The sequence below is a fragment of the Vitis vinifera genome, chromosome 13 (genome assembly GCF_030704535.1).
Source record: "Vitis vinifera cultivar Pinot Noir 40024 chromosome 13, ASM3070453v1".
Lineage (NCBI taxonomy): Eukaryota > Viridiplantae > Streptophyta > Magnoliopsida > Vitales > Vitaceae > Vitis > Vitis vinifera.
Window position 1 is genome coordinate 23,437,469 of NC_081817.1, and position 72,089 is coordinate 23,509,557.

Consider the following 72,089-nt stretch of genomic DNA (forward strand, 5'->3'; position numbering starts at 1 on the left):
ATATATACTTAGGAGTAGTTAGAATGAGATTTTTTTAATCACTTCTATAGTACTATTGCTAGTACGGTTGAACTCATCAATCCTCGCCAAGGGAAAGATGATTCTTCAATGAGGATATGTTAATTAAAAAACTCGATCATATGGAATTAGGATTTTTCAATGCTAATTACTAATCGTATAGTAAGCATGAGCTGGAGATCCCAGTCAACTGTTGGAACAAATTCACTTTATCATGCTCAAGATAATTAATGGATACCACGCCAATATCTTATTGATCATTGGGAAAACTTAAATATGTATGACTTTCTGGGACTTACAATAAAGAAGCCTAACAAAAATAATTTTGTTCTGCAACTTCATCAATCACTCTGAAAACATAAGATTTACGCAAGGGGAATGGGCTCAATCAGCATCGACAGTATGCCATCCTTAGTTTCACGATCTTGAACAGCATACCGATCACCATACAAGTACGCACTTTGAGCCATCCTGCCAAGGTTCATCGCAACTCCAATAAAAGTTTGCGAGAAAGGAGAATCCACAAGCCGTTCTTTGTTCATCTTCTTCCATGACTCCCCGACCAAATATTTAATGTGCTGACGGGCCTCTTCTTCAGAAGCCCAGGTCTGATGCATGTGGCATTGAATTGACTTAGGAATGCACATCACCTCTTTTTAACTCATCCTGTAGAGGCAAATTAAGGAAATGAAGAGTAAATTGTCATTACAACAATTTTTATTGGAATAAAGTAGAGGGGGAGAGGGTGGCTTGCTTACAGATGATGTTTGAAGATCATCTGAAAGGTGCAAAACCAATGCTGATCCACGGATCACATCCGAGAACTTCGCAATGTATTCCATTGCCTCCTTTGTTATTCGATTTGCAGCAGAGAAATAAAGATGACCTAGTATAACAGGAACTGATAATGAAGTTGATCCATTTCAAATGCATTCTTCTAGGGTTGGTGTGTATCCACTGTGGTACCACCTTGCCTCCACTAAGAAACCTTTACATAAATCTGCCCACTGAAGAATTTAGAATACATAAACTCATGAGTGAAGGACATATGAAGAACGCATGGAAATTTTTATTGCATTTGAACTAAGAAAGACGAGGAGTTTATGATTGAGAAAATACCATCTTTCTAAGATATGGAATGACATTGTAACCTCGTTCCTTAAGAACTTCATAAGCCGTTTCATTAATGGAGTTGACCAGAGCAAGGAAGCATTTCTTCATATATTCTGGAAGTTGATCCATTGCATTGATATCCCACCTGACCATGCAAACAAAATTAATATTTGAACGTAAAAATCACAGATAACTGAGAAAAATGTTAAAGTATATGTTTTAACCTGTCAACAGCATCTGTAAAGACTTCGAGTTCATCAAAGTACCATACAGATCATAAACTACTTTCAAGCGAGGAACAGCAAAATATTACAGATGCTGCATCCTGGGTTATGACCTTATCCCGTCGCTTAACAGTGATTACACTTCTCATTACTTTTATTGACATTGTTCGCATATTATTGATATCATTTTTGGTTCTTACCAATGAATACATCGTTCTATTTACAAGGAGAGATATATGAAAGGCAGCTAGACAAACTAAAGAGAGATGTGAATATTATGCTAGTTGGTAAAGAAGGAAAACCTTTACACCAATTTGAGCTAATCGGTCTCTTGCAAAGGCTAGGAGTGTCTTACCATTTTGAGTGGAAGAAGTATCTTGTTCAATATTACCTCAACCGGTAAAAGTGAGTTTTGATTCATTAATTTGAAAATATATAAGAAAGAAACCTTAACTTTTATAATCAATTTTATCTTCCTTTATTTAAAAATATATCCACTTTGATAATTATTTTCTAATGTTACCTTTTTATTTTATAATATTAAAAAAATTATCAAAATATTAATTTATCATTTTAATTTGATAAAAATATCTTACAAATAAATATATTATAAATTTTTTATTTATATAATATAAAATACAAATCATTTTGAAAAAATTCTCTAACATCGTCAAGTGATAAACAAAATGTTTCTAATTTTTTAATTAATAATAATTTTATATCCTATGTTATATGAATCCACTCATCTTCCCATTTTTTTCTTAATAAAATTGAATAAAAATTTTGTTAGTTGACATCAACAATAAAATAAGAAATTTTAAAAATTAAAAATATAATTAAAACCAGAAATCTTCTAATTTTAAAAGATAAAATATTGACTTTCCAACTCTTTCTTAAATCAATAGTTTCTATTAATGTGATTTACTGAAGTGATATTTAATATTTTATTTTTATATTTTTATATTTAATATTGACTTTAAAGTTTTTTTTAGTTTTAATTAGAATTTTAATTTTTAAAATTTCTTATTTTATAGATCTCAAATTAGTTCTTACAATTTAAAAAAAAAAATTGTCAATTAGTGTAATTAACCTAACAAGTAAAATGTCATTTTAAGAAATAATTATTTGATTTATGAAAAAGTACATGTATTTTAAAATATAATAATAAAATTGATTTATAAAAGTTAAGGTTCATTTTTCTATATTTTTTCAAATTAATAAGTTAAAACAACTTTTCCTTTCTCTATTTCATTTTCAAGATGATGAGATACTCCTACCCTTTGCAAGAGATCGATTAGCTCAAGTTGGTGTAAAGATTTTCCTTTTTCACCAACTAGCATAATATTCACATCTCTCTTTAGCTTGTCCATAGTCTTTTATATCTCTCCTTGTAAATAGAACAAAGTATTCATTAGTAAGAACCAAAAATGATATTAATAATATGCTAACAATGACAATAAAAGCAACGAGCTAGAAGTGTGATCATTTTTAAGTGGCAGGATAATAATGTCATAACCTCATATGCAACATTTATTTGCTATTCCCCGCTTGATAGTTCAAGTTCATCCATGCAGAGTTCATTTAATCATGATTCTATGAAGCGTTTTTAGTTTAAAAAGTATTTTTGAAGAAAATTAAATATTTGATAAATTTTAGAAAATATTTTCAAAAATCTAAGAACTCACTTAAAGTGTTTTTGAAGAAACACTTGATATGTGATTATCTTAAAACGCTTTCAACAAAACACTTTTACTAAAACATTTTAAATAGAAATTGTCAAATGCACTCTTAGTCACAGCCATGCATGCACTTGATTCTTAGAGGAGAAATGCCGCTGTTGAAGAATAGCCTGCTACCAGAGAAAGTTAGACTCAGGATTGCAGCAAGCATGTGAAGAGCCATTGATGATGAAGTTTGTAAGAACACTGTTAAAAATTTCTGAATGATGCTTTAAGTGGATATCAACTTCACACCTATATATAGCATTCCAACCCTCAGAAGAACAAGTTAAAATATAGGGGGTTATTGGCATTTTGCTAACCAAGACTCAAGCTCCTTTTGTATTGCTTTGGCTGAACTGTCTCAATCACAGACTAAATGGGATTTATACACCCTTCTTAAAGTTCTCTTTATGAAATTGGACTCTATTCCAAACCTGTCATAAGGCACATCTAGATTTGAGAGGATATGGAAATTGTGTTTCGGTAAAATGTGCTGCACACACCCTATTTGAGGGAGGAGAGATGTATGTGTCAATTTCTTTAGTCTGATAAACAAGTTAAGTTTATAGAATGACAGACTGATTCTTTGAATCCCTTTCTTTCTTAAGACTTCCTCAACCCCATTCCTACACAAAAACAAAGAAATAACATAGAAGGAGTTAAAATCCAATTCATCCCAAGTGGCTCATGCGTTGTCTTTATTAGGCTGGCCCTTGTCTCTTTGTTTCTCCTCTTTTCTGACAATAAGCAATATTGATCAATTCAGTGAACATAAATAGAATTAATTTACTACCCATTAGTCCACAATCAAAAGTGAAATTCAACACCACCAAGGCACAAAATCCAAGTTGCAAGATAATTACACATGCTGTATTTTTTATTTTCTTCATATCTCTTCTATTTTCTTCCAATCAAATTCTTTCTAGTGTCTATTTGAAGCAAGAAATAATATAAAACTCTAATAATAGTTTCCTTAAAGAAGGTTTGAGTTCCATAGAACAACCTAATAATTTCTTTAAAGCGAGTTTGAATTCCATTAGGTCATGGTCCCCAACATGTAGATACATTATTAGTCTTAGAAAACCCTAATAATTTCTATATTTGATTGTCGAAAAAAAGTATTAAGAAAAGAAAAAAAATATCGAGGACAATAATTTTTTTAAGTTTGATTATACTATAAAAAATATTTAAAAAATCAAATATAATTAAAGTCAATATATATATATATATAAATTATTTAATCTTTATAATAAAAATGAACTGAAAGTAATATATAAAAATAATTTATTGATTTTAAATTTATTTTTTATTTTCCTTCGCTCTCTCTTTTCCTCTACTTTTTTTCTCTATTTTCTTTTCTTTGCACTCTCCAAAATTTCAGAACCAAACATAACCATCATGTTTCATACTAGCCAATCCAATTCTTCGAGGCACCGGAGCATACACATTGGAACATGGTTTTTCAAAGCATGAGCATTTGAGTCAGGACTGGATTCAAGACAACGAAGCTGGGGGTGTTCAAGCTGGGGCTGGAATTGCGTTTTGTCTTATTCAAATTCATTCAAAGAAAGAAGACCAACCAAAAAAGACAAAGAAAGAAAGAAGTTAACAAAAGAAAAAGCTAATCCGACCTGCCGGATTCGAACCAGCGACCTAAGGATTACCGTTGGATCTACACCCACTACAGTCCTCCGCTCTACCAACTGAGCTAAGGTCGGATTTTGTTAATCTGCTATCTGAGGCATTGTAACACTTAAAAATTGTGGACTAAAGACTATATGCCCTTTTCACCTTTGGATTTGTTTGAGAATCGATAAATCCTTATATCTATAGTTTAATAAAAAAATAAATACAAAAATTCCAAAATCAAAATGGGAATTCTACCACATGCAACCAAACCTTTTTGTCTTGAAATTTATTTGAATCCCAGCAAAATTAAATTTAGATTTCTATGGATTCGTGGTTCAAAAAATGAAAACAATGATACTAAAACCATAAAATTTGGGTTATATTTATATTTAGTACAAATTTTTAAAATTCAATCTTTTATTGCACAACAAAACTGAAATATATTCGATTCTAATGAATTTTTGTAATTAAAACCTCATAACATAATTTAAACTCTTCTAAATATCCATTAGAATCAACAATTCTAATTCATTTTAAAAAGCAAAAAATTAGAATTTAATACTACTTTTCCAATTTAAAATAAAATATTCATAAGTTAATATCAATAATAAAACACATGTTTAATTCACAAATCCATAAATCTGAATATACATTAAATAGAAACAAATGTTAACTTAATTTTCTAATATTTTCATAGCAATCAAATGTAATTGGAAAGTCTAATCATTACCTAATTGCCAATTTTCTAATTAATATTTTGAAGCATCTAGAAATATGTGTTTACTATTTTTTTTTTCTTTTCAAATGATTAGTTTTCAAATTAAATTAAAATATATATATATATATATATATATGACAATTAATTTTATTTGTATTTTTAGCATGAAAAAAAATATCATTCCACATTAAAAAATGAATAAAAACAAACAATTTAACGTTTAATAATATTTGATCATTAATAATTAAAAAAAAACTAATGGTTTAAATACTTAATGATATTCAAATTTTTTTAGATTTAAGTGAAATTCAAGTGTATTCATATTTTAAATAAAAAATAAACACTACCCATGTTCTATGAGAGGTGAATACAGTTTCATTTAAGTGAGATTTTAATCCATTCAGACATTATAAAATAAGTTGATTGATTTTAATTAAATTGAAAATCGATTAAATCAAGGTTATGACTTAGTTAGCACAAGTGTTAAATTTGGTTATTACTTTAATTAAGTCTTAAAAATTAGATACTATCATATATTTAGGTGAGGTCAATGCAATAGGACGAAGAGTTTAGCACTTAATTTGCATTAAGTGTCGAAACTATAACATATCATAGTTTTAATTTCGAGGAGTTGGGTTTGTTTTTAGGCTTTAGGCTTTAATTGGATTCTCCATTTGAGTTTAGGCCTGATTTTGGGTTGATGTGCTTTACTCTTTGTGTTGTAATTTTCTTCCTTTGGGCTTGGGCCTTTAGACCATAGCATTTGAGCTTCTATTATTCATATTGGGCTTGGACATTAGATATTCAATTGGGCCTTTATCTATTCAATTTTTGGGCCTAGTTTTTTTTCTCTTGGGTCTAGACTCTTTTGATAAATTGTAAAACTTTTTAAAATTAAAATAAAGTTAAAATTATTTTGTAATATAACTTTTCTAAAATTGATACACGATCAAGGACAACCAAATTTTAGAAGACTTCTTGTGGGGAGTTTAGATTGTGTCTCTCAAACAACTATTTAAAGACTACTATCTTCTTTAAATTAAAAAATATTGAGGGCAAATTGAAACAAAAGATGCCCACGAGAAAGGAAAATAAAATATTGGAAGTAGAAAATGTCATTTTTGATATACAATTCTCTTGATGTTAAATCAGACCATGTTTGGGAATGATAGAAAGGAAATATTTTCCAATGGGAAAATTTTTATTAGAATATTACTTTGAAAAAAAATTACCAAAGAAAATTAAAGATTTAGAAGACTAATTTCGAGTCCCACCTTATACACATGACAACGCATAAACATGTTTCATCTTAAGGGGGGAAATGTGTGAACAAAAAAATTGATGGACTATATTCCTACTAAATTAATCATCAAAATTATGAATGCTCAATTCAAAAAATTTGAATTCCATAGGTGATATGGATCAAATTTAGGAATATGAAATTCAATTCGCAATGTTCCATCTATGAATAAAAGTGATTATTTTCAATTCAAATACGATTTGAAAGTTAAAGCATGAAAATATATCAAGGGCTAGCACATGCTCTTCACCACATTGAAAGGTCAACTAAATCATTATGGGGATGTAAAAGATTGAAACATGCACAAGACGTCTCTTAATTTTGTAAAAGCAAAGAAAAAATCATACACATGCTTCCTACTAAGAATGAAAATATCGATAATCATGAATATATCAGTACTTGGATTTTACGAATATATTAGAGATATATCAACGGATATTTTGATACAAAATATCGATAGACCAAAATTCATCGAAACTTATGAAAATGTAAGAAAAAAATTTCAAAAATGAAATTAGAAGTATAATAGATATTTTAAAGTTGTTTTATTGAAGAAATTAATATATGTATGATATGATTTGTGATATTAAATTTAATTATATAGTGTCGACTAATAAGAAATATGAATTTTGTAAACGTGTACTCATTATAAAATTAAATTATTACAAATATACTAATTATGTCATTTAAATATATTACTATGTTAAGTTAATTTACTTATCTCTATTGAAAATATATTAATTAATTGTAAAAATGTACTAATTTAAATTCAATGTTATACTAATTTAAAAATGTACTAAGTTAATTTATTCTCAATATACTATTATTACACTTGAATATCAAAATAAAATAAAATTATTAATTTAAAACTAAATTGTTGCAAATGTACTAATTATGTTATTTAAAAATATTGATAATTTTATTTATGATTTTATATTTGTTTTATGTTTAATTAGTATACAAAATAAATTATAAAATAATTAAAATTAAATTATTTATAATAATTTAATTTTTTTTACTGATTTTTCACCGATATATCTAATATATCTTCGAAATTTCAGCGATTTTTTTCCCATTTATGGCCGATATTTTGTTTGTATCACCTATATATCCGTGATTACCGATATATTGTCGATATATCGCCCATATTTACTGATATTTACCAATATTTCCATTAGACGATATATCGACAATATATCTCGATATTTTCGTAATATCGTCCTTGCTCCCTACCATCTTCAAAGATCAACAAAGTCACTTGGGAATAAGTCATGTTAGACCCTCTATTAAACTTCCATAAAAAAATATAAATAAAAAATATAAAAAATCTTATATCATTATCCTTTGGATCATGATCTCAACAATCAAATTAAAGGAAAATATTATTTTGTAAAGAATATTATCACAAAATATTGTACCTCCCATTATTTTAATACAAACAATTGTCTTGATATATTTTTCTTGTTAGTTATGATGTTAAATATAATATTATTTATTCAATGACCTAATTAAATCTTTCAATTATAAATACTCAGTCATTTAAATTCATTTATTATAACCTTCATAAATCATAGAGTGCAATATTTCAATAGGATATTTGAAAATAATAGTATGACTAAATGAGACATCATCTTTAAATAAACTCCGATAATAACTCCTAATTTTGTGATATAGTACATCTAGGGATAATAACAAGGCAGGTTTGGGACGGGCTCCCCCTATCCCATTCTCGTCCCAAAATATATAATTATTTTCCATCCTTGTCCCAAACCAGGGGTGGGGTGGGGTTTGTGGTCCTGTTCTTGTTTTCAAATAACCATTAAAATCTCATCCATGGCCCATCCCTACCTGTGTATGTCTTTTCCCACACTTTCTCGGAAATCAAACATAACATAGAGAAAAAAAAAATGATTACGGATTATGGAGTTGTTAAATTCTAAATAGCACATAAACGAAATCTATGTGAAATGTAAAATTTGAAAATAAATACGAAAGTAAAAATTATCATAAAAATGATTATGAATTTCAAACTAGGGTTAAAGCAAAGAATTTTTTTTTTTTACAATTAATGAGTTAATAAAAGGTAGATAAAAAACATAAAATCATTCATTGTTTTCATGCATGTGAAGCCACTAAATCAAATCGGTTTGGCTTTGACAATAACAAATTACATGGAGATTTCAGGTAAGAACAAGAAAGAGGAATTCGAGCTAATAAAACCTAGAAATTTAGGGTTTTTTTTTTAACTTGAAAACAAGAAATCCAAACAAAACCAAAGCTTTTAGACCTCAGATTTTGGTACTTTAGGTGAGCTTTGACTTCATTTTTTTCATATTTCAAGAAGGCAGAAAATGAAGCTAGAGGGGTTGTCTTCTCCACAAGTTGTGAGCCCTATCTCCTTTCTCTCCTAACGACTCAAAATTTGAGATAGAAATTTTTTGAGTTGGGAAAATCAATCCGAGAGCTAGGCATTTGAGAACAGTAAGAAGGGGAGATTTTTGTGTTGAAGGGGAGTAATTGTAAGGAAGAGATAGGAAACAGATATTAATTTATAGGTGGAGTTTTTTGGTATTTTGTAAGATATAAAGGGTAAACTTGTAATTTTATATCCGGGGTGGGGCAAGGCGGGGCAGATTATTACAAAACCCGCCTCGAACTTGATTCGGGTTTTAAAAATTAAGCCCAAACTCGTCCCATCCCCGATTACTGTGCTCTTATACCTGTCCTAACAAGGGCGGACCGGGCCAGGTGACCCAACAAACCCGCGAAATTGCCATCCCTAAGTACATCACATTTCAAAAGGCAATAATCACAAAATTGATAAAATCATAGGTTAAGTTAGTTCCATGATCTTGACCAATTCTTATAACACAAGCAACATGCAATCTAATTTGTTACATAGTAAAACATGTGTGAATTCTCATTTTTATCCTTTTTACATAATTGATCTACTATCCTAAAATAAAGAGCTTGAATTCTACTAGCAAACTTTGAGATATTTTTGAGTAATTTAGATCATTAAAATATTTGGGATGTATTTGGTTTTTTGCATTGAACAAATAAAATACAATAAGTAAATAAATAAAAAAGGAAAAAAAAATGAATGAATTCATTTGAATTGGTTATAAGAACAAAGAATAAGAATTATTTTTTGAATAGAACATGGGTGATTTGGACATATAAGTTAAAATAATTATCAAAATATAAAATAATTTTATTAAGAAATAATTCTTTTTGAACACTTTTACTTCTTTATTTTGTTTGTCTTTAAAAATATAATCTTTCCACTTATTTTATTTATTTCACACAATAACACATTCATCCGTTCATTTATTTTTTCCCTTGTCCATAACTATTTTATCTCTCAAATAACCCATTCTCGTTCTAATTAAGGTTAATTTAAGAAAAACCAGCAACAAAAAAACCCAACCAAAAATCTCAAAAAAAGAAAAAAAAAAAACTTAAAAATCCCACAAAAAAAAGAAAAAAGAAAAAAAGAGAGCAAAAGATCACTACAAAAGCCTTAACAAAAAGTAAAGCAAAAATTTGAAAGATCTTGATAAAAAAAAAAAAAAAAAAAAGAGAAAACTGTGATTGATTTTTATCTATATATAAGATTGAACTTCATTGAAAAATTCACTAGAAGAAGGGAGAGGGCATGGAGAGAACTGAGTACAGAAAATGAGAGAGACGAGATATTTATAAGTAATTTGAGTCATGAATGGTATTATATGTGTTCTAAAATATTATACATATTTATAATTTTTGAGGTCAAAATGATAATAATAATAATAATAATTGTTTCAATAAAATATGCTCAAAATATTTGGTTCTATTTATTAAATAAAGAAATGATAATAAATGAAAGAAAAATTAATAAGAGGATGTTTAATAAATGATGATTAAATGTTCTAATACCAACTTAAATAACTGAATTTATTTAATAAAAGATATTTAATTAATCATTTAAAACTAAACACTAACACCAGAAGTAGGTGATTTTTTTTTTTAAATCTAATAATTTTTTATTTTACATTTATATTTTTAAAAATAAATATTTTATTGTTTAAGCCATTTTTTTTTTTTTTACGAAATTTATGTTTTTTTTTAAAATCAAAAATTGGTTCTCTGACTTCATGATGAGGAGATATAAAAAATACTCTATGCTCATTGCTAAAATTTTGACAAATTCTTATAACTCAACTAACATGTAAGTAACCATCTCCAAACTATCCAATTACATAAATATATAAGCAAATATACAAAATGGCAAAAGGTTTCAATTTTTAGTTTTAGATTCTTATAGCTAGTATAAGATAAACTAGTGCTAATCTTTTGCTAATTTTTAGCCTTTTCCATGGAAGAAATAATAACAATAAATACTTTTGAATTTATTAATTTTATCTTTGAAATGCTTGGCCCAATAATTTTGATATTTTCAAAAGTTTGACTAAATTCAAAAGGATTACCTTTCACTTTTTCTTTTTTTTTTTTCCCAACTTGTATAAATCACTTTAGAAAATAAAGTTTGACTTAATGCAATATTATTTTCAAAATAAATTGATGTTGAAAAAGGACGTATTTTGGGCCATAGTTTTTGTGTACCATGATGATAACTTCTAATTTTGTCATTAAGTACATCATCTTTTCTTGCATATTATTATGATAACTCCTAATTTCTTCACATGCTATATCGTATTTCAAAGAATTCCTAGTTATACCTTCTTAATATGGTACGCCATTAACTTTCACAATTTATCTACATGTTACAATATTTTTGCTAATTTTTACCTTTTTCCATGGAAGAAATAATAATAAGAATATGTTTTTTTCATGTTCTAATTGTACCTTTGAAATGCTTTGCACGATAATTTTGATATTTTGAAAAGTTTGACTAAATTCAAAAGGATTACCTTTCCCTTTTTTTTTTCCAACTTGTATAAATCACTTTAGAAAATAAAGTTTGACTTAATGCAACATTATTTTCAAAATAAATTGATGTTGAAAAGGACATATTTTGGGCCATAGTTTTTGTGTACCATGATGATAACTCCTAATTTTGCCATTAAGTACATCATCTTTTCTTGCATATTATTATGATAACTCCTAATTTCTTCATATGTTATATCGTATTTCAAAGAATTCCTAGTTATACCTTCTTAATACGGTACACCATTAACTTTCACAATTTATCTACATGTTACAATATTTTTGCTAATTTTTACCTTTTTCCATGGAAGAAATAATAATAATAATATGTTTTTTTCATGTTCTAATTGTACCTTTGAAATGCTTTGCACGATAATTTTGATATTTTTAAAAGTTTGACTAAATTCAAAAGGATTACCTTTCACTTTTTTTTTTTTCCAACTTGTATAAATCACTTTAGAAAATAAAGTTTGACTTAATGCAACATTATTTTCAAAATAAATTGATGTTGAAAAGGACATATTTTGGGCCATAGTTTTTGTGTACCATGATGATAACTCCTAATTTTGTCATTAAGTACATCATCTTTTCTTGCATATTATTATGATAACTCCTAATTTCTTCATATGCTATGTAGTATTTCAAAGAATTCCTAGTTATACCTTCTTAATACGGTACGCCATTAACTTTTATAATTTATCTACATGTTACAATATTTTTGCTAATTTTTACCTTTTTCCATAGAAGAAATAATAATAATAATAATATGCTTTTTTCATGTTCTAATTGTACCTTTGAAATGTTTTGCACGATAATTTTGATATTTTTAAAAGTTTGACTAAATTCAAAAGGATTACCTTTCACTTTTTTTTTTTCCAACTTGTATAAATCACTTTAGAAAATAAAGTTTGACTTAATGCAACATTATTTTCAAAATAAATTGATGTTGAAAAGGACGTATTTTGGGCCATAGTTTTTGTGTACCATGATGATAACTCCTAATTTTGTCATTAAGTACATCATCTTTTCTTGCATATTATTATGATAACTCCTAATTTCTTCATATGCTATATCGCATTTCAAAGAATTCCTAGTTATACCTTCTTAATACGGTATGCCATTAACTTTCACAATTTATTTACATGTTACAATATTTTTGCTAATTTTTACCTTTTTCCATGGAAGAAATAATAATAATAATTTGTTTTTTTCATGTTCTAATTGTACCTTTGAAATGCTTTGCACGATAATTTTGATATTTTCAAAAGTTTGACTAAATTCAAATACATTACTTTTTATTTTATTTTTTTCAACTCATATAAATCACTTTAGAAAATAAAGTGTGACTTAATGCAACATTATTTTCAAAATAATTATTTGCTTTTGAAAAGGACATATTCTGGGCCTTAGTTTTTGTATACCATGATGATAACTCCTAATTTCTTCATATGGTATATTGCATTTAAAAGAATTCCTAGTTGTACCTTCTTGATAGGGTATGTCATTAACTTTTACAATCTATCCACGTGTTACAATATTTTTGCTATTTTTTTACCTTTTTCCATGGGAGAAAAAATAATAATGTGCTTTTGGATCTTCTAATTGTATCTTTGAAATGCTTCTCTCAATAATTTTGATATTTTCAAAAGTTTTATTTCATTCAAATAGACTATTTTTCACTTTTTTTTTTCAACTCATATAAATCACTTTAGAAAATAAAATGTGACTCAATGTAACATTATTTTCAAAATAAATTGTTCTTCAAAAAGATAGATGTTTTGGGGTTTAGTTTTTGTGTACCATAATAGTAACTCCTAATTTCTTCATATGGTATATCATATTTCCTTACATACTCTAATGATAACTCTTAATTTCTTCATATGGTGCATCACTTTTCAAAGGAATTCCTAATTTTGTCATTAAGTACATCATCTTTCCTTGCATATTATTATGATAACTCCTAATTTCTTCATATGCTATATTGTATTTCAAAGATCTCCTAGTTGTACCTGCTTAATACGATACACTATTAACTTTCACAATTTATCTACATGTTACAATATTTTTGCTAATTTTTATCTTTTTCTGAGGAAGAAATAATAATAATATGCTTTTTTCATGTTCTAATTGTACCTTTGAAATGCTTTGCACGATAATTTTGATATTTTCAAAAGTTTGACTAAATTCAAATACATTACTTTTCATTTTATTTTTTTCAACTCATGTAAATCACTTTAGAAAATAAAGTGTGACTTAATGCAACATTATTTTCAAAATAATTATTTTCTCTTGAAAAAGACATATTTTGGGCCTTAGTTTTTGTATACCATGATGATAACTCCTAATTTTGTCATATGGTACATCATATTACCTTGCATATTTTCATGATAACTCCTAATTTCTTCATATGGTATATCGCATTTCAAATAATTCCTAATTGTACCTTCTTAATAGGGTATGCCATTAACTTTCACAATCTATCCATGTGTTACAATATTTTTGCTAATTTTTACCTTTTTCCATGGAAGAAACAATAATAATATGCTTTTGGATCTTCTAATTGTATTTTTGAAATGCTTCTTTCAATAATTTTGATATTTTCAAAAGTTTTATTTAATTCAAATAAACTATTTTTCACTTTTTTTTCAACTCATATAAATCACTTTAGAAAATAAAATGTGACTCAGTGTAACATTATTTTCAAAATAAATTGTTCTTCAAAAAGATAGATATTTTGGGGTTTAGTTTTTGTGTACCATAATAGTAACTCCTAATTTCTTTATATGGTATATCATATTTCCTTACATCTTATAATGATGACTCATAATTTCTTCATATGGTATATCGTATTTCCTTACATACTCTAATGATAACTCTTAATTTCTTCATATGGTACATCACTTTTCAAATGAATTCCTAACCGCATGTTCTTAATAGCGTACACAACTTTTGTATTTCTTTGCATATAGTGATGAAAGCTCTTAATTTCTTTATATGATACATCAATTCTCAAAAGAATTTCTAATTGCATGCTCTTGATTATATCATTCTTATAATGAAGATTTTGAAGTTAAATAAAAGAGTATTGGGTATAAAATTTTTAAATACTTATACTCATTTTTGAAATAAAGAATGTTTAAAACATAATTAGAAGCAACGATAACAATAATTTTTATAACTTTAATAATAACATGCAAAATTGTGTGATAAAGTTAAGATTAACCACTCCACTCAAATAGTGCATTTTTTAGTCTCTTAATAAGGTATTAAAATCAACAATGTTTTCATAATTGGATCGGTTACTAAATTGAAAAAGTTTCTAGTTCATGATTCATTGGTTGGATTGATGATTGAATCACGATTAAATAGATAACATTCTAAATATATAATTTATATATTATTTAATGAATAAAATGATTCAAATCAAAATTCAAAAATTTAAAATCATAAATATAAAATCACAAATTTAAGTATCAAAATTTATTTGAAAGTCAGAAATACATTTGATAATAAAAAATCTATTTTAAAATAGGATATTTATTTTAAAATTAGAAAATTATTTTAAATAAAAAAATTTTATTTTTATTTTAAAATAAGAAATTTATTTTAAAATGATATGATGATTCAAATCAAAATTCATAAATTTAAAAATTAAAATCATAAATATTAAATCACATATTTAAAAAATAATAATTTGAAAAATTAGAAATTAAAAATGATACAAACATAAAATAAAATAACTAATTGCATCAAAAAACAAACATTGAAATAATGAACAAGGGAGGTTGGAGGGCACTTACAACTATTGGAGTCATTGGGGTCTTGTTGTTCGTCAACATTGTTGTTCGTCAACATCGTTATTGCAGAAACTGTTGCCTAATCGTTCAATTCATAGAGAACCACCTAGTTCATCAAGTTCACCAATTCGATTTCTAATTCCATTGATTTGAGGGTGGTTCAACAACTAAACAACTCAAAAGGGTAGACCAAATTGGAATGGTTGTTGGTCGAATCGGTAGGACCAACATGATTTGTTCGACCCAATTTTTAAAACATTGGTATATAATGATGAGGTTTTCAAAAAATGTTAAATAATTAGTTTAAAGTTATATTTGTAAAAGGAATCATTTTTATATTTAAGTTGTTTTATTATCAAATTCACCACTTAAACCTAAGATTATACCAAATATTTTTCTATTTTAATAATTTAGGTTGCTTGATGAAATGCATGAACTTTATGTACACGAGTGTGAATCAATTCAAATAAAAATAATATCCTTAAGTGCTTAATAATAGTTTGACATTCATTTTTCTAATAATTTAATATTCAAACAAATTTCTATCCTTTAAAATAGAAAATTATTTTCTATTCTTCAAAATAGAAAATTATTTTCTAGACTCAAAAAAATGTTTGGTAATTTTTTAAATACTTATTCTGGAAATAAGATTTTTTTAAAGAACATATTTTAATTATAATAATCAATCATTTTTTAGGAGACATTTAAAAAAATAATTATATGAGAATAATTAAAAATAAATTACCATAGATAAAAAAATATTTAGAAACATAGAAAACAAGTTTAAAACATTCCTTATTTCTAAACATACTTTTGCTTTAATTTATTTTTTATTTAATTTAACTTTCTTTTTTCCATGAATGTTCACTTTTACTATGCATATATTTGTTTCATTCTTTTAAATCATATTTGAAACTATTTGAATAGTTTTCTATTCTTAAAAGTGGCACTTTCTAAAGAATTTGTTCTAAAAACAAGAAACTTGTTTTGAAAATAAGAATTTTTTTTTCTAAAAACATATTGAAAGTGCTCAGGCACGGATTTAGCAAGAATAAGGAGTTTATTCTATTCACTGCATAATTGAACAGTACATCAATAGCTATATATATATATTACAGCATCTAACCATCTAACTAATCTAACCACTTTCTAACTCAGCATAACAGCATCTGTTAGAGAAGACTCAGCATAACCGCATCTGTTATGGAAGAGAAGAATCAGCTGCTATCATGGGTGTTTGTCTATCATCCCCCCGCAAGCTGACAGGTCTTGGGACAACAGAGAGACGAGTACGAGCAGCTGAGAACTGACAGTTTGGAACATGCTTAGTAAAGACATCTGCCAACTGGTCGGTAGAAGGAACATATTGAATCAAAAGCTCTTTGTGGAGGACCTTATCACGAACAAAGTGAAGATCAATCTCTATGTGCTTCGAGCGGGCATGGAAGACAGAGTTAGCTGCAAGAGCAGTAGCACTGATATTATCACACCAGATCAGAGGAGTGTCCTGTTGAGGAATGCATAATTCTTTGAGCAGAAACTGAACCCAAGAGACCTCAGCGGCGAGAAGAGCAAGTGCCCGATACTCCGATTCTGCACTACTACGAGAGACAACACGTTGCTTGGTGGAGGACCATGAGATGAGATTGGTGCCAAAAAAAAGACAAAAGCCACTGGTGCTTCTTCTATCATCAGGACATGATGCCCAATCTGCATCGGTATATCCTTGAAGAGACAAAGATGGTGAGGCATGGATAGAAATACCATGAGTAGCAGTACCTTTGAGATAGCGGAGTATACGCTTAGCAGCTTGCAAATGAGAAGTGGTAGGACGAGCCATGTATTGACAAGCTCGATTCACTGCAAACGAGATTTCTGGTCGTGTGAGAGTGATGTATTGAAGAGCACCCACAAGACTACGGTAGTGAGTAGCATCAAGAACGGATAAAGGTTCTCCATCTGCTGCTGATAACAATTTTCCTAAGGCACCAGGTGTGCTAGCAGATTTGGCCTCATGAAGATTAGCACGCTCAAGTAGCTGATGTATGTAGCGTTGTTGATTGAGATGAAGAGCATGAGAATGCGGAGTGACTTCAATGCCAAGAAAGTAGCTAATATCCCCAAGGTCCCGAAGAGCAAAATGAGAGCTAAGTTGAGAAATGATTTGATGGACCCGTGATGGATTGCTGCCAGTAATGAGAATATCATCCACATAGATTAATAGGATGACAATATCAGATGCAGAGTGGAAATAAAACAAAGATGCATCAGCCCTTGAGCATTGGAATCCAATCTGTAAGAGAAAGGAGCTGAGCTTGTGGAACCAGGCTCGAGGCGCTTGTTTAAGGCCATAGAGAGCCTTCTGTAAACGACAAACATGAGTGGGGCAAGAGCTATCTTCAAAGCCTGGAGGTTGCATCATAAACACCTGTTCTTGAAGATCCCCATTTAAAAAAGCATTGTGGACATCTAGTTGTTTAATAGGCCAGTTGGAAGAGACCACAATAGAGAGAACAAGCCTGATAGTGCAAGGCTTCACGACTGGACTGAATGTCTCAAAAAAATCGATGCCATAGGTTTGATGAAAACCTTGGGCAACCAGCTGAGCTTTGTACCTGTCAATGCTGCCATTAGGTTTATGTTTGAGTTTGAAGACCCATTTACACCCAATAATTTTGGCATTAGACGGAGGTGGCACCAGAGACCAAGTTTGATTCTTCAATAGAGCCTGATATTCTTGTTCCATAGCAAGCTTCCAGTTGGGGTCTTGAAGAGCCTGCTTAACAGTACGTGGCTCAATTGTGAGTGAGGTAAGATAGGTCTTCTTTTTGCATATACCAGATTTGGATCTAGTAATCATAGGATGGCCAGGAATTGGAGCTGTTGAATCCTGGAGTGAAGTAGTAGGAGTTTCAGCTGTTTCATCCACAAATGGCACCTGAATGAGTGGGGGTAAAGACAAAGAGCTGGCTGAAGGTGATGTGGGGGCAGGTTCGGATGGGGTAGCTAGAGGAGAGCTGGTTGTGGGTGGAAAGAGAATAGGAGATGGAGGAAGAGGAAATGCTGGAGTAACAGGAATGTGATATGACTGTTGGGAGGGAGGGCTCAATGCCTGAAATGGAAATGAAGTCTCTACAAATACTACATGCCTAGAGATATACACTCTGTTAGTTGTAGGATTGAGGCAAAGATAACCCTTGTGAGATGGTGCATGACCAAGAAAGATACATGGTGTGGACCGTGGCTGAAATTTGTTGGAGTTGAGATGTTTGAGGTGTGGATAACAAAGGCAACCAAAGACTTTGAAATGGAAATAATCAGGTGGGTGTTTATAAAGAAGAGAAAATGGGGAGCTGTAATTGAGTAAAGGAGAAGGCATGCAATTGATAAGGGTAACTGCTGTGGTGAAAGCATAAGGCCAAAATTTGGATGGAAGGGTAGCTGTGTAAAGAAGAGTGAGCCCGGTTTCTACAACATGGCGCATTTTGCGTTCTACTCGGCCATTTTGTTCAGGTGTATAAGGGCAGGAAAATCTATGGAGTATACCATGAAGAGATAAAAATTTGGTAAGGGCAATGAACTCTCCACCATGATCTGTTTGAAGGCATTTAATGGTCGTTTGAAATTGGTTTTCAACAAGAGTTTTAAATTGGACAAAAGTGGAGTGAACCTGATCCTTGGTGGGGAGCAAATAGAACCATACAAACCTAGAGTAATCATCCATGAGCAACAGAAAATACCGGGCACCTGTGGAGGAAGGAACAGGTGCTGGTCCCCACAAGTCTGCATGGATGAGTTCAAGAGGAGAGGAGGCCCGGGAAGTGGACAAAGAAAAAGGAACTTTGTGACTTTTGGCACAACAACAAGCATTGCAAACATCAACTATTTTATTTGAGTTATGTGAAATATTACATGTATGAAAAATTTTCTGAAGTATTACAGCAGAAGAATGGCCAAATCGTTGATACCACAGCATAGTAGTGGGCTGAGTTTTTGTGAGAAATACTTGATGTTTAGGACTGGCAGTAGGTGAACTGATAGATGAGGTAGGAAACTTGTAGAGTCCACGTTCAAGTTGGCCTTGGAGGAGAGTCACTTTGGTGTCCTTGTCCTTGACAAAAAATGAAGAAGGATGAAATTCCAGAATGGTATTATTGTCAGTACAAAATTTTGACACACTAATGAGATTTGAAGTGAGTTGTGGAACATGGAGCACATTATGTAAGACAAAGGGTTTGGCAGAAGTGTGGAGAAAGGAATGACCAACTTGGGTTATGGGTAGAGACTTACCATTGCCAACCATTACAGAGTCAGTACCATTGTAGGCAGTACCATTGTGGATATTAGCAGCCGTGTGGGAGAGATGGTGGGTGGCGCCTAAATCCAAAAACCAAGAGTCCATTGATGCTGGGGAAGGTGCTGCCATCATAGCTTGAGCAGGAGGAGTGGGACCAATTTGAGAGGTTGATGAGGCTGGTGCACGTGGCCCTTGATAATTCACATCAAATCTATGATAACAAGAGAGGACCATGTGCCCAAACTTGCCACATAACTGACACTGTGGTCGGTTATTTGTCCGGGATCGATTATTGTTGAATCGGTTAGGGCGATATCCTTGAAGATATTGTTGTCGTGAATCTGGAAGAGTGTCAGGTCGTATGGTTGGCATGAACGACTGAGGTGGTTTCCCTTGAGAGGGTTTGTTGGACTGTGACCTTCGTGGTCTGTTATGAGTTGCAAAATTGGCAATGAGGAGGTTTTCTTCAGTAGCCGTGGTTTGAAGATGCAGCCTCTGTTCATGAGTCAAAAGGATGTTATGTACTGCATGAAGCTGAATGTCATCATCTCTAGCAGTGAGAGAAGCCACGATGGGGTTGTATTCAGCCCCTAGTCCACTCAGTAATTGAAGGATTTGATCCTTTTCTGGCACTGGTTCTCCAATAGCTGCCAGACTATCAAAGATGTGTTTGAGTTTTTGGATGTATTCCATCATGGTGAGAGAGCCTTTTTTGGTTGTTTGAAAAGCAAGTCTCAACTGCATTGTTCTTGCTTTGGTGGAAGCAGAAAAGCTTCGTTGGAGGGTTGTCCATGCTTCATGGGATGTTTGTAGCCCAACAATTTGACCCATAACATCTGGGGTGAGAGAGGAGTAGATCCAACTCAGGATCATACGGTCATATCTCCTCCAAACCAGAAAATCTGGGTTCACTTCACCGGTGGATATTGTTTTTGGAGGACATGGTCTCAGACCTTCAATATGGTCCTCAAATCCATTGGCATATATCACATTTTCCATTTGTGTATGCCAAAGGATATGATTATCTCTATCTAGTTTGATAGGAAGAGGATGATTCAGCATGCTCATGTTCAGGGTAGGGGTTACCTGAGAAGAGACAATCTCCGGCATGGTCTGTGTTGATGAAGCCATCGGAGTAGGTACAATATGTTCTTGAAGTGAATAAGCAAAGATCAGAAGAAAGTTGCAGCAGAAAGTGTTGCTGGAGATTTCTTAATTTTCTTGCTGGGAGAGAAATCAGAGAGAAAAAAAAAATTCAGGAGCCTGTGGCTCTGATACCATGAAAGTGCTCAGGCACTGATTTAGCAAGAATAAGGAGTTTATTCTATTCACTGCATAATTGAACAGTACATCAATAGCTATATATATATATTACAGCATCTAACCATCTAACTAATCTAACCACTTTCTAACTCAGCATAACAGCATCTGTTAGAGAAGACTCAGCATAACCGCATCTGTTATGGAAGAGAAGAATCAGCTGCTATCATGGGTGTTTGTCTATCACATATTTTAATTAAGTTGTTTTCAAGGAGATATTTTAAAAAATAATTATATAAATATAGAAATATTTAAAAATAAAAAAATAAAGCTAAAAACATTTCTGATTTTCAAACATGTCTTTATTTTAAAAATACGGAAAAACTACTTTTGAAAACTTTTGTAAACATACCTTTTAAAAAATTTACATTCATACATATGATGTCCTTTATATTAGTCATTTTCTGAATATTTTATTCTATGAAGAGATTGTTATGACCCCATCAATACAATATGCTTTGAGACTCTTATTGCAAGGCCGACAAGCTGGGTATACTTTGTACAATCTCACGAAAATTCAGCTTGGAAAAAATCTTACTAGCATTATTGCAAATTTGACATAATACTACTTCTTAATCTTACAGCAAACTTGGGAGCACATGGCCACAAATTCTATATATAGCTGCTGGCAATGTGATCCAGCTTGTCCCACTCCAATGGCTCTTTTGACGCTTTCTTCAAACCTTTTTTTCACTTTTACAAGACTGCAACCTACAAGCCGCTTCTGCCGTGGAAAATCGCAGGGTGTTCGCATTTCTGGTCCAGTCCAATGCACGGGTGGGGCTAAAACTAGTAGCCAAACAGCTGTGATTGTGAGGCGAACTGCAAACTTCCAACCTTCAATTTGGGATTATGATTATATCCAGTCACTAACGAGTGATTATGTGGTAGGTGTTAGCTTTTAGTACTATTGTTCATTAATGGACTCAACTTGATTTTTTGAGGGATATAGTGTCTTATATGCAGGGACAAACGTACACAAGACAATTGGAGAAGCTTAAGGGAGATGTAAAGATGATGCTTGGCGAAGCCGAGAAACTTTTGCATCAACTGGAGCTAATTGATACCTTGCAAAGGCTTGGAATACACTATCACTTTGGGGAAGAAATAAGGAGGATATTGCATGGCATATACAACAACTACAATAGGAATGAAGATTTTCTAGCATCTTTTTAGGAACCTTTCTCACCAAACTAAATAGGAAAAATATTAATAAATCTGAGAGAATAATTGTGACAGATGAGAGAATGCAGATCAGAATTACAAATCCATTCCATTTATTAAAAATATAAATGGGAATAAAAATTTTATTTTCATGTAAATCAAAGCTTATCCTTATTAATTTTGATTCTTAGTTGTTTTTGTTGGAGTAATAGCATTGAAAGAAGGATAAAAACAATTACCTAAAGAAAGATAAATAATTAATTAAAAAGAATTTAAAGTTTTATTGTCTTTCATCACTCTTTTCTAAATATTATACAATATTTTATTTATAAATACTCATGGCTAACTATAGGCGCAAATTTATGAAATCCTACAGAAAATAAATAAAATAAAATAAAACAACAAAAAAAAATGCCAATAAAATTATTTGTATTAGAATAATGCGAGGTACAGTTCTCCATGCTCTTTATGAATACTATTTTTCTATAATTTGATTGTCCAGATCATAATCCAGATGACGATGATGTGCATATTTCCTTGGGATCGAAGTTTAATATTAACGGTCTTGTATGGCTTATTTCCGGTGACTTTGTTGACTTTTTTATGATGATTGAGAGCACATCTATACATTGCGTGTTCCATGAATTTGTCATCATCAAGTGATTTATTATTTGATGATTACATAATCTTGGAAGACTCAATCTAGCCCCAAAACTAAAGAGATCCATTTTCACATGAACTCTAAAATGGTTCTCTGCTAGAAGTACAATAGGACAAAGTAACCATGGTGACAAATTTAGAAAAAAAAACACAATATGGTAACCAAAGAGTCAATGAAACAAATGACTGAATGGAACAAATCAGTCACTTTAGATGATTAAGAAAAAGCTAGGAAATGATGATTCAGTTCCTTTTTTATTTTGCTCTTTTGGTATAATTTTATATTTGCCACGGTTAGGACCTAACCATCTGATACAATTGAATAAAAGCAACTATCAAACCAGAAATCTTTGACAACTTTCTAGACCAGGGGAATGGGCTCAATTAGTAACGATAATACACGATCCTTGGTTTCTCGATCTTGAACACCATGCCCATCTCCATACTGGTACATGCATTGGGCCATCCTAGCGAGGTTTATTGCAATTCCGATAAAAGTCTGGGAGAAGGGAGATTCCATAACTCGATCTTCATTCATCTTCTTCCATGTCTCCCCAATCAAGCATTTTATGTGTTCTCGAGCGTCTTCTTCAGAAGCACCAGTTTCATGCATGTAACATTGTATGGATTTAGGAACATCTCCTCGTTTTAGTTCATCCTGAGGCAATGAATAAAAGAACCGTTATAATTTGTTGTTCAGTCTTGAAATCAAAGCAATCTTTACCGTACATGTTAATCAAAATGAGAAAGAGAGGAAAAATGCATACCGATGAAGTTCCAAGATCATCTGAAAGGCGTAAAATGATTGATGACCAGCGGATTATATTGCAATATTGCTCCACGCATTCCAAAGCGTCCTCGGTTATTGGATTTGTAACAAAAAAGAACGCATGAACTAGTATTGTTGGTGCTGATATTGAAATCCATGCATTACTAAGGTACTCTTGCAGGGTTGGTGTATATCGGGCGTGGTACCACTTCGCCTCCAGTAAGTAAGACTTACATAAATCTGCCCACTGAAGGATTAAGAATTGTAAAATGAGTCCATAATAAACAGAAGACAGAAAATTTCATGAAATTTAATTCAAAGAGTACTGACACGAGTTTGGAATCCAAAACATTACCGCTTTTCTAAGATATGCGATGATGTGGGAACCTTGCTCCTTAAGAAGGTCATAAGCCATTTCATTGGTCGAGTTGTAGAGAGCAAGGAAACATATCTTCATATATTCTGGAAGTTGATCCATTGCATTGATATCCCATCTGAACATATATGAAAACAAAATATTTGAGGTTTTATTATGCGGGTATGTTGGAGTTAACATGCATATATCTGAAGTATACAACATAGAGGAGATCCACTGCCACCAACCTGTCAACAGCATCTGTAAAGAGTTCAAGTTCCTCCAATGTTCCATAAACGTCATAAACATCATCTATTGTTGTTATCAGTGCATTTACTTTCGTCAACATTCTCCTACAATATCCAAACTGAGGCTCAAATATCACCCCCACAGTCCACAAGAAATTCTCCATCAACCTGTCCCTCGCAAAGCTCAGCTTTTCTCCAAGACGTGTGCTTCTCCACCACCTATAAAAATATAATGTCCACAGTATTAGAATATGATAAGTTGTAGTTGGTTATGTCTGAAATAATATAATGTGAATATGCACATTTGCTCTTACCTGGACGCATACTTCAGATCCTCTTGGTGCTTCGCTTGCACCATATTATAATCTAACTTTGCAAACTCAAGCAAGATGGGGTTCATGTCCTGTCTTCTCTCATATGCATCTATGAACCACCTTGCCTCTAACCTTAGCATTCTCCAATGCAGTGGAAGCTCCAAAGCATGACTCACTAGTATGGCAAGATTTTCATCTATATTTTGCCGCAGACATCCTTCAAGATGTTTTTTTGTGAAATCCCTAGCTTCTTCCAAGATACTTTCACCTTCTATGGAAAGGTAGGAAGCTTCATACAAACACAGAATTCCCTGAATATCTTCAGAAAGGCATGCCTTAAAGCCCCCCATCTCATCCTTGAAACTACTAAAAACATCTGCAATAAAAAATGCTCATTTTTTAGCAGTTATAGAGACAAAGTCAAATAAAGACGTTTACTGCTAGCAAAGAATTAGTTAAGATCTCTAAAATGCCTTAGGATGCAGTACTTCATCTTTCTGTACCAAAAATGAAGATATTACTGATATACCTTGAGGAATGCTATACCCATTTTGTCTTAGAATTCTAAATTCAAGAGCTGTGGCATGCAAATTCTCTTTCTTCCACTTGTCATCAATGTTATGATTGCAGTATATGCTGTTCAACAGTCTCTTGATTTCATCTTCGAACTGGTAAGATATTCCAAGTCTTTGCAAGAGATCGATCAGCTCAAGTTGATCCAAAGGCTTCTCCACCTTTCCCAGCATCATTTTCACCTCCCTCTTTAGTTGGTCGAATCTTCCTATGCATGTTTCTCCCTGCACATATAACAACACATTGATATGCAACATCAAGCTAAAAAACGACTACAAACATTGCTAAGAATAATGAATAGCTACCGTATAATCACTTCTTAGTGACTGGACATAGTCGTAGTCCCAAATGGGAGCTTGGTAATTTGCAGTTCGCCGTACAGTGGTTTCATAAGAAGGTCTATTGACAACCACGCATTGTACCGGATGAGCAGGCTTGCCACTAATGGATTTTCCCATCCAAAAATCCCTTCTAGGTGGCAGTAAGCTATAACTTAGAATAGAGGTTGAAGAAAGCATGAAAAGAGCCATTGAGAAGAACTTAGCGAGAGCAAGCTGTAGATGATTGTTTGGGTTGTACTGGGTTCCACATTGACATCAAACTTCACCCTTTATATAGAACATGATATAAGCAAGAGGCGTGCACAAGGTCAGTTGTTGAGCCTTGCCACCAAATTCACATGTATAATGTGTGTTTATCGTTTATTTATTTTTTATGCTGTATTGTATATTCAAATATGGGGTGGTTGTTAGGATCTTTCTATTTATCCTAAAAGTCGCAATCTCTGCCGATCACCAACCTTTGTTTATATATTAATTTGTCTTTATTTCAGTGGAGCTCTCGGGAGGCGTCCATAGATTGATTTATAAAATGACATGTGTAATAAGTGGGACTAAACTAGATTCGGTGATGAGATCTTGTCAAGAATTAAAATATCAAATATTACAAAAACATGTCGGGAGTTGAATTTATGAAAATATCAGAAAAAATTTTAGAGAAAAAAATATTAATATGATAAAAAAAGGTATTGGAAGCCTAGATGAGTTGAACCAGTCCAATCCAACAAATTATTTTTAAAATATTTAAATCTTTATACTGTCTAGATTCTCAACAAAAATGTCAAAAAACATGTCTACATTCTGTAATGAGATCTTATCAAGAATTAAAATATCAAATATTACATAAAATATCAAATATTACAAAAACATGTCCGTGGTTGAATTTACGAAAATGTCAAAAAAAAAAATTAGAGAAAAAAATATTAGTAAAATAAAATTGATCAAAAATGCATTTGTTCGAGTTTGGATGCTCAGATGAGTTGACCTAGTCCAATCCAACAAAAATTGAGAATTGAGGGAGTTAAAACCATATGGAAACTCCCATTATGTAATCATAAAAAAGAAAAAGAAAAAAACACGTTCTCTCTCTCACTCTCTTTCTCTCTCTTTAAGAAAAGCATAAAAAAAACATGTTTCTATAATAAGTTATTTCTCTTGAATTTATTTGAGAATGAAAGTTAAGACATTTGTGTTGTAGAAATAGAGTGATTATTAATTTATGTAATTTCATTTATGACTTGGGATAGAGAATTCGATAATGAAACAATCAATCTAAATTTTGGGCATTTCAAAAGGCAATCCGAAGCCTTATTTCCATCCGTAGTAACAAAAAAAAAAAAAAAAGCCTTTAATAACTAGAAAACAAATAACAATACACTTAATTAAATTATTTTATTAAATAATTATATACATATATATATATATATATATATATATATGATGAAATTTATAGTATTTCATGAAAATATTTAAAACTTGATTTTATTTGTATAAAAAAGACAAAACAAATCATTGAGAATATTACAAGAATGACTTCCTATTTTTAATTACCAGTCAAATAAAATAATTCAAATTTATTAATTCATTAAAATTATATTTCAATATTTAATTTTTATATGAAAATACATAAAATCAGTATATATAAAATATTTAGAATATATTTCATAAGAGTAGCTTTGTCAAGTAGAAATGGGTCATACTACTGTAGATTTTTAATTCAGGATCTATATTTATTTGCACTTGTGATGTATATATTATTGATTGAAAGGACCAATGCAAAATGAACTCATGCATCCCTAGAATATCTCTTTTGACAAATATATTGCTAATTCGATTTTATAGATATATCGGGATATATTGAGGAATAACGTGGATATTTTAACATAAAATATTCATAGGGTAAAAATTAATCAAAACTCATGAGAATATTGAGAAAAACTCTAAAAATGATTGTAGACCCCCATTAGGCGAAGGTTTTTGTTATTTTATTCTTCTGACCACCCCAAGAATTAAGCTGCATGAGGCGGCCAGATGGGACAGAAAAGCAAGTAGAGAGACTTGCCAAGGAAGATAGAAACAGGGGGAAGGACGGGAGTTTTTTTTTTGTGGGGGGGAGACAGGTCTTCTCGTTGCTGTAGAGAGGGGGGAACCAGAGCTGAGTATTTTTCTGGGGAGAGAATAGTGAGCGGCATCCCAAGACACCGAGTCGAGAGGAGGTTTTCAGGTGCGGTTATTGCAGTTTTCCCGTATGTTTTCATTTTTGACATCTCTTATATCTCATTCTCCGTGATTTCCGCTCTGTTTCATTTTGATATCTCTTATATCCCATTCTCTGTGATTTTCTGCTCTGCTTGTTGGGTTGCTATACTTTAAGGTTTTTTTAGTTTAATATTTGAAGAACTGGCTGTTTTTTTTTTAATATCCTAGCCCAGCACTCTTGCCAAATGTGCAGGGTATTCCCCCACATGCATGCATGCATGGCTATTTTAAACCTTCAAATCTCACCACCCTCTCAAGAATCTATGCAAACCCGTCACCATGCCATTAAACCCATTGCCTTCCATCATCTCCATGCGTTCATGGCTATCATGGACACTGCGGCCATGGCGGAGGACCTCACAGCCACCATGCACACAACGGAAAGTGGCCTCATGGACGCGACATCTGTTATGGTGAGGGACGTCATGGACTTGGGGGAGTAGCTCTCGGCGGCGCCGGTGGTGGCAGTTGTGGTCATCCAGGTCTTGGAGGGGCACGACAAGGGACACACCGGCGGGGTAAAAAAAATGCAAATGGGGGGAAGGGCAGTGCATTCACGAAGATGGGTGTTAGTTGGGCCTAAGTTGGATGGTGCAGCTCAAGCCCATGAGTAACCTTTAAGAGCCTCTTTTCATTTTAGGCCCAGCCCGATGGTGAAATTTCATTGACTTTTGGGCTTGTTTATGCACTTGGGCTTGGCCACTTTGGCATGCAATGGTCAGCCTTTAAGAGCCCCTTTCCATTTTGGGCCCAGCCCAATAGTGTAATCTCAATGCCCTTAGGCCTGTTTACGCACCTGTGCATGGCCCCTTATCCCACATGACAAATTTAAAAGTCTCAAAATTTCAGTTTTCAGATAATTAATCATTGTTATTTTATTTACTTAAATATTTGTTTATTTAAAAATTCAACCTTCAAATAATGCTTCAAAATTTCGATCTTTAAAATTCAATTCCAATTTCCGAAAATTCTCATACTCACTTTAATTTATTTAATCACTAATATTTTATTTATTTATTTTAAGATTCTATTTTAAACAATTCTTTAAAATTCCCGACTTTCAAATTTAATTTCTAATTCCAAAATTCCAATATTCACATTAATCTATTTAATTATTATTATTTTGATTATTTATTCTAAAATTCCATTTTAAACAATTCGTTAAAATTTCTGATTTTCGAATTAAATTCATAATCCCAAAAATTCTCATATTCTCATTAATTTATTTAATCATTAGTATTTTATCTCCATTTTAAATCAATTCTTTAAAACTTCAGATTTACAAATTAAATTCCTAATCCTGAAAATTCTCATATTCACATTAAGTTAATCACTAATAGTTTATTTATTCATTCTAAAATTCTATTTCAAACATTTCTTTAAAATTTCCGACTTCCGAATTTAATTTCCAATTTCAAAAAAATTCCAATATTCCCATTTATTCAATCATTATTTTCGTCCTTATATTATTATTCCATTTATTTATTTATTTATTTTAAAATTCGATTTTTAAACAGTTTTTTCAAAGTTCCAATTTCTGAACTTAATTTCCGATTTCCAAAATTCTAATTTCTTTCAAATTTAATATCCAAAATTTCAAATCTTAAATCTAATTCTCAAGACTCCAATCTTCAAATAATTTTCGAGACTCCAATTTTCAAATGAATTTCAAAAATCAAATTTTCCCCTTGAACTGTTTTATTTCCACTCGGGTTCTCAAATAAACCTTCTATTCTTCTTGGTTTTTATATAAGCATTAATGTGATTCTCGCAATTCCAAGATAATGGAATTTGTGAGACTAATTCATGCAAAAATAAATCGGGCTTTGGTGGGGGCCTAACATATGTGATTTCCTTATGATTGATTGATTGTTTGTTTGATTTAATTGTCATGCATGATCGATTTTATTTTGCTCTATTACATGCTTGAAATTATTCCTTAATTGTGCGCTAACCTCATTTCTTGATAGCGCTTTATGGATCACTGCCCAGGTACGCATCCACACCCGCTCGGGTCATTTTCTGTATGCATGTTTAGATTCCCATGTGTGCATGATCATTCAGGATATTAATTGATTTACTCATTAATTGCCACGTCAGTTTCATTTTATTAGTAGAGACCCGACTTTAGGGACTTAGAGGGGTGCTATGGTCTTTACCGTACCTTCCCAATAAGTAACCTGACCCCCGAGCCCAATCCGATTTTTCGTAGACCACCTTTTCCATATAAGGAGTCATACTTAGGGTTTTTCTTTCTTATTTTGTTTGCCTTTTTAAAAATAAAACAAAAATAAGTGGCGATTCCAAGTCATTTTTTTCTTAATCAATAAAATCATTTTTCAAAATAAAAATCGAGCTCGCCATCGAGTGGGAAACGCATGAGTCGAAATGCGGGGTCCACAATGATATAATAAGTTATATCAAATATTATTTAATAATAATATCGTGACATTTAATTATAATATGTTTAGTTTTAAAATATATTTAATATTAAAGCTATGATCTATTTAATTTAATTGTAATTAATGATATAAAATAAATATTGATATATGTATAATTTTTTTAATATTTAATTAATATGTTAATGATAAAAAAAATCTATGAAGAAAATTATTATAATAATTTTTATATTTTTGTTAATCAATTAAATGAAAAATGTTCATTTAATTATAAAATAGTTATAATTAATTTATTGATTAAAATATATTTTTAATATTTTGTTTTTATGATGACTTATGGTCTAGTATTCATCTAAGGCCAAACTTTTGTCTTGATTGCAATCCCGAAATATTGGCGAAAACTCGGCAAATGAAACTTTGCTATTGATTGCATATGGAATGCTGTTCCAAAAGCTGCCGAATACCATATTGAAAAAGATGCCCCATGCTGTACATGTGTTTTTTGCACCCAATACTTTATTGAGTCATTGAACGTGATCATAATCTGGGCCCAGTCATGATTCACTCTGACCTTGTGTTATTCCTATCGCTATCTTAAGGTGAGAAAAGAAAACTTGTTTTAATAATGATGCTTAATTAATTTGAGTGTGATGTGGGAGGATCATATCATTTCAGTGTTTATCAAAGATAAAGGTGATTTTAAGTAGCTTTATTGATATTATTGAATCAATTAAATTACCAATTGTGTGATTAGAAAGAATCATAAACCATAGGAGAAACAATATCTGGGGTTCTTATTATGATTACTTGAAAAATAAATATAATACGAATAGAATTGAAATAGGTTTATAATCAAAGAAAATAAAGAGGAAAATATTAATTCATCTATACTCCTAAATAATAATAATAATAATTCTAATATAGAAAACAAATAATTATATAATTGTAAAACAAAAAAACGCATTTTTCAAAATGATAATGAGTGAAGTGTCAATCAATTTTAATATATTTGATCTTTTCATAAAGACAAAGTTGTGTATAATAATCAAAATAACACTTTTGTCATCACATTACATATGAGTGAAGCAAAAAAGAGAAATACTCATATTAGCCGACTGACATAGGAGTGAGATAAGAAAAAGAAATACCCACCTCAAGTGGTTGACATAAAAGTGTGACAAGAAAGAGAAACACTCATATAAACAAATAAACAATGTAACCAAACTGCTTCATTGGTGGTAGACATCATATTATGATACTTAGCTTGTATGGAAGATCAAGAAATGATAGTCAATTTCTTGCTCTTCTAAGAAATAAGAGAATCACCCTAAAATATATAAAATTTAGTGATAGACTTGCAATCTTTGGGATCACTAGCCTAGTTAGCATCAACATATGCATGCAATTCTAAAGAGGAAGTGGACAAAAGTAAAAGATTTTTAAATAAAACACCTCGGAGATACTGTTGAATAAGAAGAACAACAACCCAAGGAATTGTAGTAAGAGAAGCAATTTGACTAATAATGTTAACAACATAAGCGATGTTCAGATATGTAATAGTAAGATAGACTAAGTTGCCAACAATAGTACAATATAAAGTAAGACTTGACAAAGGGTCAGTTACCATTAAAAGAAGAATATTGAACATTAACCTTCAGAGGAGTATCAATAGTCTTAGTATTAGTAAGTCAAGCATGATCAAGAATATAGACTATATACTTAGATTGTGAGATAAGATAACCTTTCAAAAAAGAAGCTACCCCAATATCCAAAAAGTATCGTAAAGAATGCAAATCCTTCATTTAAAAAATTAATAATTAGCCTAATCTAGAAACTTTGTTCACTACTCCTGTGCAACCTTGCAAATTATCAAAGCGCCCTTATACATAAGAGTGAACCTAGAGTCAATTCAACCCTTATAAACCATGTCATCATGGTATATGAGCTTAGAGGAGGAACCATTGGGACCCATAGAATTCTGAGGGAATATTGACTTGCTCAAAATTCAATTTTAAAATTAATTCAATATTTCACTAAAAAAAATCAACTGCACTTTATTATCCTATGTAAATAAAAACGATACGAAGTTTAGGTTTGTAACTTACTATCCGCTATATGCAAACTCTTCATGAATTGATATTCATAATTTAACAAGGGAGTGTTATCACCTATCAAGATTACCTCTCCAATCCTTGAGTTACAAATCTCACTTATTTTGTGATAAAATGACATACTCTAGTTCATAAAGAGCATATGTCAAATTCACTTAAGGAATTATTACAACGCCACAAATTTCATGATCACATGTCCTTTGGATTACCTAAGAGGACATATTATCTCAATCTCATGAGATATCATGTTACCTCTATTGAGAATACATGTTGCCACTAGCCTCCATTAATAATGAGGGGATATTGACCACTTTAAGATTTCATTCATAGGTTACAGCCTTCTATTGATTTTGGCATAGACTTGATATCCTCTTAGAGTTGAGAATCCATACAGTATAGTTGTTAGCAACTTAGATCTAAGCAACGGAAGTAATACTAATTTAAAAAAAAATGACCTTTTAAGATTAAAGTATTAGGATACGATAAGTTGTATTTGGCTGTATCTGAAATAATATAATGTGAATATGCACATTTGCTCTTACCTGGAAGCATACTTTAGATCCTCCTGGTGCTTTGCTTGCACCATATTGTAATCTAATTTTGCAAACTCAAGCAAGATGGGGTTCATGTCCTGTGTTCTCTCAAATGCATCTATGAACCACCTTGCCTCTAACCTTAGCATTCTCCAATGCAGTGGAAGCTCCAAAGCATTGCTCACCAGTATGGCAAGATTTTCGTCTATATTTTGCTGTAGACATGCTTCAAGATGTTTTTTTGTGAAGCCCCTAGCTTCTTCTAAGGTACTTTCACATTCTATGGAAAGGTAGGAAGCTTCATACAAACACAGAATTCCCTGGATATCTTCAGAAAGGCAAGCCTTAAAGCCCCCATCTCATCCTTGAAACTACTAAATACATCTGCAATAAAAAATGCTCATTTTTTAGCTGTTATAGAGACAAAGTCAAATAAAGACCTTTACTGCTAGCAAAGAATTAGTTAAGATCTCTAAAATGCCTTAGGCTGCAGTACTTCATCTTTCTGTACCAAAAATGAAGAAATTACTGATACACCTTGAGGAATGCAATACCCATGTTGTCTTAGAATTCTAAATTCAAGAGCTGTAGCATGTAAATTCTCTTTCTTCCACTCATCATCCATGTTATAATTGCAGTATATGCTGTTCAACAGTCTCTTGATTTCATCCTCGAACTGGTAAGATATTCCAAGTCTTTGCGAGAGATCGATCAGCTCAAGTTGATCCAAAGGCTTCTCCACCTTTCCCAGCATCATTTTCACCTCCCTCGTTAGTGTATCAAATCTTCCTATGCATGTTTTTCCCTGCACATATAACAATATATTCATATGCAACATCAAGCTAAAAAACGATTATAAACACATTGCTAAGAATAATGAATAGCTACCCTATAATCACTTCTTAGTGACTGGACATAGTCGTAGTCCCAAATGGGGGCTTGATAATTTGCAGTTCGCCCAATAGCAGTTTCATAAGAAGCTCTGTTGACAACTATGCTTTGTACCGGATGAGCAGCCTTGCCACTAAAGGATTTTCGCAGCCAAAAATCCCTTCTAGGTGGCAGTATAGCATTCCTGAGAACAGGGGGTTTAAGAAAGCGTGAAAAGAGCCATTGAGGAGAACTTAGCAAGAGCGAGCTGTAGATGATTGTTTGGGTTGTACTGGATTCCATGGACATCAAGCTCTACCCTTTATATAGAATGTGATATAAGCAGGTGGTGTGCGAAAGGTCAGATGTTTAGCCTTGCCACTAAAATCGCATGTACAATACATGTGTTTATCCTCTACTTTTTTATGTTGTATTGTATATTCAAATATGGGGTGGTTCTTACACTCTTTTCTATTTATCTTAAAAGTTGCCATCTCTGCCCATATGTGGCAAGATCACCCCCTAGATCGGATCCGCACTAGTCAATGTCACCAAAGTGAAAATGCAGAAGCGGAATTTCAATAATATTTTAATAGAAAGATGTTTGATGGCACATGGAATACTGTTTCAAAAGCTGCCGAATACTTTAGTGAAAGCCATGCCAGGTACATACCTTAAGAAGATTTTATATTGGGAGCATGCTACCACACAATTAAGTGTAATATCATTATTTATTGAGTCATTCAACGTGATCAAGATATGGACATGGGTCTAGGTATGATTACTTAACATAAAATATTGGTAAGGCGATTCACTATGACTAAATGTTATCCCTGTCGCTACCTTAAGAAACGAGAACTTGTTCTAATCATGCTTAGATTAATTTGAGTGTGATATTGTAGGAGGATTAGACCATTTCAGTGTATATCCAAGACAAAGGTGACTTTAAGCAGCTTTATTGATATTATTGAATTAATTAAATTACCAATTGTGAGATTAGAAAAAATCATAAACAAAGGGAGAAAAAAAATCTAGGGTTCATATTATGATTACTTGAAAAATAAGTACTACACAAATTGGATTTAAATAGATTTACAATCAAAGAAAATAAAAAGGAAAATATTAATTCATCCATACTCTTAAAAAGAAAGAAAATAATTTTAATGTAGAAAATAAATAACTCTAACATCTCTATGGGAACTTATGATGGAACTAGAAAAAGCTTCAAGAATTTGTCATACTCTCAATCCTTCATATTTCATGAGAATAAACATATGTCAAGTTCAAATTCTCGTAAAACTTGACTTGAAAAGTTATCTTTTTCTTATTCATAGCTTCATTCCTTTTGCAATTACATCTATCCTTGTGCCAATAAGTACGTTTAGTTGCAAATAGAATCTTAATCATCTTGTTACTCTTAACCTAAAATACTATACTTTATTTCAAGAGTTAGACTTAAATGAATAATATTTATTGCTCTTACTTCTAATTCTTTTCATCCATATAGCTCTCTATTTTTATTTTTTTTGCCTTATAATGCTTTGAGAAGTCCTTATTGCTCCAAAATACCTTTTATAGTACTTTATCATATACTAAAATGTTTTTTCTATTAAAGGGCTCAATATCATATTTTAAACTTGATATTGTTTTCAAAATAATTTTTCTCATGAGCTTTTTCGCCATGACTTTGATACCACTTATTGGAAAGAACATAACACCCAAACATAATAGAAAAAATAAAATGAAAAATATAAAACAAAATATTTATGTAGTTCGGTGTAATCACATGTCCATGAAAAAAGAAAATCAAATTTATTATATACTTCTAGAATATACACTCTAAACTCTTTGAATTTTTTTCTAACCAAAACCCAACACACCCTTTGTTTATCTCTGTTCACTCTTTTCTTACCCTTTTTTTTTTGTCTCTATAAATCCTATATTAAACCGTATATTTATAAAGTCTTATGGATTAATCCTAAATCAATAGTTTCCTAAATCCGGTTAAACTTATAAAGGTAATTTGTTAAAATACAAATTTTATAAATATTGACTTTCTTAAAAATAAAAATAAATAACTTGAGCCAAATCTAAACTATTTTAAGTAGAAATACACAGAAGGTATGACATGTTAAAATCCCCTCACCTTTTTTTTTCTCATCTTGGAAGTTCTAGTGAAGTAACAAAATAGTCAAATGTTTGGCCATCTCCATATGGCTCTCTTCTAGTTTTGATTTATTACGGAGGCATTAATTATTTCACAAAATGATTTTCATGTATTCATACGTTTTTTACTAATGAGCATGAGGATTATGATGTAAGGTTTCTCTTGTTAGTCCATGTTTAATATGCATTTTCATTTTAATATTTATGAAAAAGGAAAGGTTTTTCCTATTTCTCACCTTATATAAGTAATCGATGTTTTGAAAAGTGAAAGAGATCAAAAACTAAAGTACTTGGTCATAGCTAAAAATAATTATAAAACATTAAAGTTATATATAAATAATAAAAAACTTAAAGTTGTTTCATTTTTTTTACCTTGAATATTTATATTTAAATTATAATAAAAATAAATGTTTTGATTTTTGATATTCTAGATTCACTTTTCCCACTTCCGGAGTATTAAAATAAAAGGTAATACTTTTTAAAAATCCCTAAATATTACGTTTTATTCATAAACACTTTTGTTGTACTTAGATCTAGATTCATAGGAAGATTAGATGTCTACAACCTTATGATCCAAGGCCATAATGGATTTTTTTTGCAAGTATTCCTACCACAAGGTCTAAGGTTTGGTGAATAGTATGTTTGAGATTTGATGTTAGTATTGGAAGATATACTTAAGGTTGTGTTGGCTCAAGATTTGATGGGTTAAGAAGTAAACTTGAAATTTTGTGTTGCCCTACGAAGCACACCTGATGGGATTAAGATTTGGTATAACTTAAACTACATAAAGAGGATTGATTTAGATTACATTTGATAGTAATTCTAGAAAATATTTTAAACGTTTTTAATTTTTTTAACACTTAAATGATACAAAATTTTAAGTATTAGAAAGATTAAAAATGCTTTCTAAAATCAATGTCAAACGAGTTCTTAGAGTCGGTTTGATAGTAATTATAAAAAGTATTTCTAATTTTTTTTATACTTAAAAGCTTTTATTTTTTAAATATTAAAAATATTAAAAACACTTTATAAAATTAATATCAAACGCACTATTAATATCAGTTGTAGTCAAATGATTTGTGGATCATAGTTCTAGGAAATGATTACTAGAGAAGGCCTTAGATTTGGCCACTTGTGTAGTTTTCAACTAAACTCACATGTTTCTATGTGAGTTTATTTATTTATTTATTATTATTATTATTATTATTATGTTGTTGTTGTATCATCGTATAATCAGATATGAGGTGTTTATTACACTGTTATTGTTTGTGCATAAAGCTCTATACATTTATTTGTTTTTGTTTTAGTGGAACTTTAAGGGGGTGTCCATAAATTCATTTATAGAATGGAATGTGTAAACAGTGGCTTTATCCTTTAACTTTTTGCTTATAATATAAGGTTGGTATAATTTTACTGAAGGTCAACCATATACAAGTGATCACTAGCATATTTGACTCTCCAATAAATTAGATTCAATTCTTATTACTTTCATCTCTAAATTATTGATTTGTGAAGTTTGAATTAGTTTTATTGCAACCAAACATTTTTGTCTTCTAATTTATTTGATTCCCAACAAAATTAAATTTAGATTTCTATGAATTTATCGTTCAAAAAATGAAAATAACAATACCAAAATCATAAAATTTGGAAGATATATATTTCACTGCAAAATTTTAAAATTCAATCTTTTATTGCACAACAAAATTGAAATAATCGATTCTAATGAATTTTTGTAATTAAAACCTCATGACATAATTTAAACTCTTCTAAATATCCACTAGAATCAACAATTTTAGTTCTTTTTGAAAAATAAAAATTAGAATTTTATATTATTTTTCCAATTAAAAAAATGTTAAGAAATTAATATCAACAATAAAACTCACATTTAATTCACAAATCCATAAATCTGAATAAATTTTAAATAGAAACAAATGTTGAATTAAAAAATCTTCTAATATTTTCCTAGCAATCAAATATAATTGGAAATTCCAATTATTGTCAAATTACCAATTTTCTAACTAATATTGTGAAGTATCTAAAAATATGTTTTACTATTCTTTTTTTTTTCAATTGATTAGTTTTCAAATTAAATTAAAAAATATGATAATTAATTTTATATGTATTTTTAACATGAAAAAAATATTATTGTACATTCATAAATGAATAAAGACAAACTATTTAAGACTTAATAATATTCAATCATTAAAAAAAAATAATGATATAAATACTTAATGATATTCAACTCTTTTTAGATTTAAGTGAAACTCAAGTTTATTCATATTTTAAATAAAAAATAAATAAACACTGCCTAAGTTCCATATGAGAGGTGAATGCATTTAAGTGGGATTTTAATCCATTTGAGCACTGCAAAATAAGTTTACTAGTTTTAATTAAATTGAAATTGATTAAGCCAATGCTATGACTAGGTCATACAAGTGTTAAATCTGGTTTCTACTTCAATTAAGTCTTAAAAATTGAGGTGAGGTCTATGCATTAGTATGAAGAGTTTAACACTTAATTTGCATTAAGTGTTCGAAACTATAACACACCTCCACATCATAGTTTTAATTTTGAGGATTTGGGTTTGTTTTTAGGCTTTAGGCTTTAATTGGATTCTCCATTTGAGTTTAGGCCTGAGTTTGGGTTCATGTGCTCTACTCCTTGGGTTGTAATTTGCCTCACTTGTGTTTGGGCCTTTAGACCATTGCATTTGAGCTTCTATTATTGATATTGGGCTCATTGGATTGGAGTTGGACATTAGATATTCTTTTGGGCCATCTTTTATTTGATTTTTGGGCCTATTTTGCTTTTTCTCTTGGGTCTAGAGTATTGATTGTTTGATTTGGGCTTCTGTTTTTTATTTGTTTGGGCTTACGTACGACTGACTTTGGCTGTATTTTTACTCTTTACATGGGCCCATCCGTGGACTGAGATTTGCGAAAGAAAAAAAGGTTGGAAGCTATAAAAGGGCCAAAAAAAAAAAAAAAAAACAAAAAAAAAACAAAAAAAAGAAGAAAAAACCATAGGGCACAAGGGGTGGGCCCATGTATTTTTCTACTTTTTAAAAATAAAAACCATAAAAATACTATTTAAGATAAAATTACAAAATCTTTTTAAATAAAATGGTAAAATCCTTTTTCTTTAATAAAGTTGTATAACCTATGAATGAAAATAGGAACCCTTTTTTAAAAATCATATTTTTTTTATAAAATTATATATATACATACATACATATATATATATATATATATATATATATATATATATATATATATATATATATATATATATATATATATTCTTAAAAAATAATAAAATTCAAATTCTCTTTTCAACAAAAATAGGGATAAAATCTCTCTTTTTTTAAAATGTTTTCTTTATATAATTTTGAAATTGTTTTACTTAAAAATAATAAATTTATTATTTTAAAAAAAAATTGAAATAATTTGTATCAATTGTAGAGCTTTTATTTTATTTTATTTTATTTTATTTATAAAATTGAAGAAATTTCTTGAAATAAAATAAAGTTAAAATTATTTTGTAATATAACTTTTCTAATAAAATTAAAAAAAAAATCACTTTTCTAAAATTGGTATATGATTGAATAGCTATACAATTGACAAAATTTTAGAAGACTTTTTATGGGGATGGAAAGAAAATATTTTAAAATAGGAAATTTTTTTTATTAGAATATTACTTTGAAAAGAAATTAGGAAAAATTAAAGATTTAGAAAACTAATTTCAAGTCTCATGACAATGCATGAACATGTTTCACCTTAAAGCAAACGATGTGTAAATCAAAATTAGTACTACTAAATTGGTCATCAAAAAATTTGAATTTGACAGGTGATATGCCATATACCTTAAACATATATTAGACAATTTAAGAGGTGACATGGAGCAAAATTTTGAAGGCTAAAAAATCAAGTTTGAAAATAATAATAATAATATGTAGATGCAAAAGAGAATTAAAAAGGAAACATGGTTTTTATCAATAAATTTCTTAAATGAAAGAAGGGAATCAAATTTCTTGCATTGAGCAATCAAATTTAGGAATATGAAACTCAATTCCCATGTTCCGTGTATATGTAAAGGTTATATTTTTCAATTCAAATACGATTTGAAAGCTAAAATACAAGGGCCCTTACGAGTCACATCAAGTACCAATACATGCCCTTCACCACCTTGAAGGGTCAACAAAGTCATTACGGGGGTCTTTTGTGAAAGTAAATCAAATATCATACACATTCTTTCCAGCATCATAAAAAATCAATAAAGTCACTTGGGAATAAATCAATAAAATCAAGAATAGTAGTAGTAGGAATAAATCAAATATTATACACATTCTTTCCACCATCATACACATTCTTTCTTATTAAACTTCAATCCCAAAAAAATGCTTGTATCATTATCTTTGGATTATAATCTAAATGATCAAATTAAAGAAAAATATTATTTTGTAAAGATTATTATCGCAAAAGATTGTACCTCCCATTAATTTAATACAAACAATATTGTTCATATATTTTTCTTGTTATTTTACTTACGACTTCAAAAATGTAAATATAATATTATTTATTCAATGATCCAAATTAAATCATTCAATTATACATATTCAGTCATTTAAATTCATTTATTAAAACCTTCATAAATCATAGAGGACAATAATTCAATGAAAAAAGGTCCATGGAGAGACATGAATATGGTGATAATAACTCCTAATTTTGTCATATAGTACATGACATTTCAAAAGGCAATGATCGCTAAATTGATAAAATCATACGCTAAGTTAGTTCCATAATCTTGACCAATTCCTATAACTTAACCAACATGCAATCTAATTTGTTACATAGTAAAACATGTGTGAGTTCCCAATTTTACCCTTTTTACATAGTTGATCTACTATCCTAAAATAAAGAGCTTGAATTCTATTAGCAAACTTTCAGATATTTTTGAGTAATTTGGATCACTAAAATATTTGGGATGTATTTGGTTTTTTGCATTGAACAAAAAAACTACAATAAGTAAATAAATAAAAAGGAAAAAAAATGAATGAATTCATTTGAATTGGTTATAAGAACAAAAAATAAGAATATTTTTTTGAATAAAACATGGATGATTTAGACATATAAGTTAAAATAATTATCAAATTATAAAAATGTTTTTTTAAAAAATTTTATTAAGAAATAATTCTTTTTGAACACTTTTACTTCTTTATTTTGTATTTCTTTAAAAATATCATCTTTCCACTTATTTTATTTATTTCAACAAAAAACAACTTAAAAATCTCACACAAAAAAAAAAAAAGAAGATAACTACAAAAGCCTTAACAAAAAATACAACAAACAATTGAAAGATCTTGAAAAAAAGAAAGAAATATGAGAAAATTGGGATTGATTTTTTATCTATTTATGGGTTTGAACTTCATTGAAAAATTCACTAGAAGAAGGGAGAGGGCATGGAGAGAACTAGGTATAAAAAATGAGAGAGACAAGATATTTATAAGTAAATTGAGTCATGAATGATATTATATGTGTTCTAAAATATTATACATATTTATAATTTCTGAGGTCAAAATGATGATGATGATGATAATAATAATAATAATAATTGTTTCAATAAGATATGCTCAAAATATTTGGTTCTATTTATTAAATAAAGAAATTATAATAAATGAAAGAAAATTAATAAGAGGGTGTTTGATAAATGATGATTAAATGTTCTAATACCAACTTAAATCACTGAATTTATTTAATAAAAGATATTTAACTAATCATTTAAAACTAAACACTAACACCGTAAGTAAGGTGATTTTTTTTAAATCTAATAATTTTTTATTTTTTATTTATATATTTTAAAATAAATATTTTATTGTTTAAGCCATTTATTTTTTTTATTTATGAAATTTATGTTTTTTTTTTAAATAAAAATTGGTTCCCTTACTTAATGATGAGGAGCTATAAAAAATACTCTATGTTCATCTACAATTTCGACAATTCTTATAACTCAACTAACATGTAAGTAACCATCTCCAAACTATCAAATTACATAAATATATAAGCAAATATACTAAATGGCAAAAATGTTTCAATTTTTAGTTTTAGATTCTTAGAGCTAGTATAAGATAAACTAGTGCTAATCTTTTGCTAATTTTAACCCTTTTCCATGGAAGAAATAATAATAATAATATACTTTTGAATTTTCTAAATTTATCTTTGAAATGCTTGGCCCAATAATTTTGATATTTTCAAACATTTGACTAAATTCAAATGGATTACTTTTTTTTTTTTTTCAACTCATGTAAATCACTTTAGAAAATAAAGTTTGACTTAATGCAACATTATTTTTAAAATAAATTGTTGTTGAAAAAGAAAAATATTTTGGTCTTAGTTTTTGTGTACCATGATGATAACTCCTAATTTTGTCATTAAGTACATCATCTTTCCTTGCACATTATCATGAGAACTCCTAATTTCTTCATATGGTATATCGTATTTCAAAGAATTCCTAGTTGTACCTTTTTAATACGGTACACCATTAACTTTCACAATTTATCTACATGTTACAATATTTTTCCTAATTTTTACCTTTTCCATGGAATAAATAATAATAATATGCTTTTACATGTTCTAATTGTACCTTTGAAATGCTTTGCCTAATAATTTTGATATTTTCAAAAGTTTGACTAAATTCAAATAGATTACTTTTTTTCTTATTTTTTTCAACTCATATAAATCATTTTAGAAAACGAAGTGTAACTCAATGTAACATTATTTTCAAAATAATTATTTTCTCTTGAAAAAGACATATTTTGGGCCTTAGTTTTTGTATACCATCATGATAACTCCTAATTTTGTCATACATAGTACATCATATTTTCTTGCATATTCTCATGATAATTCCTAATTCCTTCCTGTGGTATATCGCATTTTAAAGAATTCCTAGTTGTACCTTCTTCATAGGGTATGTCATTAACTTTCACAATCTATCCCATGTTACAGTATTTTTGCTAATTTTTACCTTTTTCCATGGAAGAAACAATAATAATATGCTTTTGGATCTTCTAATTGTATCTTTGAAATGCTTCTCTCAATAATTTTGATATTTTCAAAAGTTTGATTTAATTCAAATAGACTATTTTTCACTTTTTTTTTCAACTCCTATAAATCATTTTAGAAAATAAAATGTAACTCAATGTAACATTATTTTCAAAATAATTTGTTCTTAAAAAAGATAGATATTTTGGGCTTTAGTTTTTGTGTACCATAACTTTTAATAGCGTACACAACTTTCGTATTTCTTTGCATACTGTGATGAAAACTCTTAATTTCTTTACATGATACATCATTTCTCAAAAGAATTGATACCTACACACTCTTAATTATATAATTCTTATAATGATGAGATTTTGAAGTTGAAAGAGTATTGGGTATAAAAATTTTAATTACTTATACTTATTTTTTAAATAAAGAATGCTTAAAACATAATTAGAAGCAACGATAACAATATTTTTTATAATAATAACATGCAAAATTGTATGATAAAGTTAAGATTAACCACTCCACTCAAATAGTGCATGCTTTTAGTCCCTTAATAAGTTATTAAAATCAATAATGTTTTCAGAATTGACCCATTACTAAATTGAAAAAGTTACCAGAACGAGTCCATGACTCATTGTTTGGATTGGTGATTGAATCACGATCAAATAGATAACATCCTAAATATATAATATAAATATATTATTAAATGAATAAAATGATTCAAATCAAAATTCAAAATTTCTAAATATATAATATAAATATATTATTAAATGAATAAAATGATTCAAATCAAAATTCAAAATTTTAAAGTCATAAATATAAAACGACAAATTTAAGTATTTGAATTTATTTGAAAGTTAGAAATATATTTGATAATAAAAAATCTATTTGAAAATAAGATATTTATTTTAAATAAAAAATTTTAAAATTTATTTTTAGATGATATAATGATTCAAATCAAAATTTAAAAATTTAAAAATTAAAATCATAAACTAAAATCACATATTTAAAAAATAAGAATTTGAAAAATTAGAAATTAAAATTAATGATACAAATATAAAATAAAATAATTAACCAAATCAAATAACAAATGTTGAAATAATGGATAGGGGAGGTTGGAGGGCACTTACAACTATTTGAGTCGTTGGGGTCCTTGTTGTTCGTCAACATCGTTGTTGGAGAAACTGTTGGCTAATCGTTCAATTCATAAAGAACCACCTAGTTCATCAGGTTCACCAGTTCGATTGCTAATTCCATTGATTTGAGGGTGATTCAACAACTAAACAACTCAAAAGGGTAGACCAGATTGGAATGGTTGTTGGTCGAATCAGTTGGACTTACATGATTGGTTCGACCCAATTTTTAGAACATTGGTATATAATAATTAGGTTTTCAAAAAATGTTATATAATTAGTTTAAAGTTAGATTTGTAAAAGGAATCATTTTTAGATTTAAGTTGTTTTATTATCAAATTTACCACTTAAACCTAAGATCATATCAAATATTTTTCTATTTTAATAATTTAGTTGCTTGATCAAATCCATGAACTTTATGTACACAAGTGTGAATCAATTCAAATAAAAAGAATATGGTTAAGTGCTTAATAATAGTTTGACATTCACTTTTCCAATAATTTAATATTCAAACAACTTTCTATCCTTTAAAATAGAAAATTATTTTCTAGACACAAAAATATGTTTGATAATTTTTTAAAAACTTATTATGGAAATAAGATTTTTTTTAAAGAACATATTTTAATTATAATAATCAATCATTTTTTAGGAGACATTTCAAAAAATAATTACATGAGAATAATTAAAAATAAATTACCATAGATAAAAAAATATTTTAAAACATATTTAGAAACATAGAAAACAAGTTTAGAACATTCCTTATTTCTAAACATACTTTTGCTTTAATTTATTTTTTATTTAATTTAACTTTCTTTTTTCCATGAATGTTCACTTTTACTATGCATATATTTGTTCCCTTCTTTTAAAGCATATTTGAAACTATTTGAATAGTTTTCTATTCTTAAAAGTTGTTACTTTCTTAATAACTTGTTCTAAAAACAAGAAACTTGTTTTGAAAATAAGATTTTTTTTCTTTCTAAAAACATGTTTTAATTAAGTTGTTTTCAAGGAGATGTTTTAAAAAAATAATTATATAAATATAGAGAATTATTAAAAATAAATTATTATAGGTAAAAGTTATTCTTAAGAAATATTTTTGTTTTTTAAAAAAAAAAACATTTCAGATCTTCAAACATATCTTTATTTTAAACATACGGAAAAACTACTTTTGAAAACTTTAGTAAACATACCTTTTAAAAAAATTTCATTCATATGATGTCCTTTATATTAGTCTCTTTTTGAATATTTTATTCTATGAAGAGATTATTATGACCCCATCAATACAATATGCTTTGAGACTCTTATTGCATGCAAGGCGACAAGCTGGGTATACTTTGTACAATCTCACGAAAATTTGGCTTGGAAAAAATCTTACTAGCATTATTGCAAATTTGACATAATACTACTGCTTAATCTTACAGCAAACTTGGGAGCACATGGCCACAAATTCTATATATAGCTGCTGGCAATGTGATCCAGCTTGTCCCACTCCAATGGCTCTTCTGACGCTTTCTTCAAACCCTTATTTCACTTTTACAAGACTGCAACCTACAAGCCGCTTCTGCCATGGAAAATCGCAGGGTGTTTGCATTTCTGGTCTAGTCCAATGCACGGGTGGGGCTAAAACTAGTAGCCAAACAGCCGTGATTGTGAGGCGAACTGCAAACTTCCAACCTTCAATTTTGGATTATGATTATATCCCGTCACTAACGAGTGATTATGTAGTATGTGCTAGCTTTTAGTACTATTGTTCATTAATGGACTCAACTCGATTTTTTGAGGGATATAGTGTCTTATATGCAGGGACAAACGTACACAAGACAATTGGAGAAGCTTAAGGGAGATGTAAAGATGATGCTTGGCGAAGCCGAGAAACCTTTGCATCAACTGGAGCTAATTGATACCTTGCAAAGGCTTGGAATACACTATCACTTTGGGGAAGAAATAAAGAGAGAATATTGCATGGCATATACAACTACAATAGGAATGATACATGGAAAAATGGAGATTTATATGCCACAGCTCTTGAATTTAGACTCCTAAGACAGCATGGCTACCATGTTCCTCAAGGTATTAGAAACTACCGAGTCCTAGGTTTAAATTTAGTCTTCACTACTGTTTTAATAATTTAGTCTTCACTACACGATCTACCAGGTAAAACAGCATATATAGGAAGCACTAGATCAATTAGTTGCCTAGTGAGAATAGCATAAGGAGCACACGATTTTTGGGATTTTATAAATTCTGTGCAACATATTTATACTTTAGCATAATTATTGTCATATTGAATGTTGCAGATGTTTTCCATATTTTCATAAACAAGATGGGGACTGTTAAGCCATGGCTTAATGAAGATATCAAGGGAATTCTATGCTTGTATGAAGCTTCATATCTTTCCGTAGAAGGTGAAAATATCCTAGAAGAGGCTAGAGATGTCACAAGAAATTCTCTTGAAGAATACCTCAAGAGGACTGTAGATCAAAATGATCTTACCATGATAATAAACCATGCCATGGAGCTTCCGCTGCACTGGAGAATGCCAAGGTTAGAGGCAAGATGGTTCATAGATGCATATGAGAGAAGCCAGGGAATGAATCCCATTTTACTTGAGCTTGCTAAACTGGATTATAATATGGTGCAAGCAACATACCAGGAGGATCTAAAACATGCATCCATGTAAGAGCAAGCATATTCTCATTTTCATGTATACTACTTTAGCAGCTACAAAGTATTATCAAATTCTAATATTGCTATCCTCTCTTTTGGGCCTTATATATGCAGGTGGTGGAGGAGCGCAGTCCTCCCAGAAAAATTGAGCTTTGTTAGGGACAGATTGGTGGAGAATTTCCTTTGGACTGTGGGATTTGTATTTGAACCCCAGTTTGGATATTGCAGGAGAATATTGACAAGAGTGAATTCGCTGATAACAACAATTGATGATGTTTATGATGTTTATGATGTTTATGGGACATTGGATGAACTTGAGCTCTTTACGGATGCTGTTGACAGGTTGGTGGTTTCTGTATACTTCTTGTCCTTCTAATTTAATAGAGGTTGGGAAATTAGTTTTGTTTCCACTGTCAGATGGGATATCAATGCAATGGAGCAACTTCCACGATACATGAAGATCTGTTTCCTTGCTCTCTACAACTTCACTAGTGAAATGGCTTATGATGTTCTTAAAGAACAAGGTTTCCACATCATTCCATATCTCAGAAAAGCGGTAACATTTCAGATTGAAAATTCAGTTATCTTTCTATAATCAAATTGACGAAATATCCTATGCGAAATATGCTTTTGGCTCATTACGTGATTAATTCTTCAGTGGGCAGATTTATGTAAATCCTACTTGGTGGAGGCGAAATGGTACCACGAAGGTTATATGCCATCTCTACAGGAATACATGAACAATGCCTGGATTTCAATGTCATCTCCAGTAATACTAGTTCATGCCTATTTTTCCATCACAAATCCAGTCACGAAGGAGGCCTTGGGATGCTTCGAGAGATACCACGATATAATCCGTTGGTCATCAATAATTTTCCGTTTTTCAGATGATCTTGGGACATCATCTGTATGCAGCCTAATTATCAGAGATTGCTTTGGTTTATTTTCCATACTAACAATCCATTATTTAATAATAATAATACTGATATATATATTTTTCTCTCAGGGTGAGTTAAAAAGAGGAGATGCTCCTAAATCCATACAATGTTACATGCATGAAACTGGTGCTTCTGAAGATGATGCCCGCAAATACATAGGCTTCTTGATTGATGAAACATGGAAGAAGATGAATGAAGATCGAAATCTGAATTCTCCCTTCCCCCAAACTTTTATTGGAATAGCATTAATGAACGTTGCTAGGATGGCTCAATGCATGTATCAGTATGGAGACGGGTATGGTGTTCAAGACCGTGAGACTAAGGATCGCATAATGACGTTATTCATTGAACCTATTTCCCTTACATAGAGGATCCATGTCTTTCAGTCTGAGATGTGACTGTGATCTAAGCTTCTTAGGGTTTGGATGTAGTAGAACTTGGTAAATTTGTGCAAAGGATATTTCCCTGAAGTTCAATGAACTTATTTGGTTGGTTTGGTCTTATGTTCCTCAGCTGTTAGACTGCTTTCTTGTGAGATTCACCATTAGGTAAAACAATAGCAGAAAAATCCACACATACATAATCCAAGCATCTTCTTGAAGGCCATGGTTGATATTGATGCAACTCTATAGCTCCGAATGTAGTGATACAATTAATATATTCAATGGTTTAAATTAATTTATAATAATCTTCTAAATCAGAGAGTACAATTCAGTGAGAGTGTATAATATAATTAAAAAACATGAGTGGAGAGATAATATTTACTACTTAACGACTTAAGTTAACTTTAAGTCAAACTATATTCAAATTGTTGATTTAAAAATTACTAAATTTTTACTTTAAACATTAAAATTATTTGATAAAATTAATATAAAATATATTGTAAATTATCAAATTAACATATTTATTCTTATAAATTATAACTAAAATAATAGAGGTTGAGTAACAGTAAAGGTACTTGAGTGGCAAAGAAGACCATAAAGGTAAATAAGACAAATGAGGGTAAAAATGTAAAATAAAAAATATAAACTTAAGAATAAATTAATTGATTTTACTTATTACTTAAAATTGATTTTAATTTTAAATCATACTATTAAGTTATTTTTCAAATACATCTAATTTATTTAATGATTTAAATTAAACTATTAAGCCATTTTAAGTTAACTGATTTACCAAACACTAATGCAAGACTGCTGGATATCTTTGAAAGAATTGTCTTTGAAAATGCTATATATTTAGGTTTTAAATTTTGTTAGTGTAAACCAATGATTCTTCCTAATTTGTTCGTATAGCACATCACATTTCGAAAAGCAATAATTAATATAGCCATGGCATTGTCAGTGCAGTACATCAATTCTCAACAAATTCTTTACTATTTATTCAATGGTTTAAATTAAAGCATCCGGGCATATTTAGTGTTTTAAATTAATTTATTATAATCTTTGTAAACAACATAATACAATTCAATGAGGGGGAATGGTATAATTAAAAAAAGTTGGTGGAAAGATAGAATAAAGGAATGTTCGATAAAACTTATTATTTAATGACTTAAATTAATTTTAAGTAAAATTATGCTTAAATTGTTAACTTAAAACTTATTTCTTAATTTTTATTTTAAATGTTAAAATTGTTTGTTGAAATTGATTAAAAATATATTTTAAATTATCAAATTAATTAATATTTATCCTTATAAATTATAATTAGAGGAAAGGAGGTTAAGTAACAATAGAGATAGTGGAGTGTTAAAAGAGATCGTAGAGGTAACTAAGATAAATAAAGATAAAGAAATAAAATAAAAATTTATACTTAAGAATAAATTAATTGGTTTTATTTATTATTTAAAGTCATTTAATTTTTAACTTTAAGTTATTTTCAAATATATTTAATTTATTTAATAACTTAAATTAAGTTATTAAGTTATTTTAAGTTATTAAATTAATTTATCAAACACCTACTTAAGCTAAGCTATTAAATTATTTCAAGTTATTAAGTTGATTTATCAAACACCGATATGTGATTAAAAAATCAAGCCCTATAATACATGGCATTATCCTTGAAAGAATTGTCTTTGAAAATGCCATATTGTAGACCCCCGGTTTGCTAGCCACCCCGAAGGAGCTGTCACCATATGGAGAAGTGGGGAACCTATTTTCTTCAAGCTAGCTGCATGAAACACGTGGCGGAACAGCTGACCATGGCCATGGCGTTAGTTGGGATGGCGACCAGCTGAGTAAGAGAGAGGAGAGCACGTCCATGACTTGCGGGAGGAGTTTTGACCGAGGGAGAAGCGGGGTTTACAAGGGATGCTGGAAGAAGGAAGGAGGGGTCTCGATGGCGTTTTGGGAAGATATTTTTTAGAGGGAAAAATCAAGAGAGGGGCAGGTTTTCTTTGGGGTTAGAAAAGGAAAGAGCAGGGGAAAAAGATGGGGAAGTGAAAAACGGGAGGAAATGAGCAGCAACTTGAGGTTTTCTTTTTCTGCAACAGAGAGGTTTTTGGACAAGGGGGAATTTGGATAGCTGGAGGAGAGGTTGAGTGAGTGGAGGGTAGAGCTGGGTGAAAGAGAGGAAAACGAGCAGCAACTTCGATCCCGATTTCCTAGTCCTGGCAGTAGCAAGAGATTCAAGCTTCCCAAAGAAGGTTTTTTTTTTTTTTTTTAATCTATTTTTTATGACTGTAATGGCGTGGATCATTCCTCTATTCCTCAAAAGCTTTGGTCAGCCATGAAAAAATGCAGCCGTGAATTTGTTTCTCGGCCTTTGTCGGAACCAAAGAAGTTGAACTGGTAAAACACACAGTGGAGCAGAGGGGCGGATCTTCCGGAGGTGATTCGATGCGCCGCCTGTGTTTGTGTGGAGTGCTAAATGGAACCATTTTGCTGAATTGCGCTGCATAAGGAGAGGTTTTTTTTTTAGTGCTGATGAGTGGTCAACATGCATAGAAAGGGACAGTGAGGATGGGGTTTTAATATATATGGCTGATGAAAAAGACACGTGTTCAATAGATACCATGGCTGCATATGAAAAATCAAGAGGTGGCATCCACTTTGAGGTATGTGATTGTTTTATCATTATTATTATTATTATTATTATTATTATTATTATTATTATTATTATTATTATTTTAGTTATTTATCTTTAAAAAAATTCCAAGAATAATTTCAAAATTTTCAATTTATATAATTTAATAATTTCTATTTCTTAAATAATTTTCAATTCTAATTTCTTTCAAAATTTAATTTCCAAAGTCCCAATTTTCATAATTTGATTTTTATAATTTAACTTTCATAGTTTCTACTTCTCAAATAATTTTCAAAATTATGTTTTCTTTCGAATTTAATCCCTAAAATCCCAATTCTTAAATTTAAATTTTCGAAATTCTAATTCTCAAATAATTTGCTATTTTTTTTTAAATTTAATATCCAAGATTCCAATTCTTAAATTTAATTCCCAAGACTTCAAAAATCCAATTTTCTCTCTAACAGTTTTAATTCCCTTCGGGTTTCAAATGATCTTCTATTCCTCTTGATTTTACATAAGCATGAATGTCATTTTTCATAATTTCAGAATAATGGAATTTGTGAAATTAATTCGTGCAAAATACATCGGGCTTTGGTGGGGGCCCCACATACATGATTTCGTGATTGATTGGTGGATTGATTGATATGATTGCTATACATGATTGATTTATTCCACTCTATGATACACACACGTTTATTCTGTATTTAATTGCTAACATTTGTTTCCCTTAAAGTAAATCGGTTCATCACTCAGGTACATTATTTGTCTATCTTATTCATTCAATTATTTTGTTTTGAGTGATATTCATTTAGTATCCATGCTCGATTAATCAATTGTCATGATTGCTTCATTTTATTAGTAGAGACCCATTTTAGGGGCTTAGAGGGATGCTACGGTCTTTACCCTACCTTCCCGATAAGTAACCTAACCCCCGAACCTGATCTGGTTTTTCTCAGACCACCTTTTTCCGAAGTAAGGAGTCACGCTTAGGGTTTTCTTTCTTACTTTGTTTACCCTTTAAAAATAAAACAAAAATAAGTGGCGATTCCAAGTCATTTTCTAATAAATAAAATCATTTTCAAATAAAAAATCGAGCTCGACATCAAGTGGGAAGCGCATAAGCCGAAATGCAGGGTCCACAAAATGGCGACTCCACTGGGGAGCACTAGAGGGTCAAGCTTGAACTTAAGATGGAGCAAATGTGACATTTGATTAGTCGATCAGTGGGTACACACCTCTCTTTGTGTGTGTGTTTGCTTGACTGTTGATTGCACATTGAGAGCTCTTGGTATCACTATCCTTGATGCATGATTAGTTATGGTACTTGTTTGAGGCATTGGTATGTCGATTATATTGATTGACCCTTTCGATTATTCTCACATATTGACTCTTCTGGTTGTATGATTATTCTGCTCACCTTGACATGTACATTCTTATTGTTGCTTATCTCGTTCATCTTGACATGTTTGTTTCTTGGTTGTGTATTATCATGATTGTTATTGAGCATGCTATCATTGTCAGATATTCTTATCGATTAGCTTGTGTGTAGATTTGGATGATATATATCTGTTTTGCATGACTGTCTGTTGCATGACTTCTCTCATTTTGTGTGATTGCATGAGTTGCTTGTCTATGTGGGAGACACACCTATCCTCTTATTTCCAAGTCCCTAGTCTCGGTCGACATTGTTTTCCTTGGTCTCATATTTGATATGAGACTTTTTGCTTTGTTGTCTCTTCGACCGAGCTAGTGATTAGGAATAGGGTCTAGCGATGGGCTATATTTATGTTTGGGAGCATTCTGGAGGTGATCGACATATTGATGCTGATTGGAGTCTGAACTTTGAAGACTTGTATAGCTCAGAGCTAGATTTCATGGATATTTGTGCGGTCAATGTGTTTCCATTTCTGCTTTAGCTTCATAGGGTTTTCGGATGCACCCACACCACTCACTGCGCACTCTAGTTGACCATTGAGAGTTTTGAGAGGTTTCACCATAGGAAACCCCCTGGGATGTCGAGGTAGTGCATGTGTGTAGGTGATGACCACATTGCATGGAAGCACCCCGTCTCTTTTGAGACGTATAGAGGGTTGCATACCACCGGAGGGTATGATCGCTTCTGCTAGGAATCTTTTAAAGTCCACCCATTTCCTTTTAGCGCCACTTTGACCTTGTAAGATGAGCTTAGATCCTTCTACTAGGACTCTCTCCCTACACGTGGGTGCATCTGAGGGCTTTCAGAGCCTCTATGGTCATAGTTTGGATTCGATACTCCCTCTTTTTGGTCTCCATTTGAGAGTACTCAGAGATTGGTATGAGTTTGAGTATGGCTTGGATCACCTTTGTTGTGTCACCTTAGTTTATGTTTTTCACTCGATGAGTTTAGCATATTTTTTTCCTAGGGCTTTCGTTTTTCTTTCTTGGCTCGACACGTCCTTTCACTTTGTTGTCACTTACTTGATGCTTTGGAATATGTTCATAGATCATCTTTTTACATTATACACCTATCACGGGTTCGGTACACCATTCTTTGTTTGATCATTGATTTAATTTTTGACTCAATGCTCATATTTTCATTACGGAATGGTAAAAGACACATTTTCACATTCACATCTTTTTCGAGAGTTTCGCCTTGATCACCTTATCATTTTTCTCTTATGGAGCTCGAGTCGAAGGTTGAGTTAAGGATATGTGGTTATAGATGGAGTATCGCTCTTGTGATAGTGTATTTCTCACACATCTTTGGATTATTGATAGGAATTCTCTAGTCACATTTGTAGTCATCTCACAGTGGACACATTTATGACTCTAGAGTTCTCATCATACATCCGGATTTCGGATCACCACCTTAGGACCATGCGCTCGCATGTTGTATTGTCGTCTTTTAGAGTTCTATCTTGTGTCCTTCATCCATTTCGTTTGCATTGTAGGGAGTTAGTTTAAGAGTTGGTCGAGTTTGGAGTCACCTTCTTGGAGGAGAGTTAGAGGTCGATTGATCAGAGCAGATTCACATCAATGTTCAGACAATTCGGTTGAGATGTCAGACGAGCTAACTGCTACACTTGCTTCTATTCAGGAGTTCATGGCAGGAGTCAGTAGACGCTTGGATCAGATAGAGAGTTCTCGCTAGGATCCTCATCTAATTTGCATGGTCAGTGATGAAACAGTTCCTCATACGTCTCAAACAGCACAGGCTATGCCACATGAGGTTTCACTTGGTACTCCATTCCATCTGGCAGATCATTATGAGACCACTCCACCACTTACTGCCATAGTGTCGCCTCCCATGGTTCTTACTATTGATGATACTAGATTGGCCGAGTAGGAGACCAGGGTTGAGAGGCTTGAGGCCAGGATGAGACAGATCAGATTACAGGATGGGGGTTTGACTTGGGATGATAGAGATGGTATACCGACGGCTAGCTTGCCTGCCAAGTTTCGCATGCCAGATATGAGCGCTATAGTGGGATTGGTTGTCCCAAGATCCATTTGAGGCTATACAGCACAGTCATGAGAGCACAAGGGATAGATGATGCGCAGTTGGTGGCTCTCTTCCCTATGTCTCTTAGTAGAGCAGCTCAAAGATGGTTCGCTTCAGTTGGGCCTTCAAGACTTCGCACCTGGGAGGATGTAGCACATGAGTTCCTGACTCAGTTTGCTTTCAATGTCGATATTGATGTATCCAGATGAGAGTTGGAGGCCATCAGACAGAGGCCAAACGAGTCTATTTCTTCATTTGTCACTCGTTGGAGGGCAAAAGTGGCTGGTATGATAGACCGACCTAAAGAGCAGGATCAGATTGATATGGTTCTTTGGAACCTACAGCCGAGGTTCGCTAGGCATCTTGTAGGCATCCAATTTCAGGATCTTAGGAGTTTGGTTCATGCAGCTTTCAGTGTTGAGAAGGCCATTGCTCAAGGATTATGGACAGATATTGCTACTTCCCTTGACAGTAAGGGGAAAAAGTCGATTGGATCACCTAGTAGATTTGGAAAGGTTGGTGTTATTAGCTATCAACATCAGAGGCCCGCACATCACTTACCTTATAGGCCTCCTACAGTCAGAGCTCATTTCTCTCATCCGCAATATCAATATCAACTGATGTATATTTAGGAGTCTTACATTGCTCAGACCAGCATGCATCCACGACCACCACATCTGAGAGCCATTACTCACCCACTACCTAGGCCATATGCACAGAGGCCCGCGAGACAGTTCACTCCATTGGGCATGACTTTGACTAGAGCTTTTGAGAAGCTTAGAGACGTAGGATTGATTGTTCCTTTGGCGCCACGCCCTTTGCCACATTCTATTCCTCCTCATTTCCGCTCACATGAGCATTGCTTATATTATTAGATTCAGGGGCACGATACTGAGCGTTGTTCGGCACTCCATCTTGCGATACAAGACTTGATCGATTCAGGGTTGGTCGACTTGACTGGCTGGGCCAAGTGTGACCACCAATCCTCTACCTACACATTCTACACATACAGTTCCCCCTCCTCCTAGTCTTTAGTAGATTGATTTGGATGTTGATGGTATTGATGGTCACATGGTATTTTGGGACATCCCGGGTTGAGGGCTGGGATAAATCGACATGGGTACATCATTTTGCAGCGGTTTAGCCTAGAGCACCTTTCATTTTGATTATGGTTGTCATCAGAGCTGTTCTTGTTCTGTCGAGTCCAGTTTTTAGTTCGTTAGAGTTGTTTTTTTTAGTCCAGTTTGGTTTAGAGTCGTTTGTTTATAGTTTATGTTAAGAGTCTAGTCGTTTGTAGTCCTTTATCACTTCACACATGATGTACTTATTTGGTTCATTTAGTGATATGATATTTTTATTTTGAGTATGTGTTATTCTCTTTTCTCATGAGTACGTTTTGCATATTTTGTGTTGATGAGTACTATGCTTTTAATATGAGACATATTTTCACTTAAGCATCATGATCACTCTAGCCTGAGCTATCATGGAGGATATTGAGCCTATTGACTTAGGATCATGAGATCGACCTAAAGAGTTTGAGACTGTGACCCATTTCACATTTTGATCAGAGCAGCACCAAATCCACATCCATACCTTGTCTTTTTAGACTTGATGACCTACCCATTTTTGAGCTTGACATGACACCACCCCTTGGTACTGTATACAACCTTTACCATTCTTATTCGCTTTCGTATATTGTAGTACCATTGCCTATTCTTTCCATTTTTTCCTTGATCTGACCAGGTAGTGTCCGAGATGGTTTGACTTGAGGTGAGTTTTGCATGATGATAGATGTATCATGATGAGAGAGTGGCTTGACTGCTTGATGATATTGTTGAAGCAGAGAGATCGTCATGGAGCATCCAGATTTGAGTCATTGCACATGATTTCAGGGGTTTTGGTATGATCAGAGAGATTGATTTTATGAGACGATGGTGAGTGACATATGACGATAGAGTGAGGTGATTGTCCGAGGACATTGATGATTATCATAGAGCATTAGTGGTAGCTTTCACGCTATTTCAGAGGAGTCGCCATGACTATGTTGGGCAAGTGCTAGTCTTTAGTATTGACCATGTGAGATCTTGAAAGCACGATGTTCGAGGTTGTGGTCATAGGATGGGTGGCCATCATTTCAGGAGCCTATTTACTTTATCACCCTCGCATATAGAGTTACCCGTTGCTAGCCTTTTGAGCCTCACACGAGCATCGTAACCTGTTCTTTCACCACCTCATTTACTTATTTCACCGGGTTGGGGGCCCTATAGTGCTTGCATGCTTTGATTAGATACGTCATGAATTCTAGACCTGACATACATATTCAAGCCTCATCATTCACTCTTCATTTTGATATTTTCCTCTTGGTCATCATTTCATCACTATTTTCTGATATCACATATCACCACTTGTGATATTCGTTCTCTGTCTTTTCTTTCATCATTGTTTACTCATCATTATCTTTGTTTCACCTTGAGTGGTGGTTTCTCACACGTCATTGCATGGAGGATTGTCACGTTCTTCCGCTCGTTCGCCTTATGAGCAATGGTTCAAAGATTTTATTTTAAGAGGTCGTCTTGTTAATGAGGATTCGTGTTACATCAGTACATGGGGAGATTTTATTCATTTGGCTATGTATTTCATGAGAGGTCAGTCATTATTGATCAGAATATGCGCAAAAAAAAAAAAACAAACAAACAAACAAAACAAAAAAACAAAAAACAAAAAAATGAAATGATAACGCATTGTTCATTTTATTATTCTCCATTGGGCATGTGTATGGACATGCTAGTTCGCTTCATTGAGTTCATGTGTTAGGGAGAGTTCGTATGAGGGCTTCTTTCTGAGATTATATCTTAGTATATTTTGGGTGAGAGTATGAGTTGCCCATTCATTTTTGTGAGAGAGGCGAGCGACCTTTCTTTAGTATCTCTGGATCCTTGCTCTATCCATCATCCCATCTATTTTGGATGTGACTACCTTCCATGCTTTGATGCAGGTTGACCATCACTCACTTTTCTATTTCTGTACTTTTGTCTATCTCTGTTTTATCACTCCATTCCTCTATTTCACTCTATCTCATCTGTTTTCTTTCTTTTCTCATCATGTTCGATGTTTGACTTGGGTTCAACATCCATACATTACACTTGCTTATTTGATATGTTCATTCATTTATCATCACTTTTTGTGTGGGGACCCCCTAGGTCCAGGACTCATGACGTTTTCTATGCATTGCATTTCATGCATGAGGGGCCCCCACATAATGGAATTTGTGAGAATGCCATTTTTCATAATTTCAGAATAATGGAATTTGTGAGATTAATTCGTGTAAAATACATCGGGCTTTGGTGGGGGGCCCACATACATAATTTCGTGATTGATTGGTGGATTGATTAATATGATTGCTATACATGATTGATTTATTCCACTCTATGATACACACACGTTTATTTTGTGTTTAATTGCTAACATTTGTTTCCCTTGAAGTAAATCGATTCATCACTCAGGTACATTATTTACCTCTCTTATTCATTCAATTATTTTGTTTTGAGTGATATTCATTTGGTATGCATGCTCGATTAATCAATTGTCATGATTACTTCATTTTATTAGTAAATACCCGTTTTAGGGGCTTAGAGGGGTGCTACGGTCTTTACCGTACCTTCCGTAACCTGACCCCCGAACTTGATCCGGTTTTTCTCAGACCACCTTTTTCCGAAGTAAGGAGTCATGCTTAGGGTTTTCTTTCTTATTTTGTTTACCCTTTAAAAATAAACACAAAAATAAGTAGCGACTCCAAGTCATTTTCTAATAAATAAAATCATTTTCAATTAAAAAATCGAGCTTGTCATCAAGTGGGAAGAGCATGAGCCGAAATGTGGGGTCCACACATATATTTAGGTTTTAAATTTCTTTGCATACACAAGTGATTATTCCTAATTTGTTTTTGTTCATATACATCACATTAATTTCAAAAAGCAATAATATAGCCAATGCATTGTCAGTATGGTACATCAATTTTCAACAAATTCTTTACTATTTATTCAATGGTTTAAATTAAATCATCTTAGATTTAGTGTTTTAAATTAATTTTGTGTGTTTAAATTGATTTTTTATAATCTTTATAAATCAAAGAGTACAATTCGATGAGAGTATATGATATAATTAAAAAAATGTCAGTGGAAAAATAAATGGAGAGAGTGTTTGATAAAACTTAATACTTATTATTTAATGATTTAAGTTGATTTTAAGTTAAATTATATTTAAATTGTCAATTTAAAATTTATTACTTAATTTTTTTTAAGTATTAAAATTGTTTAATAAAATTAACTTAAAACATATTTTAAAATTTTAAATTGATATGTTTAAATTTATAAATTATAATTAAAATAAAGGAGGTTGAATAATAGTAAAAATAATGAAGTAATAAAGGTGATGGTGGAAATAATTAGGATAAATGAAAATAAAAAAGTAAAATAAAAATATTCATTTAAAAATTAATTAATAATATTTTTTATTTTTTATTTTAAGTCATATCATTAAATTATTTTATTAAAGATGTTTAATAATTTAAATTAAGTTATTAAATTATTTGAAGTTGCAAAACTGATTAAAAAACGGAGTATGACAAAATGTGGCATTATTCTTGAAGGAACCGACTTTGAAAATGACATATCCTTAGGTTTTAAATTTCTTTGCATACGCTGATGAGATGATTATTTCCAATTTCTTCGTATATTACATCAAATTCCAAAAAGCAATAATTGATTGTTGAAAGTATAGTACATCATCTTTCAACAAATTCTTTACGTTAATCCCTGCAATTTTGACCATTCTTATAACCCAGCTACGTGCAAGTACTGTTTTGCCGACCGATCCACATACTGCAATGTAATTTGTTGCACAGTAAAAGATGTGGGCTCCCAGTCTACCTATTTTCCATAATTGTCCTATCCTAAAATAAAGAGCTATTTCCCCTATGTGGAGGATCCATGTCTTTAAGTTTGAGTTGTGAGTCTGATGTGAGCTTTTTGCATCTAAGATAAAAGAAAACTTAGAAGAATATTTCTCTGAAGTTTAATTGACTTATTTAGTTTGGTCTCATGTCCCTCGGGTGATTAGACTGTTTTCTTGTGTTAGATGAAGATGTGAGTTGTGTTTTTTTAGAGTTATAATTAGATAGATTTTATTGAAATTGATATTAATTGATTTATTTTGGTTTTAATATATTGTCGGATTGATTGGAAATATATTTTTGATCTAAATTTTATGACTAGTTTTATTTTTTTTTTTAAGTAAAAAAATTTATAGAAATTTATTAAGTTTAATTTTATTAAAAATTAGACCAATTATGAGACAAAAAGAGTGACTGCAAGTGGCTTGCCTCCCTCTCACTTTGGAACTTTGTGGTTTTATATATAAATATTGATAATTTTTTTGGATACCCTTCACTTCCTTGACCCATGAAATGAGTTTTGTCGTATACAGGTCTAGCCCTACCTCGAATGGGAATGTTTGAGATAAAGATAAATATGTTAAGACGAGTTTAGGAAAATTTTAAAAACTTGGGATAGATTCAAGGTGAATTCGGAGTATGATTTTATTCTATCCCAATTATATATAATTTAAAATAAAAAATTATTTTAATTGATTTTTTTTTTCAATTTTCAACCTTTTAAGATAAATAAAGTATTACTTTTATAAAAATAAATTATAAATGTTTATAATATTTATTTATTTATAAATCATATTTATTTTTAACAAATTTAAAATCTTAAAAATAAAATAAATTAGAAGAAATGAAAAAATAAAAACTAAACAAGGAGATAGGGTGGGTATGAGAATTTTTTATACCCTTTCCAGTCCTGTTTAACTTTTGTTTTTTTTCTTAACAATGGTGAAAACAAATAAAAATAAATGAGATGGGTTTGAGATAGCAATGACACATCTTGAACCTTTACCGTTATACATTAGTATATTTAAAGGGATTAACATAAAGTATTTTTTGAAAGTTAATGTACCATATTAACAATTTGGTGGTTATGAAAAAATTAGTAGTTATTATCAAAGTTTATTTTGTCCGACTTTAGGTTCAAAAGTCCAGTTATCTCGCGTATGATCATATCATTCACTTTTTTTCGATTATTGTACTCTCTTGTTTCTCTCATTGAATTATTGTACCCTCTATGCATGAAGATTTTAATAAATTAATTTAAATGATTGAATATATATATATAACTGAATGATTTAATTTAGCTCATTGAATAGATAATATATGTTATATTTTACAAACAAAATTAAAGATATTATTTAATATTGAAATTAACTTAAAATAATAAATCAAATGAAAGCATCAAACTGTTATCATAAAATCTACCTAAGAAACTTGCAGAGGAGATGTTACAATTTGAAACTGAAGACGCTCAAATATCTTCACTGGCATCATTTGTGGGAAAGTCTAAGTTCATCCCACTTAGCTAGAATGAAAAGCCACCTGCGAAAGATCAAGAAAATCCTTACAAAAGTGGGGGGCCTCCCTTGGAAAAGTCTCTCCAAATCTAAAAACTCATTTCTATATTGAGAAACCTTTTTGGTATCCAGAAATGATAGAACAAAATTTTCAATTATTCATGAAGATTTTCTAGCATCTTTAGGAACCTTTCTCACCAAACTAAATAGGAAAAATATTAATAAATCTGAGAGAATAATTGTGACAGATGATAGAATGCAGATCAGAATGACAAATCTATTCCATTTATTAAAAATACAAATGGGAATAAAAATTTTATTTTCATGTAAATCAAAGCTTATCCTTATTAATTTTGATTCTTAGTTGTTTTTGTTGGAGTAATAGCATTGAAAGAAGGATAAAAACAATTACCTAAATAAAGATAAATAATTAATTAAAAAGAATTTAAAGTTTTATTGTCTTTCGTCACTCTTTTTTAAATATTATACAATATTTTATTTATAAATACTCATGCCTAACTATATGCGCAAATTTATGAAATCCTACAGAAAATAAAAAAAATAAAATAAGACAACAAGAAAAATATGCCAATAAAATTATTTGTATTAGAACTATTTTTCTATAATTTGATTGTCTAGATCATAATCCAGATGATGATGATGTGCATATTTCTTGGGGACCGAAGTTTAATATTAATGGTCTTGTATGGCTTAATGAAACAATTTTTTTAAAAAAAAACAATATGGTAACCAAAGAGTCAATGAAACAAATGACTGAATGGAACAAATCAGTCACTTTAGATGATTAAGAAAAAGCTAGGAAATGATGATTCAGTTCCTTTTTTATTTTGCTCTTTTGGTATAATTTTATATTTGTGACGATTAGGAATAGATAATTGCATTTCGTGTAGGACCTAACCATCTGATACAATTGAATAAAAGCAACTATCAAACCAGAAATCTTTGACAACTTCCTAGACCAGGGGAATGGGCTCAATTAGTAACGATAATACACGATCCTTGGTTTCTCGATCTTGAACACCATGCCCATCTCCATACTGGTACATGCATTGGGACATCCTAGCGAGGTTTATTGCAATTCCGATAAAAGTCTGGGAGAAGGGAGATTCCATAACTCGATCTTCATTCATCTTCTTCCATGTCTCCCCAATCAAGCATTTTATGTGTTCTCGAGCGTCTTCTTCACAAGCGCCAGTTTCATGCATGTAACATTGTATGGATTTAGGAACATCTCCTCGTTTTAGTTCATCCTGAGGCAATGAAAAAAAGAACCGTTATAATTTGTTGTTCGACCTAGAAATCAAAGCAATCTTTACTGAACATGTTAATCAAAATGAGAAAGAGAGGAAAAATGCGTACGGATGAAGTTCCAAGATCATCTGAAAGGCGTAAAATAATTGATGACCAGCGGATTATATTGCAATATTGCTCCAAGCATTCCAAAGCGTCCTCGGTTATTGGATTTGTAACAAAAAAGAACGCATGAACTAGTATTACTGGTGCTGATATTGAAATCCATGCATTACTAAGGTACTCTTTCAGGGTTGGTGTATATCGCGCGTGGTACCACTTTGCCTCCAATAAGTAAGACTTACATAAATCTGCCCACTGGAGGATTAAGAATTGTATAATGAGTCCATAGTAAATAGGAGACAGAAAATTTCATGAAATTTAATTCAAAGAGTACTGACACGAGTTTGGAATCCAAAACATTACCGCTTTTCTAAGATATGCGATGATGTGGGAACCTTGCTCCTTAAGAAGGTCATAAGCCATTTCATTGGTCGAGTTGTAGAGAGCAAGGAAACATATCTTCATATATTCTGGAAGTTGATCCATTGCATTGATATCCCATCTGAACATATATGAAAACAAAATATTTGAGGTTTTATCAAGCGGGTATTTTGGAGTTAACATGCATATACCTAAAGTATACATAGAGGAGATCCACTGCCACCAACCTGTCAACAGCATCTGTAAAGAGTTCAAGTTCCTCCAATGTTCCATAAACATCATAAACATCATCTATTGTTGTTATCATTGCATTTACTTTCGTCAACATTCTCCTACAATATCCAAACTGAGGCTCAAATATCTCCCCCACAGTCCACAAGAAATTCTCCATCAACCTGTCCCTCGCAAAGCTCAGCTTTTCTCCAAGACGTGTGCTTCTCCACCACCTATAAAAATATAATGTCCACAGTATTAGAATATGGTAAGTTGTATTTGGATATATCTGAAATAATATAATGTGAATATGCACATTTGCTCTTACCTGGAGGCATACTTCAGATCCTCTTGGTGCTTTGCTTGCACCATATTATAATCTAATTTTGCAAACTCAAGCAAGATGGGGTTCATGTCCTGTGATCTCTCATATGCATCTATGAACCACCTTGCCTCTAACCTTAGCATTCTCCAATGCAGTGGAAGCTCCAAAGCATGGCTCACTAGTATGGCAAGATTTTCATCTATATTTTGCTGCAGACATGCTTCAAGATGTTTTTTTGCTAAAACTCTAGCTTCTTCCAAGATACTTTCACCTTCTATGGAAAGGTAGGAAGCTTCATACAAACACAGAACTCCCTGGATATCTTCAGAAAGGCATGCCTTAAAGCCCCCCATCTCATCCTTGAAACTACTAAAAACATCTGCAATAAAAAATGCTCATTTTTTAGCTGTTATAGAGACAAAGTCAAATAAAGACCTTTACTGCTAGCAAAGAATTAGTTAAGATCTCTAAAATGCCTTAGGATGCAGTACTTCATCTTTCTGTACCAAAAATGAAGATGTTACTGATATACCTTGAGGAATGCTATACCCATTTTGTCTTAGAATTCTAAATTCAAGAGCTGTGGCATGCAAATTCTCTTTCTCCCACTTGTCATCAATGTTATGATTGCAGTACATGCTGTTCGACAGTCTCTTGATTTCATCTTCGAACTGGTAAGATATTCCAAGTCTTTGCAAGAGATCGATCACCTCAAGTTGATCCAAAGGCTGCTCCACCTTTCCCAGCATCATTTTCACCTCCCTCTTTAGTTGATCGAATCTTCCTATGCATGTTTCTCCCTGCACATATAACAATATATTCATATGCAACATCAAGCTAAAAAACGATTAAAACACATTGCTAAGAATAATGAATAGCTACCCTATAATCACTTGTTAGTGACTGGACATAGTCGTAGTCCCAAGTGGGGGCTTGATAATTTGCAGTTCGCCGTACAGTGGTTTCATAAGAAGGTCTATTGACAACCACGCATTGTACCGGATGAGCAGGCTTGCCACTAATGGATTTTCCCATCCAAAAATCCCTTCTAGGTGGCAGTAAGCTATGACTTAGAATAGAGGTTGAAGAAAGCATAAACAGAGCCATTGAGAAGAACTTAGCAAGAGCTAGCTGTAGATGATTGTTTGGGTTGGACTGGGCTCCACATTGACATCAAACTTCACCCTTTATATAGAACATGATACAAGCAAGAGGCGTGCACAAGGTCAGTTGTTGAGCCTTGCCACCAAATTCTCATGTATAATATGTGTGTTTATCCTTTATTTATTTTATGCTGTATTGTATATCCAAATATGGGGTGGCTGTTAGGATCTTTCTATTTATCCTAGAAGTAGCAATCCCTGCCGATCACCAACCTTTGTTTATATATTAATTTGTCTTCATTTCAGTGGAGCTGTCGGGAGGTGTTCATAGATTGATTTATAAAATGACATGTTTAATAAGTGGAAGCCTAGATGAGTTGAACCAGTCCAATCCAACAAAAATGAGAACCGGGGAGTTAAAAAGGGTCTAGATTCGGTGATGAGATCTCATCAAGAATTAAAATATCAAACATTACAAAAACATTTCGGTGGTTGAATTTATGAAAATATCAGAAAAAAATTTTAGAGAAAAAAATATTAATATGATAAAAAAAGTATTGGAAGCCAGATGAGTTGAACCAGTCCAATCCATCAAAAATGAGAACCGGGGAGTTAAAACTGTCTAGAAACTCCCATTATGTAATCATAAAATAAAAATAAAAAAACAAAAAAAAAACCTTCTCTCTTTTACTCTCTTTCTCTCTTTAAGAAAAGCCTAAAAGAACACACTTTTATAACAAGTCATTTCTCTTGAATTTATTTGAGAACGAAAGTTAAGATATTTGTGCTATGAAAATAAAGTAATTATTAATTTTTGTAATTTCTTTCTTGATTTGGGACAAAGAATTCAATAATGAAACAATCAATCTAAATTTTGGACATCTTAAAAGGCAATTTGAAGTCTTATTTCCATTAGTAGCAAAAAAAAACCTTTAATAACTAAAAAACAAATAGCAATACACTTAATTAAATTGTTTTACTAAATAATTATATATATATATATATATATATATATATATATATATATATATATATATATATATATATATATGATAAAATTTATAGTATTTCATGAAAATGTTTAGAACTTGATTTTATTTGTATAAAAAAGACAAAAATCAAATAAAATCATTGGGAATATCATAAGAATGACTTCCTATTTTCAATAATCAGTCAAATAAAATTAAAAAAATAAAATAATTAAAATGTATTAATTCATTAAAATTATATTTCAATATTTAGTTTTTATATGGACATACATAAAATCAGTATATATAAAACATCTTGAATATATTTCATAAGAATAACTTTGCCTCGGTAGAAAGGGGTCACACTACTATAGATCTTTAATTCAGGATCCATATTTATTTGCACTTGTGATGTATATATTATTTATTGAAGAGCCTAATGCAAAATGAACTCATGCATCCCTAAAATATTGGTTTTGACAGATATATTGGTAATTCGATTTTACAGATATATCAGAGTATATTAAAGGATATTAGTAGATATTTTCACATAAATATCGATAGGGTAAAAATTAATTAAAACTCATGAAAATATTAAGAAAAATTCTAAAAATGATATAAAAAGTAATAATAAACATTTTTAAATTGTTTTATTAAAGAAAATTATATATGTATGATATAATTTATTATATTTACTAATAATATCATATGTGTAGATAAAAAATATAAATTTTATAAATGTATATTTATTATTAAGTTACACAAAATATTATTCAATAATAATATCAAGACATTTAATTATAATATGCTTAATTTTAAAATATATTTAATATTAAAACTATGATCCATTTATTTCAATTGTAATTAATAATATAAAATAAATATTGATATATGCATAATTTTTTTAATATTTAATTAATATATTAATGATAAAAAAAAAATCTATGAAGAAAATTATTATGATAATTTTTATAGTTTTGGCAATGTTTTTATTTAATTATAAAACAACTATAATTAATTAATTGATTAAAATATCTTTTTAATATATTTTTTTTATGATGACTTATGGTCTAGTAGTCATCTAAGGCCAACCTTTTGTCTTGGGTTGCCATCCCGAAATAGTAGAGAAAAATGGGGTTTTTTTTTTTAACTTTTGCAGCAATTTTTAAAAATAATTATTAAAAAATGATAATTGAGAAAATATTGATAGATCTATAACCGTCTTGACCACGTGAAAAGTGTCTTTTGAAGAGACATCTTTCACAATTTTCAAAATCATAATACATATTTAAAATAACTGAATTTAAGCTAAAGGTATTTCTTGAACAGACATCTTCTACCATTCTAGAAAATTGAATTTATATTAAAGGTATCCCTTGAAAAGACACTTTTCACGTGACAAAAAATCCAATATACATTAAAGGTGTCTTTTGAAGAGACACTTTTCACAATTCGACAAATTTGAATGTCCCGTGAATTTGATTTTAAAGTTAAAGATGTTTCTTGAAAAAACACATTCTACAATTCCTAAAAATTTTAATTTATACAAAAGGTGTCACTTGAAGAGACACTTTTCACAATTCCACAAATTCTAATATATACTAAATGACACATTCTACAATTCCAAAAAAATGGATTTATATTAAAAGGTCACCATTGATAGAGGCTACGTTGTGGAAAGTGTTTCTTCAAGAGACACTTTTAGTATAAACCCAATTTGTTTTAAAATTGTGGAAGGTGTCTCTGTCAAGAGACACCTTTCACAAATCCCAAAAAATAGAATTATACTGAAGGTGTTTCTTGAAGAGACACCTTCCATAATTTTAAAAACAACTGGGTTTATACTGAAAGTGTCTCTTCAAGATACACTTTTCACAATTTTCACAATAGAAAATTTCGAATTTATGTTAAAGAGAGACATCTTTTACTTTAAAATCATTTCCACAATTTTTAATACATATTGGATTTTGTGGAATTATGGAAAGTGTCTTTTCAAGAAACACCTTTAATATAAATCCAATTTTTTTGAATTGTAGAAGGTGTCTCTTTAAGAGACACCTTTAGTATATATTGAAATTTATGGAATTGTGGAAAATGTCTCTTCAAGTGACACCTTTTGTATAAATTAAAATTTTTAGGAATTGTAAAAGGTATCTCTTCAAGAAATATCTTTAATTTTAAAATTAAATTCATGAGACATTCAAATTTATCAAATTGTGGAAGGTGTCTCTTCAAGAGACACCTTTAATGCATATTAGATTTTTTGTCATGTGAAAAGTATCTTTTCAAGAGACATCTTTGATATAAATCCAATTTTCTAGAATTGTACAATTAGTCTCTTCAAAAGACACCTTTATCTTAAATTCAATTCTTTTAAATATGTATCATAATTTTGAAAATTGTAGAAGGTATTTCTTCAAAAGACATCTTCTATGTGGCCAAAACTACCGTAGATCTATCAATATTTTTTCAACTATTTTTTTTTAATAATTATTTTTAAAAATTGCTGCAAAATTTAAAAAAGCCCAGAAAAATGGGCAAATGAAACTTTGCTATTGAGTGCCTCTAGATTGCCTCTAGATTGGATACGGAATTCCAATAATATTTAATAGAAGGATGCTTGATTGCAAATGGAATGCTGTTCCAAAAGCTGCCGAATACTTTATTTAAGAAGATGCCCTTTGCTGTACATGTGTTGTTTGCACCCAATTATTATTATTATTTTTCAGACACAATTCAGTGTATTATCACTGTTTATTGAGTCATTGAACGTGATCATAATCTTGATTTGGGTCCAGGCATGATTTCTTCGCATAAAATATTAACGAGGCGATTCGCTAGGAGCATATGATATCCTTATCGCTATCTTAAGGTGAGAAAGAAAACTTGTTTTAATCATGCTTAGATTAATTTGAGTGTGATGTAGGAGGATCATATCATTTCAGTGTTTATCCAAGATAAAGGTGATTTTAAGTAGCTTTATCGATATTATTGAATCAATTAAATTACCAATTGTGTGATTAGAAAGAATCATAAACAATGAGAGAAAAAATATATGGGTTCTTATTATGATTAAGTATAACACGAATAGAATTTAAATAGGTTTATAATCAAAGAAAATAAAGAGAAAAGTATTAATTCATCTATATCTCTATATAATAATAATAATAATAATAATAATAATATATAACAAATAATTTTACAATCGTAAAAAACATCAAAAGTTTGCTAACCAAAAACTAAAAACATGGAAGTGCATGTGACTTGGTAAATAGGTCTGTAATTTATGAGAAAAAATAAACAAAAAAAAATACATTTTTGAAAATGATAATGAGTAAAGTTTCAATTAATTTGAATATATTTGGTCCTTTCATAATGATAAAGTTGTGTGTAATAATCAAAATAACACTTTTATCGTCACAACACATAGGAGTGAAACAAAAAAGAAAAATACTCATATTAGCCAAGGAGTAAGATAAGAAAAAGAAATATTCACCTCAAGTGGTTAACATAAGAGTGCAACAAGAAAGAAAAACACTCATATAAACAAATAATCAGTGTAACCAAACCACTTCATTGGTGGTAGACATCATATCATGATACTTAGCTTGTATGGAAAATCAAGAAATGATAGTCAATTTTTTGCTCTTCCAAGAAATAAGAGAATCACCCTAAAATATATAAAATTTAGTGATAGACTTGCAATCTTTGGGATCACTAGCCTAGTCAACATCAACATATGCATGCAATTCTAAAAAGGGAGTGGATAGAAGTAAAAGATTTTAAAATAAATCACCCTGGAGATACCATTGAATAAGAAGAACAACAACCTAATGAATTGTAGTAAGATAAGCAATTTGACTAATAATGTTAACAACATAAGCAATGTTTATATATGTAATAGTAAGATAAACTAAGTTGCCAACAATAGTACGTTATAAAGTAAGGCTTGACAAGGGGTCGGTTACTACTAAAAGAAGAATACCAAACATTAACCTTAAAGAGGAGTATCAATAGTCTTAGTATTAGTAAGTTGAGCATGATATAGACTATATACTTAGATTGTGAGATAAGATAACCTTTCAAAAAAGAAGCTACCCCAATATCCAAAATGTATCGTAAAGAATGCAAATCCTTCATTTCAAAAATTAACAATTAGCTCAATTCAGAGACCTTGTTTACTACCCCTATGCAACCTTGCATGATTACCAAAGCGCCTTTATGTATAAGAGTGTACCTAAAATCAATCTAACTCTCATAAACTATGTCATCATGGTATATGAGCTTAGAGGAGGGACCATTAATGGGACCCATAGAATTTTGAGGGAATATTGACTCATTCAGAATTCAATTCTAAAATTAATTCAATATTCCACTAAAAAAATCAACTACACTCTAATACCCTAAGTAAATAAAAAAGATACGAAGTTCAAGTTTGTGACTTACTATCCACTGAATGCAAACTCTTTATGAATTGGTGTTCATAATCCAACAAGGGAGTGTTATCACCTATCAAGATTACCTTTCTAATCCTTGAGTTACAAATCCCACTTATTTTGTGATCAAATGACATACTCTAGTTCATAAAGTGCGTATGTCAAATTCACTTAAGGAATTATTACAACGCCACAAATTTCATGATCACATGTCCTTTGGATTACCTAAGAGGACATATTATCTCAATTTCATGAGATATCATGTTACCTCTATTGAGAATACTTGTTGCCTCCATTGAGAATACATGTTGTCACTAGCCTCCATCAATAATGAGGGGATATTAACCACTTTAAGATTTCATTCATAGGTCAAAGTCTCCTATTGATTTTGGCATAGACTCAATATCCTCTTAGAGTTGAGAATCCATACAATATAGTTGTTAGCAACTTAGATCTAAGCATCCGAAGTAATACTATTTTTTTTTTATAATGACCTTTTAGGGTTAAAGTATTAGGATATGATAAGTTGTATTTGGCTGTATCTGAAATAATATAATGTGAATATGCACATTTGCTCTTACCTGGACGCATACTTTAGATCCTCCTGGTGCTTTGCTTGCACCATATTGTAATCTAATTTTGCAAACTCAAGCAAGATGGGGTTCATGTCCTGTGTTCTCTCAAATGCATCTATGGACCACCTTGCCTCTAACTTTAGCATTCTCCAATGCAGTGGAAGCTCCAAAGCATGGCTCACCAGTATGGCAAGATTTTCGTCTATATTTTGCTGTAGACATGCTTCAAGATGTTTTTTTGTGAAGTCCCTAGCTTCTTCTAAGATACTTTCACCTTCTATGGGAAGGTAGGAAGCTTCATACAAACACAGAATTCCCTGGATATCTTCAGAAAGGCATGCCTTAAAGCCCCCCATCTCATCCTTGAAACTACTAAAAACATCTGCAATAAAAAATGCTCATTTTTTAGCTGTTATAGAGACAAAGTCAAATAAAGACCTTTACTGCTAGCAAAGAATTAGTTAAGATCTCTAATATGCCTTAGGATGCAGTACTTCATCTTTCTGTACCAAAAATGAAGATATTACTGATATACCTTGAGGAATGCTATACCCATTTTGTCTTAGAATTCTAAATTCAAGAGCTGTGGCATGCAAATTCTCTTTCTTCCACTTGTCATCAATGTTATGATTGCAGTATATGCTGTTCAACAGTCTCTTGATTTCATCTTCGAACTGGTAAGATATTCCAAGTCTTTGCAAGAGATCGATCAGCTCAAGTTGATCCAAAGGCTGCTCCACCTTTCCCAGCATCATTTTCACCTCCCTCTTTAGTTGATCGAATCTTCCTATGCATGTTTCTCCCTGCACATATAACAATATATTCATATGCAACATCAAGCTAAAAAACGATTAAAACACATTGCTAAGAATAATGAATAGCTACCCTATAATCACTTGTTAGTGACTGGACATAGTCGTAGTCCCAAATGGGGGCTTGATAATTTGCAGTTCGCCTATTAGCAGTTTTATAAGAAGCTCTGTTGACAACTATGCTTTGTACCGGATGAGCAGCCTTGCTACTAAAGGATTTTCCCAGCCAAAAATCCCTTCTAGGTGGCAGTATAGTTTTCCTGAGAACAGGGGCTTGAAGAAAGCATGAAAACAGCCATTGAGGAGAACTTAGCAAGAGCAAGCTGTAGATGATTGTTTGGGTTATACTGGATTCCATGGAATACTGCAGAAGCGGAATTCCAATAATATTTTAATAGAAAGATGCTTGATGGCACATGTAATACTGTTTCAAAAGCTGCTTTAGTGAAAGCCATGCCAGGTACATACCTTAAGAAGATTTTATATTGGGAGCATGCTACCACACAATTAAGTGTAATATCATTATTTATTGAGTTATTCAACGTGATCAAAATATGGATAGGGTCTAGGTATGATTACTTAACATGAAATATTGGTAAGGCGATTCACTATGACTATATGTTATCCCTATCGCTACCTTAAGAAAAGAGAACTTGTTCTAATCATGCTTAGGTTAATTTGAGTGTGATATTAGAGGAGGATTAGATCATTTCAGTGTATCTCCAAGATAAAGGTGACTTTAAGTAGGTTTATTGATATTATTGAATTAATTAAATTATCAATTGTGAGAATATTAGAAAGAATCACAAACAAAGGGAGAAAAAAAAATCTAGGGTTCTTATTATGATTACTTGAAAAATAAGTATAACACAAATTGGATTTAAATAGGTTTACAATCAAAGAAAATAAAAAGGAAAATATTAATTCATCCATACTCTTAAAAAGAAAGATAATAATTTTAATATAGAAAATAAATAACTCTAACATCTCTATGCGAACTTATGATGCAATTGGAAAAAGCTTCAAGAATTTGTCATACTCTCAAACCTTCATATTTCATAAGAATAAACATATGTCAAGTTCAAATTCTCATAAAACTTGACTTGAAAAATTATCTTTTTCTTGTTCATAGCTTCATTCCTTTTGCAATTACATCTATCCTTGTGCCAATAAGTACTTTTAGGTGCAAATGGAGTCTTAATCATCTTGTTACTCTTAACCTAAAATGCTATACTTTATTTCAAGAGTTGGACTTAAATGAATAGTATTTACTGCTCTTACTTCTAATTCTTTTCATCCATATAGCTCTCTATTTTTTTTTTTGCCTTATAATGC

At 30.9% G+C, this 72,089-nt stretch overlaps 3 protein-coding genes, 1 non-coding gene and 2 pseudogenes across 4 annotated transcripts; 1 reads left to right on the top strand and 5 right to left on the bottom strand.

The window, feature by feature from the left end:
- Positions 1 to 4,701: 4,701 nt before the first annotated feature.
- On the bottom strand, positions 4,702 to 4,794 carry TRNAY-GUA (transfer RNA tyrosine (anticodon GUA)). Its single transcript has 2 exons — positions 4,758 to 4,794; positions 4,702 to 4,737 (listed from the first exon to the last, which is right to left on the bottom strand). It is a non-coding gene; the product is annotated as a tRNA-Tyr (tRNA).
- Positions 4,795 to 23,060: 18,266 nt separating this feature from the next.
- LOC100261705 ((-)-alpha-terpineol synthase) lies at positions 23,061 to 25,730 on the bottom strand. Its single transcript, XM_002266772.4, has 7 exons — positions 25,455 to 25,730; positions 25,106 to 25,373; positions 24,577 to 24,952; positions 24,263 to 24,481; positions 24,015 to 24,153; positions 23,658 to 23,906; positions 23,061 to 23,548 (listed from the first exon to the last, which is right to left on the bottom strand). The coding sequence occupies exons 1-7, from the start codon at positions 25,677 to 25,679 to the stop codon at positions 23,252 to 23,254; spliced, it is 1,773 nt and encodes a 590-aa protein (XP_002266808.1). The 5' UTR covers positions 25,680 to 25,730; the 3' UTR covers positions 23,061 to 23,251.
- Positions 25,731 to 32,794: 7,064 nt separating this feature from the next.
- LOC132254918 ((-)-alpha-terpineol synthase-like) lies at positions 32,795 to 33,962 on the bottom strand (annotated as a pseudogene).
- An 11,529-nt stretch (positions 33,963 to 45,491) lies between these two features.
- LOC100246333 ((-)-alpha-terpineol synthase-like) lies at positions 45,492 to 47,971 on the top strand (annotated as a pseudogene).
- A 13,570-nt stretch (positions 47,972 to 61,541) lies between these two features.
- LOC100263483 ((-)-alpha-terpineol synthase) lies at positions 61,542 to 64,004 on the bottom strand. Its single transcript, XM_010647340.2, has 7 exons — positions 63,743 to 64,004; positions 63,393 to 63,660; positions 62,864 to 63,239; positions 62,550 to 62,768; positions 62,305 to 62,443; positions 61,948 to 62,196; positions 61,542 to 61,838 (listed from the first exon to the last, which is right to left on the bottom strand). The coding sequence occupies exons 1-7, from the start codon at positions 63,965 to 63,967 to the stop codon at positions 61,542 to 61,544; spliced, it is 1,773 nt and encodes a 590-aa protein (XP_010645642.2). The 5' UTR covers positions 63,968 to 64,004.
- A 5,940-nt stretch (positions 64,005 to 69,944) lies between these two features.
- Positions 69,945 to 71,112, bottom strand: LOC104877905 ((-)-alpha-terpineol synthase-like). Its single transcript, XM_010647359.1, has 3 exons — positions 70,828 to 71,112; positions 70,478 to 70,745; positions 69,945 to 70,324 (listed from the first exon to the last, which is right to left on the bottom strand). The coding sequence occupies exons 1-3, from the start codon at positions 71,110 to 71,112 to the stop codon at positions 69,945 to 69,947; spliced, it is 933 nt and encodes a 310-aa protein (XP_010645661.1).
- Positions 71,113 to 72,089: the final 977 nt, after the last annotated feature.

Excerpts from the sequence above, each read along its gene's own strand:
- LOC100261705 (XM_002266772.4), bottom strand. The coding sequence starts at position 25,679 with ATGGCTCTTTTCATGCTTTCTTCAACCTCTATTCTAAGTTATAGCTTA. Across the intron at positions 24,154-24,262 it reads TTTACAGATGCTGTTGACAG|ATGGGATATCAATGCAATGG; the intron begins GTTGGTGGCAGT and ends ATATATGTTCAG. Across the intron at positions 23,907-24,014 it reads TCGCATATCTTAGAAAAGCG|TGGGCAGATTTATGTAAGTC; the intron begins GTAATGTTTTGG and ends TTAATCCTTCAG.
- LOC100263483 (XM_010647340.2), bottom strand. The coding sequence starts at position 63,967 with ATGGCTCTGTTTATGCTTTCTTCAACCTCTATTCTAAGTCATAGCTTA. Across the intron at positions 63,661-63,742 it reads CACTAACAAGTGATTATAGG|GGAGAAACATGCATAGGAAG; the intron begins GTAGCTATTCAT and ends TTATATGTGCAG. Across the intron at positions 62,444-62,549 it reads TTTACAGATGCTGTTGACAG|ATGGGATATCAATGCAATGG; the intron begins GTTGGTGGCAGT and ends ATATATGTTCAG.
- LOC104877905 (XM_010647359.1), bottom strand. The coding sequence starts at position 71,112 with ATGGAATCCAGTATAACCCAAACAATCATCTACAGCTTGCTCTTGCTA. Across the intron at positions 70,746-70,827 it reads CACTAACAAGTGATTATAGG|GGAGAAACATGCATAGGAAG; the intron begins GTAGCTATTCAT and ends TTATATGTGCAG. Across the intron at positions 70,325-70,477 it reads TGGGTATAGCATTCCTCAAG|ATGTTTTTAGTAGTTTCAAG; the intron begins GTATATCAGTAA and ends TTTTTATTGCAG.